This window comes from Gymnodraco acuticeps, unplaced genomic scaffold (genome assembly GCF_902827175.1).
Source record: "Gymnodraco acuticeps unplaced genomic scaffold, fGymAcu1.1, whole genome shotgun sequence".
Lineage (NCBI taxonomy): Eukaryota > Metazoa > Chordata > Actinopteri > Perciformes > Bathydraconidae > Gymnodraco > Gymnodraco acuticeps.
The window spans coordinates 8,437-80,139 of NW_022992335.1; the positions used below are offsets into that span (position 1 = coordinate 8,437).

The following is a 71,703-nucleotide window of genomic DNA, read 5'->3' on the forward strand; positions in this document are numbered from 1 at the left end:
CTAAATGGTCATACAACGGTGCCGATAATATTATCGGTTATCGCAATAATTTCCGGGAAAATGTATCCAACAAAATTAATTATCGTGAGAGGCCTAAACATGAAACACACACACACACACACATCTACAGACTTACTCCAAACTGCCAAATATATTAATGAACACACTCTCACTCTCATATACTCTTTGACTCTATTTTGGCAGTAGAACAATAAGCAGCAGACTTTTACTTTGTTATCATTTCTACTGGATCTCAGATCTTAGATCTGCGCATGCGCAATACGGGTCGGGGATGGACCAACCGGCTCCCACTGCTCTGCTGTCTGTTAACGTTGTTAAGAGTGGTGGGGGCGGGGAGGGAGCGGATCCACAGCTTGAGCAGCTGTCAACTCAACATTGTAAATAACCAACCAAAAACGATCGCCGTTCATCTTGTTTTTGGCGTGAGAATAGTTTGGGCAGCGTGAGAGCGTGAGAGCGTGAGAGTGAAAGCGTGTGTCACACGCCAGATGCGTGAGAGTTGGCAACCCTGGCCTAAAATGGGTGATCTGTTTGGTATTTTAAGCAAAAAACTTCACAGACATGTTTTTTATAGGTATGGCCCTACAATATATGTTTCCAATATAGCATGATAGGTCCACTTTAACAACGAAAAAAGTTGACCAAAAAAATGGACTTAAAAAAAAGTTGAAGTGTTGAGTTACCTTTAATAGCAGCGTTTTAGAAATGTAATTTACAAATATTTACAAGTCTATTTTAAGAAACTACATCCAACGTTTCTGTTGGATGTAGTTTTCGTCATTTTGCGTCTGGATAATCTCGTAGATTATTAACAGCGTTTTTCGGCTCCAACTTGTGTTTGTACTTCTTGCTAAATAATGCAATTCCATAATTTGTATTAGTCAATTTATTGAACATATTAGAAATAAAACAAATAATAATAATTATGACAAAGAGTAGCGGGGGGAGGACCGCATAAAGTTTAGCAGACTCTTCACGCTAACGAAGGATCACTTCTAGTCAGGGTTGGGAGGGTTACTTTGTAAATGTAATCAGTTAATGAATTCTGAATACGTGCTCTGAAAGTAATCGGAATACAGTTACAGTTACGTGTCTTAAAAAAATAACGTATTCAGATTACTTTTAGAATACTTTTGGAATACTTTCTTTTTCCATAACAGATGGGTATGTTTTGGTGAACAGGAGACACGTATTTTAATGGCTTATCAAGAGCACAAACACAACATCTTGGTGTCATTCTGGACAGCTCCCTCTCATCTGCACCCCACATAAAAAACATAACCCGGACTGGATTCTTTCAATCAATCAATCAATAGGATACAGCTGTAATAGGCCTCAGGCCTTTTAGTCGCTCATAAATAAGTAGATCACTGTTGTTACGGCTGCTGCCTTCCTGGTCGTCTTAACTGTGCTAATCTGTGTTGTATGTAAATGAGCTGTGCGATTGCCCTGACGTGATTGGCTGCCAGCTCCTGGTCCGCCTCCTGAAGATTGTGATTGGAGCGCGCTGGGCCCGACGCACTCCAATCGCAGCGCACAGCCGGCTGGAGATGACTTCAAAGCCTGGGGACAATCATCACTCTGAAGGCTCTGTGATGTGGGACAGACGCCTCTCGCTACTTGGTCCTTAGACAGATCTGTTAACTATGGTTAAACTTGTGTGCCCATCTCCGTGTGATATTGTGTGTTAGTAGTGTCTAGAGTAGTTTAGTTAGTGTTTAGAGTAGCTTAGGATTTTGTGACGGTTGCCTTTAGTTTATTTAGCTGTGTTTTTGTACTCTTTGTGTTAGCTGTACCACTTTTAAAGTGAGGTTTGGTTTGGTTTCTTATTTAGTGTAATAGTGTTTATTCCCTTGTATACAAATAGACTCCTTTTGTTAGAGTCCTCCTTTTGTTTGGTTCCTGTGCTCTTTATAATTTTACATTACATTACATTGCATTTAGCTGACGCTTTTATCCAAAGCGACTTACAATAAGTACATTCGACCAGGAAGACACGACCTTGAAGAAAACAGAATCATAAAGTACATCAGGTTTCATAGAGCCAAACATTTCAAGTGCTACTCAACTGGCTTTAGATAAGCCAGTCCTTTATTAGTATATAAGTGCTTTGTTAATAGTTCTATCGCTCGAAGTGGAGTCGAAAGAGATGAGTTTTCAGTCTGCGCCGGAAGATGTGCAAGCTATCTGCTGTCCTGATGTCAATGGAGAGCTCATTCCACCATTTTGGAGCCAGGATAGCAAACCCACGTGTTTTTGCTGATGGGAACTTGGGTCCCCCTCACAGCGAGGGCGCACCAAGTTCCCATCAGCAAAAACACGTGGGTTTCCAACTGGTGTGTGTTGCATTTCCTCATCCCTAGTGGGGACGTAACGCTGTTCTTTATATACTATGGATGCGGGCAACAGTCACATCGTCCAAAGTGAAGGTGATGTTTGACCAGTAGTGGTCGAGGCGGGACTTGAGACAGTTAACCGTCTTGGATGTGACAACGCTTTCTGTCAGATCATTCCACAAGTCGACCACACGCAGGCTGAACAAGTTGCGGCGGATAGCTAGTCTTGAGTACTGTTTCTTCAACTTGAGGCAGTGTCTACAAGTCCTGGTGTTCTAATCCCGTTGTAGTGGGCATGATGTTTTGTAGATGTTGTGGAGATAATTGAAAACTTCGATCATATCTCCCCTCGCCCTTCTATAATGCATACTCGGGATTTTAAGACTTTGCAGTGGTTCTTGATATGGTAGGTCCTTTAGTTCTGGAACCAGCTTCGTTGCCCTTCTCTGTATTTTCTCGATGAGCTCAGCATCCTTTTTGTACATGGGGGACCAAGCGACATTCCCATACTGGAGGAGTGGCCGTACAAGAGAGATGTATAAACTACGTACTACGTCAGAGTCCAAATAAGTGTATGATCTGCGGATCATTGCTAGGATACCATTGGCTTTGTTACTTGCCCGACGGATATGGTCTCTAAATGTCAGGGTATTGTCAACATTCACACCGAGGTCCTTTTCATTCTGAGTCTCGGATAGGTTTATAGTGTTTGAATTATCACCCATATTATACTCATATTTTTGATTCAGAAAACCTAAGTGCATTACTTTGCACTTTGCTGCATTGAATTTGAGCTGCCAACACTCGGACCATCTTTGCATTTCTCTGAGATCTGACTGGAGTTTTTCTGCATCCTCTTTACACTTCATTTCCTTGAAGACTTTAGTATCATCTGCAAACATCTGGACCCTGGAGCTCACATTATCGGGTAGGTCGTTGATATAGAGGACAAACAGTGCAGGACCCAGGACACTACCTTGTGGAATTCCACTGAGAACTGGGCACCATCCAGATGGTTTCCCGTTAACAAAGACTCTCTGTCGCCTGTTTTTGAGAAAGTCTGAGATCCAGGTGAGTATGTCTCCACGGATACCATACCCATAGAGCTTCTTCAGTCATCTTTTGTGAGGAACAGTATCAAATGCTTTCTGGAAATCCAAATAAATGGCATCAAGACTTCCTCTCTCGTCCAGGGTACGAGACCATATGTCAAGGCAGGCCAGGAGTTGGGTTGAACAGGATCTGCCCTGGACGAAGCCGTGTTGGCGGTCTGATAATAGGTTGTTTGAGTCAAGATGTTCTATGACGGCATCACGCACCAAGGATTCAAGGAGTTTGCATACTACTGCTGTAAGGCTGACAGGCCTATTGTTTCCAGGATTGCTTCGGTCACCTTTTTTGAATATCGGAGTTACATGACCATCCTTCCAAGGCTGTGGTACCACACCTTCATCAAGCCATTTTTTTTAAATATAGGAGTTACATGACCATCCTTCCAAGGCTGTGGTACCACACCTTCATCAAGCGATTTTTTTAATATAGTAAGTAAGGGTTCATCTAGTTCGTCACACAGTTATTTGAGAATCCTGGGATAGATGCCATCCGGTCCTGATGCTTTTGAGGCATCTAAGTTCGATAGTTTTTTATGGATGTCCTTAGATGTGAAGTCCAATTTATTTAGTGTAGTATTAAATGGTCTGTCCTGGAAGTCTGTTATTGATGAGGTATCTTCCTTTGTGAACACACTAGCAAAGAAGGAATTTAGTGTATTGGCTTTGTCCTTGTCATTTTGAGCCAGTTCTGCCATTAGCCTTTTTCAGATCTCCGACTGTGGCATTGACTTTTAGCTTGCTTCTGGCATATTTATAAAAAGCTTTGGGATTCTCTTTGGCTTCCTTTGCAATTTTTCTTTCATGCTCTCTTTTAGCTTTCCGACACTCCCATTTAAGTTGGTTGCACAATTTTGCATAAGAACAACGGTTACTCTCTGTACCAGATAACCTTTGTAAGGTGTAAGCTGCACTTTTTGATTTGATGTTTGATTCTATCATTTATCCATTCCGGAGTAGAGTGCCTCTTGCAACTTGTTAGGATGTTTTCTTCCATGGCCTCCCACTGTGCTGAAGCTGACTTGTTTTCAAAGGTCTGTGCCCAGTCTGTTCCAATCATTTCCTGTTTCAGGCCTTCATAATTTCCTTTATCAAGGATGAACTTGCGGTTTGGATTATCGCATATCTCATGGTAGCATAGAAATGTGCTACCGTGCTACCAATAAGACTTTAAGGGGGATTTAGATTTGTATTTGTTTTTTAGATTTAGAAATTATTTTGGATTTAGATTTAAAACATATTTTTAGATTTACATTTCTTGGATTTAGATTTTTCTTTGGACAAATCATTTTTGTATACAACAAAACAGAAACAATGGATTCGCCCCCCTTCCTAGTTGACCTTGTTCTCTCCCTGTCCTCTGTGTGCAGAGCCTGATGGTCTTCATCTTCTGCTGCTGCTTCGGCTGCTGCTGCTGCCACTGCTGCTGTCACTGGTGCTGTCACTGTTGTGGGAAGTTCAAGACGGATGATGAAATGCTTGACCATATGGAAGGACTCTAGGCAGAGATCAGAAATCAGGATGCAGGTAAGATGATTCAAATGATGTCCTCCAGCTCCTGTAACATCGAATTTAATGTCCGAAGGTTTATCTGAAACGGAAAAGGTTGTCTCTTTGTATTTCAAGACATACGTGAAAATATAAAACTCTCATGAAACACAGATTAGGTTAGAAGAGAGGCAGAATGCTTGAAAAGTTGGAAGTGATGCAGAGGAGATGTCAGGGTGGTTTTGGCTTTATCCTTTTTCTGTACACACATGTGAGTCATATTACATATTACATATATTTACATGTATGTGTGCCGGTAAAAGGTTATAGTGAAAACTGTTTATATTTAATGTACAGTAGAACAATGAGAGGGACCTGGTCTCACCAAGTCAGTGTTTGGCTGTCAAACTTTGTCCAACTCTCGCAACGTCAGGGCAGTTTATGCTTTATCCTTTTCCGTGTTTTAAACCTACGTTAATCTGCAGACAGAATCAATTGTTGGGATTTTTATTAGATTTTTTAAAATCTAATAAAAATCCCAACAATTAGATTTTTATCCCGGTTTTGAGGAACAGAAATATTGTTTTCTGGAATCACTTTAACATTTTACTGGAAAATCTGCATTTTGGTTTGAGGGCGAAGCGCTCCTGTTACCCGGTGCAGACACAACACTGATTTAGGTGAAACTAAACTGTGGTAACAAGCGACAGAAATCCACCATAACCTCAGCGTCGGACGCCAGAGACAGCTTTGTTTTTACGGAGAGTAATTATGGGATGGATGTCCGGTTTCTTTTCCTTTTTTCTTTACAGGAAGTAAAGAAACCTCTGGATGTATTTGTTGTTTGAGGTGTGTCGTGTTTCAGAATTCCTCTGCGAAGCAAGGAGTCGGCAATAAAGTTATAATAAAACAGATTTATTTCAGTTGTTATACGGAATACAACCGTCAGCTGATGTCTCTGGAGATCAGTGATCCACAGACCGCGAGCAGTTTACACTTCAAGCTGTTAACTGTCTCACACTTCCTTCCAGAGCCCCGGCCAAACACAGTTTCATATACTTCATACAGAGATGAGAGTAACACCGTGACACACGTCACTTGCGGGCGAAAATTACGGCCCCGCCCACTTTTGGTGGAAAACAACGCTGTCATTTGAACGGCAGTCAATACACATTCTGAAATGTTTGCCAATCCGATCTGACATTTTTTAAAACCATGGATTTGTGGATCTTCAAAGAGCCCGATGACGATGGCCAGACAGGTAAAACTATCACATTCAATCATTGGAAATCGACGATCGGGCTCAATATATGGTTACATTGAAATCAGTAGGCGAGGCCGTCATTTCGCCAGCTGTTACTCTCATGAGCGAGGCGGAAAATAATAGTTTGATCATGCCAACAAGCTGCTGTGTCGTTTATTGCACCTCAAACATTAAAACAAATCCAGAGTTCAGTGTTTCTGAACTTCCTCTAAGAAGAAAGGAGCTCTGTGGCTTCAGGCTCGATCGCCGTTCAAATGACAGCGTTGGTTTCCCCCAAAAGTAGGCGGGGCCGTAAAGTGACGTAGATGTTACTCATCTATGGACATTAATCACCTACTGCTATATTTAACCATATATCGAGTCCGATCGTCGATTTCCAATGATTTAATGTAACTGTTCGCCTGACTGGCCATCGTACTCGGGCTCTTTGAAGATCCACAAATCCACGGTGTTCAAACATTTCTGATCGGATTGGCAAAAACTTCAGAATTTGTATTGACCGCCGTTCAGATGACAGCTTTACTTTCCCCCAAAAGTGGGCGGAGCCGTCATTTTTGCCTGGAAGTGACTCATGTATATAAAGAGGTCTCGTCTTGTGATTGGTTATGTATATTATATTATATTATGTCCAAGGACGATCCGGGGCCTCCACTATCCGGACTTACTCTGCCTGTCTCTCCTGCCACGCGCTCAGCTCTGATCTGCTGGTGCCCTCTCCTGAACCTCAGCCAATAACTCAGTGCACAAACTAAATAAAGGAGCAGCAATGCAGTTCCTTCCTTTTGCTTTTACTCAGCATTAATTGTCATGAAGCTCACTTCTCTTCATAGTTGAAGACCTTCTGGTAGCACCATCCTGCAGGGAAAACACTCATAGTATGGGTTCAGAGATAAAGAAGTAGGCATTCAGATCTTGTACTTGAGTAAAAGTAGAAGTACTCAGATCTTGTATTTGAGTAAAAGTAGAAGTACTCAGATCTTGTGTTTGAGTAAAAGTAGAAGTACTCAGATCTTGTACTTGAGTAAAAGTAGAAGTACTCAGATCTTGTACTTGAGTAAAAGTAGAAGTACTCAGATCTGGTACTTGAGTAAAAGTAGAAGTACTCAGATCCTGTACTTGAGTAAAAGTAGAAGTACTCAGATCTTGTACTTGTGTAAAAGTAGAAGTACTCAGATCTTGTACTTGAGTAAAAGTAGAAGTACTGAGATCTTGTACTTGAGTAAAAGTAGAAATACTCAGATCTTGTACTTAGTAAAAGTAGAAGTACTCAGATCTTGTACTTGAGTAAAAGTAGAAGTACTCAGATCTTGTACTTGAGTAAAAGTAGAAATACTCAGATCTTGTACTTAGTAAAAGTAGAAGTACTCAGATCTTGTACTTGAGTAAAAGTAGAAGTACCAGAGTGTAGGAATACTCTGTTACAGTCAAAGTCCTGCATTCAAAATGTTCCTCAAGTGAAAGTAGAAAAGTATTCTCATCTAAATATAGTGAAAGACAGTAAAAGTAGTCGTTGTGCAGATTGGTCCATTTCAGAATAATATATATATATGTTTTATAATGATTGATCATGAAAGTGTTCTCAAAGCTGGTGAAGGAGCAGCTAGTCTGAAGTACTTTGTATACTGCAGGGTAGCTGGTGGATTTACTCCAGGTGGAACTAAAGTCTGATTCAACACTTGATTAGATTTCACATCATTCATCCACATCTGAGAAGTAACTAAAGGTATTAAATACATGTAGTGGAGGAAAGTACACCATGTACCTCTGAACTGTAGAGGAGTAGAAGTACACAGTAGCATAACATTAATGGAGAGAGAGAGGGACAGAGAGAGAGAGAGAGAGAGAGAGAGAGAGAGAGAGAGAGAGAGAGAGAGAGAGAGAGAGAGAGAGAGAGAGAGGAGAGAGAGAGACTCCTGTTTTTATGTAACATTACAAGATTGTTTCTTATTATTACACTACATGCTTATTGTGCTCATGAGATATTGCTATGACGATGGAACATAGACACAATCAGCAATCCCAGGTTCTGATGGCTTGGATACGAAACGAAGGGAATAGTCATGGAAAGAAAAGTTTTTAGCTTTCATCGAAATGCAGACACTGTAGAGACTAAGAGTTATAGACAGGAGATCGCTCTGGCCTTTATGTCTTCTATGTCTTTATTAGGATCCCCATTAGCACTGCATGAGCATTGGCTATTCTTCCTGGGGTCCTCACACACTCAAAACATACATACAACAAAACTAAAACAAAACAAAACAGCTCATAATTTCATGCAATTTACAGTGAAATGAAGTGGAAAACTAAAAATGGTCATCCAATTATCGCCATCCTAAGGCCAAACAAAAGTAAATACAAATAAGTGTACATAACATATGCATACATCGCCACAGGCACAGTTCAAATGTACTTTGTAATATATTGTTTTAGCAACCTTTTGAAATGTACTTGAGAATGTTCCTGAAGGATGTGAACCGGTGCAGAGTTCCAGCTGATCACGGCTCTGACTGTTCTCTGTCCCATGTTTGATTTAGATTTGGGAAATACAAACCTTCCTTCTATCGTATGTCGTGTTTGATAGTTATGTTGAGCATACTGCGCTATAAACCTTTGTGATAATATATCTGGTGAGTGAGTCACTGTGATATTTCTGACAAAATGTAATAAAATATAAGTTGACCTCTGTCTGACAGTTAACCATTTCAGTGTCTCCAGCATTGCAGTGACTCTGGTTCTGTAGGAGCTCTGCAGTGCACATCGTGCTGCCTTATTTTGTGCTACTTGTAGTTTGTTTAAATCTTTTTCAGCAGCACTCGACCATATAACCAAACAATAATCCAGCTGTGACAGAACCAAAGCATCCACAACCTGTCTACTGACATCCATAGGCAAATATTTTACAATTATTTGTACAAGTGACACACCCCTTCCCATTTTACATACAACACTATCAATGTGTTTAGACCAAGATAATTTATGATCCAGGGTTAAACCTAGCAATGTTGTCTCCTTGACCTGTTCAATTTCAATATGGTTTAAATGTAGTTGCAATTTTGGTTCACCTTTTAACTGATGATTTGATCCTATTAATAACGATTTTGTTTGTCCCGCATTACGTACCAACTTATTATTTATGACCCACTCTGATATCAGTAGTAGATCTTTATTCATAACATTAGTCAACTCTCTTGTAGTTGATGCTGCATAATATATTGTTGAGTCATCTGCATACATTACAATTTTAGCTTTTTCTAACACTAATGGTCATTTGTAAAAATTGAAAATAAAAGTGGTCCCAAACAACTTCCCTGAGGTACTCCACAAGTGACTGTTTTCATCTTTGAGAGACTTCCATTAAAAAAAACAGTTTGACTTCGATTTGTCCGGTAACTTTCTAACCACCTCAGCGTTTCAAAATGAAAACCATATTGTTCCAGCTTGTGTAACAACAAAGAATGGTCAATGACATCAAAAGCAGAACTAAAATCGAGTAGTACTGCACCCACTAACTTCCTATCATCTAGTTCGCCCTTCCAATCATCTGTCATTTGTGTTAAAGCGGTGCATGTGAGGTGTGTGTGTGTGTGTGTGTGTGAGCTGCTCGCCTATGCATAACTGGGAACCATTATAATGGAGGATTCCACAATCTGTTGTTGAAACTTTAGCAAAACAAATGACGTAGGATAGCGTGACTAGAGTAGGGAGGGACCTTCACAGGCCGGCCGAATGCTGATTGGAGGTCGTGTTGCCAAGAGACTTTTGTCTAAGTCTGTGCACCAACCAGGGAAGTCAAAGTCTAAACCACGGTCCTCCCCATCTAGTCTCAACCAATCATAAATGTACGGGCAGAGCCCTGAATAATAAAATTGTATGCACGCACGAGGTTCAATGCTTTTTTCCGGAAATAGAGTTACAGATTACAGCTCGGCTGCCTGCGAGTTCTGCGACCGGACGAGTCCTTGGCCAAGTGAAATATATCTTTTGCTCTCTTTTAATAAATAGTTAAACTTAGAAGTTGTTTGTCTTTCCTGGAATAAAATAACACAACACTCCCAAGAACATTGCATTGGATGTATGTATATATTTAATTAAATGGATAAAATGGGGAACAAATCAATTCACAGTTAACGTTATGTGCTTTAATGCCTACACACTTTAACTTAAGTAAGGTTTTAAATACAGGATGCACCCTACGTTATTCTTCACACTGTTTTATACTCAATTATTATTTTTATTTCCACAACTTGTTGAGCTTGTTTTTTTAACTGCATGTCTATTTATATCTTACTGAGAATAATCCCGGTACATGTTCAGGCTAGTTATGAAACAAAGGAAGGAGTTGCAGACAGGTGAGGTGTTAAAGTTAAGATATGAAGTCAGACTGCCAGACGCCATTTTACACTTTGACGGAGCAGGAGGACAACAGGGTGAGTGTTAACACCAGGACCTGCTCACATTCATTATTTAAACTGCATGTCAGAACATCAGCGTCCTAGAGTCCAATGAGACTTCTGCAAGTGTTGTAAACCTTTTTTATTTCCTGTTTTCTGATTCTTCAGAGCGACATAACATGTGACAGCTCAGCGCAGTCAAAACGGAGAGCGGCCTGTCTGAAGTCTGACTGATTTGATGTATTTCAACCAAGTATATTATTATGATGGTTTTGATTGAAACAAGTGTGTTTTTATAATGTGTGTGTGTGTGTGTGTGTGTGTGTGTGTGTGTGTGTGTGTGTGTGTGTGTGTCCTCAGTGTTAATAGTATCTCTCTCAGACCGGAGAAGATGAGTGGTTTAAAAGATGAGGAAGAGGACGGGTTTCTGGTCTCCAGATGTGTGTCTCCGAAGATTGACGGGTCTATTGGGGAACCTCCATACTTCAGTAATGAACCTGGACCCTCAGACAAAAAGTAAGAGTTTCTGCTGTAAACTGACTTGAAGAGGATTCAGTGTTTATGTTATCTGATATATCAGGGATGGGCAAATGGCAGCCCGCGAGCTGCGTACATGATTTGAAATACCGCGAAATAATCTGTGACTCGTTTGTGTGTATTGTGTTTGTTTCCCGGGGAGACCGGCTATTGTTATGCCTGCTGTGACGTTTTGTTGCCGCTTGTAATTATGCCTTTACAAGCTTCAAAGCTGTTCATCTGGATCATCTGAATTTGACGCAGAACAAGTTTAATATTTTAAAAACCAAGACTGTGTTTATTTGAAATCAGATGAAAAGGGAGGGGGAGCGACGCTGAGGAACAGCAGAGTGCGGGTTGACAGTCTGTGTGGACACTCCCAGGGCCGACCCTGAACAATTTGCTGCCCTAGGCAAGATTTTAGCTTTAGCTGTATACGTTTTTTGGGAGTTTGATTTATTTTAAATTAACACAAATACAAAATTAAAACCTATAATTGCACACTAAAACCATTATTTAAAAAAAAGAACTATTTCACATAAACCTCTGGTTTTGGCTGGGGCTGGGGTGTTCAACTTGATTTGGGGGGGGGGTGCGCCATAGTTTATGGGCGCTGTACGCAATATAGGCGTAGTTCTGTTAGTATAAGATAATAAGATGTACTTTGTTGATCCAAAATCGGGAAATTGTGTTTTTTCGGCGCCCCCCATTGATTGATGCGCCTTAGCATTCGCCTATACTGCCTATGCCAAGGGCCGGCCCTGGACACTCCCCTTATTGTGTGTCAGCAGAGACTACAAGTGTCTTAGGTTCAAGTTAGTGACTAATGTCTGGGTTAGTGTTCATGACTTCATGTTTATGTCATCTTAATGGTTAATCTCAATACACACACATTTTCCGTGCTTTCCAATAGTTTAAAATAGTTTTATTCCACTGTTCAATAACCTGTTCAACACAAACATGCCACTTGTAAAAATTAAATAACATTTCTGTGTACTGATATTTGTTAATAATTACATACAACACATGGAATGTGTGTGTGTGTGTTCCAAGTGAATCTGCGGCCCCCTGGTGGACAGTACATCAATTATGTGGCCCCCACCACCATCCAAGTTGCCCATCCCTGAGATATATTAAACTCTTCTTTAATGATATCATGTGAGCAGTTTGTAAAGGAAAAACGCATTAGAGTACAGTAATCTAACATTATTGCTGTATCTTGTGATCAATAAGTGTATGTCCACAACATAGGAGCAGATTTAACTGGTTTACTTTGGTAACATGCTTGCGGGACTTCAGACAACAGGCTCTTTTAATACCAAGAGTGAGTTTGCCCCCTGCTGGACAAATGCAATAACATGTAATAATAACAAGGTAAGATACCACATTTCCCCCCCTTTAAGCTAAGAATAATTCCCGAAGGTGGCGGTATAACATACTCCCGTTACACAACATTTCGAGGTACTGACATAAATCATTTCACTTTCAAAGATTAACATTCTAAACATTTGCTTAAAGTGAGAACAGAGAACTATGCTGCTCTATTAATGGAACATCTCTTGATCTATTTAACAAAGTCTTTCAGGCATACAGGCGGCTGTCTCTTGCGCTCTGATCGTCTCACCACAGGTGTAGCAGGCAAGTCCGGCGGGACCGGAGTGCACAGAACCACTGGCTCACTTGCAGGAGTTCCTTCTTGCTCGATTGTCACTGGAACCACAGTGTCTCTGTTGGAGTCCAGCACCGGCTCTAAGGGCACGGTGTCTGTCAATCTGGCTCTTACTTGATCCACATGCCGCTTAACGACTTGACCACTTCCAATGATCACTGTATATGACACTGGACCTGATGAGCTCTCGATGACTGCAGGGATCCATTTAGGTCCATAAGAGTAGTTTCTGATGAACACTCTCAGTCTCCTGTTTGTGTCATGGGACTGTTTCTGTTTTAGATGTTTTTGCTGCACTCTTGTTTTCACATCTGGCAGGAGCAGGTCAAGTGCAGATCTGAGTCTCCTTGACATCATCAACTCTGCAGGCGACAGGCCTGTGGTCACGTGAGGTGTGATGCGGTAACTGAACAGAAACCTTGACAGTCTAGTTTGCAATGTTTCACCTTTCATCTTTTTCATCCCCCCTTTGAAGGTCTGGACCGCCCTCTCTGCCAGCCCATTAGAAGACGGGTGAAACGGTGCTGACCTCACATGGCGGATGCCATTTTGTTTCATGAAAGTCTCAAATTCAGCACTTGTAAAACAGGTTCTGTTGTCTGACATTAACATGTTTGGCAGTCCAAAAACACTGAAGCTCTGACGCAGCTTTTCAATGGTCACCTGTGATGTAGCTCCACTGGATACATATCCATCCATTTTGAGTGAGCATCCACTATCAGTAGAAACGTCTCTCCCAGGAAAGGACCTGCATAGTCCACATGAATTCTCGTCCAGGGAGACTCCGGCCACTCCCAGGGATGTAATGGTGCTGATGGTGGTGACACAAGACTGCACTTCCTTTTCTACATTCTGGTCCATCCCCGGCCACCATACATAAGATCTAGCCAGACCTTTCATCTTTGACATGCCGGAATGTGTTTGGTGCAGTACTTTCAATATCTTTCCCCTGCCTTTGTTTGGTACGATGACTGTGGCTCCCCAGAGCACGCAGCCATCCCTCACACTCAGTTCCTCTCTCCTCTGACGATACGGCTTGAGAGGAGCCTCAGTCACTGAAGGCCATCCCGACAGGACATAACCATGAACTTGAGACAATATTACATCCTTAGCTGTCCAGTGTTTTATTTTGGCTGTGTCCACGAGTGTGTCATCCAGAAGATCAATCATGAGCACTTGTTCTGCGGTCTCACTCTCTCGCACATCTTCCGACAGCGGCAGTCTACTTAATGCGTCCGCATTAGCGTTGTTCTTTCCTGGTTTGCACACAAAGTGATACTCATAGGCACTCAGGTGCACCGCCCATCTCTGAACCCATCTGTGGAATGGGTTTCTTTTCGTTGAAGAGAGAGATCAGTGGCTTGTGATCTGTATAGATCAGGGGTATTCAACTAAAATTCAACGAGGTCCAGTTAGAGAAAATGTCCCCATGCTAAGGTCCGGAACTTCAACATGTCTAACTTGCTTTATGAATTAGTGTGATATTGAAGTAGCCTGTAGCTTTATCAACGTCTGCATGTAATCAACAACTGACTGCCAATCAAATAAAGAAAGTACAATTCAAAAACAACAATATTTATTGTCAATTAACATTGAACTCTACAGTAAAATACTGTTGATATGTGTAATGTTCCTCTCGGGCTGCATTTACAAATAGAGAAAATAAATAAAATAGCTTTTGAAAATGTGTGCATCTTAAAAGTGCTTTTTTTTAATAGATAAATCAAATAAAGTGTAGCAGCAGCTTGAGTTTCTCTTTGTTAACCATTTCACATCATGACTTAACAGTTTCAGACGATTATAGAACAATATCAGTCTTTACATCATAGCAATTGAACAGTTTCAAAGTTTCTCTTTCTGTCCCTCTTATATTGCAGTCCCTCACTCACTTTTTTAAATTCAGTGAGAGAATTGAGCTGGAGCTTGTCCTGCCAGGAGTTTAGATCTGGGCTGAAATGGTGTCAGGGTCATTCTCATACACAGGTGCTCATTGGTTAGCCTCGGTTAGCCTGCCCTGGAACGATATTTCGTTTTTGTGAGCTCAGTTCTGACTTGAGAGGGAATGTTTGGTCAAACACTTTGTGTTTTGTCTCATAGTGGCGTGTTGTCTCTTTTAATGAGCGCCACGGTCTCTGAACAAATGAGACACACTGGTTCTGTGCTCCCAGTGGGCAGGATGAACATGAACGAGTCCACTCAGGGTTAAAATATCTGTTCTTACTGTCCACGCTCCTCTTCTCGGAGAGCGCCATGTGTAATTATGTGTCTCTCCCTGTCTGCCGCTAACTCGCCTGTTCACTTTCCTCTCCGTTTCTCTCTGCCGCGCTCTCGTCTCTTCTTCTGTGTTTCTCTCCCTGTATCGCTCACTCGTCTCTTTCGCCCCCTGTCGGCGGCGGTTAAAATAGAATCGCCCCGTCAAAATTGAAATCCCCTATTAATGTATTGATTATAGGTCCGGGTCCGTATAGGTCGGCGTCTGGGTCCGGATCCGGACCACGGTCCGCCTGTTGCCGACCCCTGGTATAGATGGTGAAAGTTCGACCATACAAGTACTTGTGGAATTTCTTGCTTCCAAATATAACTGCTAAGCCTTCTTTGTCTAGCTGTGAGTAATTATTTTCAGCAGGCGCTATGGTACGCGACATGAACCCCAAAGGACGTTCAGTTCCATCGTCCATTACGTGTGATAAAACAGCGCCCACCCCGTAAGGTGACGCATCACATGACATAATTAACTCTCGGTCAGCAGAGTAATGCACCAACACTTCTGCTGAGTTTAACAGGGCCTTCTTCCTGTTTCTTTTGCCATGTCCATCGCACATCTTGTCTCAGGAGCTCATGCAGTGGTGCCAATAGTGTAGCTAAGTTTGGCAGAAATTTGTTATAGTAATTTAGCAAACCTAAGTACGACTTGAGTTCAGTAACATTTGTGGGGTTGGGAGCCTCCCTGATGGCTTTGACTTGTCCCTGTGCGTCCACTCGATGTCCCAGATATTCCACTTCCTCTTCCAGGAAAGTGCACTTGCTCCTTCTCAGACGCAATCCTGCCTCCTCCAGCTTTGCCAACACTGTCTCGAGGTTCTGCAGATGGTCTTCCTCATCCACACCGCTCACCAGGAAGTCATCTAAATACACTGCCACGAAAGGAATGCCTCGCAGGGCACCTTCCATTGTCCTCTGAAATATAGCTGGGGCTGATGCTACTCCAAAAGGCAGTCTGTTGTATGTGAATAAGCCTCTGTGCGTATTCACTGTTAAGTATTTATTTGATTCATCATCCATGAGTATTTGCTGGTATGCATGACTGTTTTCCTCCTGTCAGTGCTGCAAACAGATCTTCCATTCGGGGTATGGGGTATTGTTCAAGTGAGGAAACTGTATTTACAGTGAGCTTGTAGTCTCCACATAGCCTTACTGTCCCAACAGGCTTCAGTATTGGAACCACTGGTGCTGCCCATTCTGCATGTTTAACAGGGGAGATTACTCCTTCTTTCAACAATCTGTCTCTTTGAAGGCATCAGCCTTTACATGGATGGTAGCTTTCATACCTTTCAGTATGCCAAGCTCCTCTTGTTTGCTCAGTACTTGCTGCAGCGATGTGTCCTCTGTCTTCAGGTGTTTCAGGACTGGGGATTTGTGTCTGAGCTTGATTTCTTTCCAACTCAGATGTATTTCCTCCAGCCAGCCTCTTCCCAGCAGGCTGGGGCCGTCCCCTTTAACCACAACGAGGGGCAGGTACCGCCTTTGATGTTTGTATTTCACTCTAACAATGGCAGCTCCGACCACATTAACAGGGTCACCTGTATAAGACTCCATGTGGATTTTGGTTGGTCTCAAACATGGACGTTTTGTGTCTTTCCATAGTCTTTCAAATGTCTGTTCATTCATTATTGTGAGACTACATTCAGTGTCTATCTCAAAGTTAACAAACTTACTATCCAGCTTCACTTCAACCATGTATGGGTCTACTCGTCTCGGGTGCACTTCACCCAATCTGAACCTCATCTTACTCAGAAAGAATGTATCTTCTTCTGAGCCATCACTTTGGCTCTGTTGCTCTTGTACTTTATGAGAACGGTGATATGTGGTTTGCCTCCTTTCTCTCTTTGGGTCTGCATTTTTGTTGCTGTTTCCATTCTGTGTAGATCTACTACGACAAGCTCTGGCGATGTGTCCTATGTTACCACATGCATGACATTTCTCTTGTTTAAACGTACAGTCTGCTGCTTCATGCTTGGTTCCCTTGCATCTGTAGCACTCGTTGGTAGGTTCTCTGTGTGCATAAGCCTCCTGTGGCTTTTTATCCATGTTGAAGCATTTAGCTGTGGCCCCTTGGCTTTGTATCTCCTGTGCATTTTTATTTGCAGTCTCTGACGCCACAGCAATTGACAATGCTTTTTCAAATGTTACATCCACTTCTGATAAGAGTCGTCTCTGAATCCGATGTTCATTTATTCCACAGACGATCCTGTCTCTCAACCTTTGCTGCAAAGTGTTACCATAGTTGCAATCCTGCGCTAACCGACGCAGCTCAGCCACGTATTCCATTACTGACTCATTGGGCTCACGGTTGCGGGAGTCAAACTTGTACCTTTGCACAATTTCACTAGGCTTTGGGTCAAAGTGATCTTTTAGCAGCTCCACAAGTTGTGTGTAAGTCTTATCCTTGGGCTTATCCGGACTGAGGAGGTTTTTCATAAGGCTGTATGTTGATGATCCCACAACACTTATTAATATGGCTCTTTGTCTGTCTCCATTATCAATTTCATTAGCCTCAGAAAACTGTTCCAATACCTCACAGTATTCTTCCCACTTCTGATGTTTTGCATCAAAAGGTGCCAGCGTGCCAATCATTCATGGGCGCGGGAAGGGGGGTGCTGAGGGTGCTGCAGCACCCCCTAGCGACGGGCAGGGGGTGCGGAGCTCCCCTGTCTGAATTATTATTTGACGGTTATTGTTATTGCTGCTCCCGCTGTGCATAATCTGTGTAATATGTAGCCAATAAATTCCACATTGTTGGCTACAATTCTGTAGCCCCGGACAATTCTACCTCAATAATATAATACATTAACCGTGCTTTACGTGAACCTCATCAAGACACTAGAGAGGACGGCAGGACTGTAATTTCCAGTGTTCAGTGAATGCAACAACAGAGGCAAGACACCAGACCAACCAGAGAGTTGCATAGAGAGAGAGAGAGAGAGAGAGAGAGAGAGAGAGAGAGAGAGAGAGAGAGAGAGAGAGAGAGAGAGAGAGAGAGAGAGAGAGAGAGAGAGAGAGAGAGAGAGAGAGAGAGAGAGATTTTGATTTTTCAAACCACTTTTATTCACAAAGCAAATAACCAAACAGACACATTGTCAGTTCAGACAACGACTGAGAATAAGCTCCTCCTTCTCCTCAGAACACAAAGCATTTTTAACCGCATGGCCTCAAATTCTCCCACATTTTGTGTTATGCAAAAGTAACTGTAGTCCGCTTTCAGTCTTGCTTTAACCATCCGCTTGAAAATCGAAACTGCATCGGTATCCAATGATCCCGCAACTTTATTCCTCCTGCTGAGGTAGATGGCCGTTTCAGCCCCAACAACACATTCAAAAGCTGACTTTTGCACTTTTGCTTCTGGCTGTACCTACAACCCAAAATGAACATTGATTTAGAAAAAACCACATTAAACAAAATCAACATCTGAGTGAGTAACTGAAAATGACAAAGGAGTCGACCACACGAGAGAGAGACCTGCTGGCACCGTGTTGTTAGCATCTGGTTAGCTAGCTGCACTAACGGACACAAGGAGCTGTTTGTTCCACAACAAGCTGGAGGAGAGGTCTCCTCTCAGACTGAGAGGCTCAGGTGAGCTAAAGGACTCTCTGAGGGTTTAGATATTTATTCAAAAGATTATTTCCGCGGCACACCTTCATATGATCATTATAGTTATAAAAAAAATAAGAGAATAAAGGAAAAACAGGTATGAAATACTATATGGCAGTAAAACAAGAATACAGTTTGAAAGGGTAAAAAAGTAAATCTGTTTACAGTTGTGTTTCATCTGGGTGTTGAGAGAGGTATCCATAGATCTCCTAATGTTGCTCTCAAAGTGCACCAGATTGATGCTTTCAACTTCAATATTTAAAAAAATTCTTCCCGGGGGAGCTTCCCCCCGGACCCCAGGAGGTGAGGTCCGCTCCCCACTCGTAAAAAATAACACTTTACCCCTGCCTATTAGGGTTGCCAGAAACTGACCATGATCAAAATCGATTATTCGGCAGCCCTGGCGAATAATCGATTATTCGACCGACGACGAATGCAATAACATGTAATAATAACACAAGGTAAGATACCACAATTATCTAATGATATTTCAATATACATTTATATTGTCGTTGTATCTGTGGCATAAAATAGTAGCAGAGATGTTGATAAACTAACTAAAAACTAAATATATCGTCCAAAACACATTTAACTACTTGAGATATAAGAGTTTTGTGATATCACATGTAGAGTCAATGCAAAGACCCAGATCCGTACCTGGCAACACGAAGGAAGTGAAGAAGTGAAATTCATATCACCTGCGTATTCGTGAAACATTTAAACTTGAGTGTAAAGTTAGTGACGCTCTGTTGCAGAAACCTGTCAGTGTTGAGATTGTGCTCCTGTGGTCTCTGACGGTCTGAGGGGAATCAGAGAGGAGAGCAGAGCTCTACAGCAGCTCATATTCAATCAGGGTTATTCATGTTCCCGTTTAAACCAGACCTGCTGTCTGCCCGTTTTGTGAGTGCACTGCGCACTTGCGGCATTGTTTGAGATGACTAGGGTGACCCGCGTCCTACAAATTGAGACTATGTCCCGCATTTGAGTGACAGTCGCGCAGAAAGTTCGGTTCGCTGACGTCCGGCACGTCCTTTATTATTTTAAACGGCATCATGTATGTTGCCCCCCCCCGTTGACAGTTCAGTTCACGAGCGTCGACATTGCGTCCACCCAGTAAAAAAATCCCCACTACACCACTGCTCATGACTACATGAAGTCATTCTGAGTGTTGATGGAGCAGCTAATGTTAGCATAGCTTTAATCAAACCGATCTCATTCAGAAAACATTTTAAATGTTTATGCTCGTTGTGTTGGAGACAGACCTGACGAAGCATTAACTCAAGCTTTTCACAAATCAGTAGCTTCATGTTGTTTTATTGCTGCATCCTTTCCAGATGTTTATTGCTATTAATTCACAGCAAATTCTATGTGAATTGTGTTTATAATGTGCACCAGGTTAATACAGCTGTGTGTGTTTAGTAGAGACACTGACCATGTGCTCCTCTGGGTGAGGAATCCAGACAGGAGGAGGTTTGCTTTTATAATAGTGTGAGGTGTAAACTATCTACCTTGTCCTGGCTCGTTTCCTCTGTGTGTGCTGCTCGGGACGTATGTGCCATACAAGCATACACAGCTCATGTTCGGAGACATCTTAAAGAAAGGCATCAGTAAAGTGGAACTTCCGTGAGAACTATTCATATCTTAGACTGCACTGTAACTTTTTATTCATGTATTTTTTCTTTTAATGACTGTTTTTAAATGCCTTTGTCTTAATGTCTTTCATTTTTGTAAAGCATCTTGAATTGCCTTGTGTTGAAAGGTGCTAAACTTGTCTTGTCTTACCTGATCACTAAGATATATTATATACAGATATAGACCTTTTTACTTTACCCCTTGGTGAACCTTTGGTGAGAATCAGCTCCTCTAATGTAAAGTGCTGTAAAAGATGTGTTCCTCTCCACAGAGGGAAGAGGAAGAGTCCTGTTCCTGTGGAGCAGCAGCCGTCCAGCTGTGCTCTGTGTCAGGACGTCCTGAAGGATCCAGTCTCTACCAGCTGTGCTCTGTGTCAGGACGTCCTGAAGGATCCAGTCTCTACCAGCTGTGCTCTGTGTCAGGACGTCCTGAAGGATCCAGTCTCTACCAGCTGTGCTCTGTGTCAGGACGTCCTGAAGGATCCAGTCTCTACCAGCTGTGCTCTGTGTCAGGACGTCCTGAAGGATCCAGTCTCTACCAGCTGTGCTCTGTGTCAGGACGTCCTGAAGGATCCAGTCTCTACCAGCTGTGCTCTGTGTCAGGACGTCCTGAAGGATCCAGTCTCTACCAGCTGTGCTCTGTGTCAGGACGTCCTGAAGGATCCAGTCTCTACCAGCTGTGCTCTGTGTCAGGACGTCCTGAAGGATCCAGTCTCTACCAGCTGTGCTCTGTGTCAGGACGTCCTGAAGGATCCAGTCTCTACCAGCTGTGTTCTGTGTCAGGACGTCCTGAAGGATCCAGTCTCTACCAGCTGTGGACACTGGTTCTGCAGACAGTGCATCACCTCATACTGGGAGCAGCGCCCTCCATCAGGAGACCCCTCCTGTCCCCAGTGTGGAGGCAGATCCAGAAGCAGAGCTGGACTGCAGACAGCCAGTCAGACCAGCTCTGTACGAGGTAAGAGGCCGAACACACGCAGCGTCTTTAGATCCGTCGGGGTGCTGGGTCTCTACTCTTGTATGAACTCTCATCGGCTCAAGAGTGTCATCTGGTCTTCTTCCAGGCATTGTTTTTTAAGTATTTTAAAATAGAGAGAAGTCAATCATCAATCAATCATCAATCAATCAGCATCTACTGGACTTTGAGAAAGGGTTCCACTCCAATGACACAGCTTTTCTTTTCAGACTTTTTATTTAGCAGTTCACTTGAATGTCTTTGCTGACTGGGTCACTTTGTGCAGGTGAAAAACCTTTGAAAACAAGAAAGATTCATTTTAGAACTTTGTAAGTTATCAAAAATAAATAAAGCATGTAACAAAACATGGAAACAATACATTTGTTTGGCAACTGCTGCCTTAATTATGACTATGTCACACACTGGTTCAGCAGACTAAGCACAGACATATTCATTTTAAACATAAAACGTTTCTTTAAACCCAAGCTCTTTTAAAATCTCAGCAGATTTAATTAACTGGATTTTACCAGAAATGTTCCTAACAAATCAAATGAATTATGTTTAAACAAGAAAATATTATTTCCTCCTTTAACAGAGGTTAGGCTGGCCACAATAAAAGGCCACTCTGAAACATGCATTTTTGCTTTATTGGGGGGGGTCCGAAAACCAGTCAGTATCTGGTGTGAGGGTTAGGGTTAGGGTAATGTTGTGAATCGAGTGGCCTGTGTTCGTCGTCCATAACATACGCCTGCCCATACCATAACCCCACCACCACCATGGGCCACTCGATTCACAACATTACCCTAACCCTAACTGCAGACCCCCTCCCCCACGACTACGCCTCGAAATCCGATCCATGTATATTACAAACAGGATTGGTGACAAAGCGCAGCCCTGGCGGAGGCCAACCCTCACCAGAAATGGGTCCGACTTACTGCCGAGGACCCGGACACAGCTCTCGCTTTGGGAGTACAGAGATTGGATGGCCCTGAGTAGAGACCCCCTCACCCCATATTCCCGCAGCACCTCCCACAGTAACTCCCTGGGAACTCGGTCATACGCCTTCTCCAAGTCTACAAAACACATGTAGACCGGATAAGCGTACTCCCAGGCCCCCTCCAGGATCCTTGCGAGAGTAAAAAGCTGATCCATCGTTCCACGACCAGGACGGAATCTGCATTGTTCCTTAAACTTTCCCGGGGAGGCTGAGTAGTGTGATGCCTCTGTAATTGGCACACACCCTCTGATCCCTCTTTTTAAAAAGGGGAACCACCACCCCGGTCTGCCACTCCTTCGGTACTGTTTCCGACTTCCACGCAACGTTGATGAGACGTGTCAACCATGACAGTCCCTCAACACCCAAAGCCTTCAGCATTTCTGGGCGGATCTCATCCACCTCCGGGTCTTTGCCACTGTGGAGTTGTTTGACGACCTCAGTGACCTCCCCCCGGGAGATTGGTGTTGATCCCCCGTCATACTCCAGCTCTGCCTCTAACATAGAGGGCGGAGTTGTCGGGTTCAGGAGTTCCTCAAAGTGTTCCTTCCAACGCCCTAACACTCCATCAGTTGAGGTCAACAACGTCCCATCCTTACTGTACACAGCTTGGATGGTTCCCTGCTTCCCCCTCCTGAGGTGTCGGACAGTTTTGCAGAACAACTTTGGTGCCGCCCAAAAGTCCTTTTCCATGTCATCTCCGAACTTCTCCCACACCCGCTGCTTTGCCTCGGCCACGGCTAAGGCTGCTGCCCTTCGGGCCTGTCGGTACCTTGCAACTGCCTCGGGAGTCCCCCGGGATAACAAATCCCTGAAGGCCTCCTTCTTCAGTCGGACGGCTTCCCTGACCACCGGTGTCCACCAGGAGGTTCGAGGGTTACCGCCCCTTGAGGCACCTAGGACCTTGAGACCACAGCTCCCCGCCGCGGCTTCGGCAATAGAGGCTTTGAACACCGACCACTCTGGTTCAATGTCCCCAACCTCCACAGGAATGCCCGAAAAGCTCCGCCGGAGGTGTGAGTTGAAGGCCTCCTGAACTTGTGCCTCCTCCAGACGTTCCCAGTTCACCCGAACTACACGTTTGGGCTTACCAGGTCTATCCAGAGGCTTCCCCCGCCACTCGACCCAACTCACCACCAGATGGTAATCAGTTGACAACTCCGCCCCTCTCTTTACCCGAGTGTCCAAAACATACGGCCTCAGGTCCGATGATACGATAACGAAATCGATCATGGACCTTCTGCCTAGGGTGCTCTGGTACCACGTTCCTCCCAATCACGCCCCTCCAAGTGTCTCCATCATTGCCCACATGTGCGTTGAAGTCTCCCAGCAAGATTAAAGAGTCCCCTTCAGAAGCCCCATACAGGACTCTTTCCAGGGTCTCCAAGAAGGCTGTATACTCTGAACTGCTGTTGGGTGCATAAGCACACACAACAGTCAGAGTTCTCCCCCCCATAACCCGCAGGCGTAGGGAGGCGACCCTCTCGTCCACTGGGGTAAACTCCAACAACGAAGCACCCAACCGGGGACTTGTGAGTATCCCCACACACACCTTGAGCAACTCCGGAGAATAATAGAGTCCAACCCCTATCCAGAAGTAACACAAGGTTCCAGACAACACAGCCCCAGGTTCATCAGGGCACACAAACCTCTCTACCACGGTAAGGTGCTGGTTCTTCAGATAAATGTAACTTATTTTATTTTTGTTGTTCATTTATATCTTATTTTACCTTAACATTTATTTATTTATGCATATTTTTGTATCTCTCCAACTTTAAACGATATTTTTGGTTTACTGTCCTATAGTATACTTTGGAATGATTTCAAACCTGTTTTTATTTATCCTAATAATTATAAAGGAGTGCCTTGGAAATATGTGTTTACATAATTTGTAAACACATATTTGTTTGAGACCCACTGAGATAGCTTAGACTAAAATTAACTTATCTAAACACTCAGAGAGTCCTTTACCTCACTGAGCCTCTCAGTTTGACAGGAGAGCTCTCCTCCACCCTGGTTGTAGAAACATCTACTTCTTATATCCGTTAGAGCAGCTAGCACCAGATTCTAACAACAACAGTGCCGGTACCGGTGCGCCCTCTCCCTCGCTCACTCTCTCGCTCCCACGCTCGCACTTTGGCTGTGAGCTGCGGGCACCTGATAAGTCAACATCCCCCACTTTCATCACTTACAGCGCCCATCGTACAGGGCAAATGAAAAGTGTAACCGGGGTGAAAAGGGTGTTACATTTACTTAATTATGATTGTTGTTACATCAAGGCCGAAAATTAGGATGAGCGCCAACCTCCCCAGATCTGGCGTCCCTATGCCAAAAATCGGCCATGCCAGTATACAGTGGCAATGTCTCAAGATTTAGCAAAAATACACCTTTATTGAAAATACAGTAACACAAATCCACATAACAAACAATCAAAAATGAAAAAGGGTCGCCACTTTTTTTTTTGGGTACCTGCGCCGCCGCTATTTGTATAGGGGAAACACTGCAGCCTGTTGATGCCTTCTCTGGCATTTGCTTTGCCACTCGTTCGCTGGCAAGTTCAGAAACTTTGGCCCATTTTACCACTCTGAGTTTTCGTCCAGGTCTTGAGGGCTTCCTCCTCTGGTGATTATGTCAGCGATGTTGTATGGACCAGGAATCCACCACAATAAATAATAAATTGCATGGTTCCTTTTTAGGAAGAAAGCAGGAAATGTTTGGTGTGTGTGTGTGTGTGTGTGTGTGTGTGTGTGTGTGTGTGTGTGTGTGTGTGTATGTGTGTGTGTGTGTGTGTGTGTGTGTGTGTGTGTGTGTGTGTGTGTGTGTGTGTGTCGGCTGTCAGTGGTGGAGTCAGTCACTCATGTGATCCGCTCCGTCACATTATCCTCTCCCTCCCCAAGGTTGGCGATGTGCGGCAACCTGGAAAGGCAATCAGCCACCTCCACGCTTTGGCAATGCGTCCAAACCGCAACAAACAGTTCTCCATGTCCTCACCGCACTGGTACTGTGGAATCTCCGCACAGTGCCTCCACCCAGGCGCCGGCCGATCAGGCTGGCCATCGGAGTCCGATTGAGGAAACGGACCACCAACCGGAACAGAAGTCTGTAGGTCCCGGAGCTCCGCCAACAGGAACTCCTCTCGCCCTGGTTCACTGGCCGACCCCGAGGCCACAGGAGCCGCTGGGCCCACCCAGGACCCGTCCTCATCATCGTCCTCCGTCTCCCATGCCTGCTCCGACCTGGCAGCCGCGCTCTCCTCCTGCTGCTGACACCGGGATCGTAGTCCCGTGCTCCGCTCCGCTGCCTTCGCCCAGCTTCCTCCGACTAGCCATCCCACTTCTGACACCATATGTGACGGGGCTCTATTGTCCGTATGGAAATACTGGCGGTTGGGTTAAGCTCCAACACTTTAATAACAGCAGCAAAAAAATAAAATAACGAACCAGCACAACTTAAACAAAACAAATGTCCAAATCAAACCGTCCGTCACTCATCAGAGTAAACGTGTTCTGGTGTTGCCCTCTCTGCAACCATCTCCCGAACACGTCCCAGCTGTCGCCTTCACTGCAACATTCTTCCGAGCCCTTCTCCAGGGCCAAAACCGTCCATTTTGAACCCATAGCCCCTCCCACAGGCTTACCGTCAACAGGTGACGCAATTACCTCAAACCACATTGTCCACATAAAAAAATCCGACCCAAACATAAACCTCTTAACCTAATCATTTAACAAATTAACAAACGCACAATAAATAATAAATTGCTTGGTTCCTTTTTGGGAAGAGAGCAGGAAATGTGTGTGTGTGTGTGGTGTGTGTGTGTGTGTGTGTGTGTGTGTGTGTGTGTGTGTGTGTGTGTGTGTGTGTGTGTGTGTGTGTGTGTGTGTGTGTGTGTGTGTGTGTGTGTGTGTGTGTGGTGTGTGTGTGTGTGTGGAGCACATGGCTTCTTAGCATGCAAAATGACCATTCTGCATGTTAAGTAGCCATGTTCTTTCGTGTTATGGCTGAATCTTTATTCATTGATTAGATCACGTTACTCTGATGAGTGTTCAATACAGCCTATATGTCTGAACTCGATCCTTAGAGTAATGTGTTACGGAGCCTTCTCTTCAATATTGTTTCCACATAATGAGCATTTTGCGCAAGAAAACTTGCTCGAGTCCGAGTCCAAGTCGGAGCGTCAATGTACAAGTCGAGTCCGAGTCATCGTGGGGGGAAAAATTCACGAGTCCAAGTCATCGTGCGCGAGTCCGACTCGAGTCCGAGTCCAGGACTCGAGTACTCCAACTCTGATTAGCCTGAGGCTCTGTTTGACTTTACAGATATAAAGGGGAATGTTAGCCCTGCAAAGAACTTCTACAGAAGATAGTAAAGATATCTGATGGCTAGGATCCTTGTCTTCATATCCAGAATCCTTACTGGTTTATTTGTTTTCGATTAGGTATACTGTTGTAGTACATTAAGCTGTTTTATAAAAACCTTTTAAAACTGTATTTTTTTTAGTTATAATTAGATTCTCAAAAGCATTTTCCTCCTTCTCTCACGTTTCCTTCTCTTCCAGCAGAACGTGGTCTGCAGGAGGTTCTAGATGAACATCGGCTCAGTCTGAGGAGGAGATGTGAACGTGTGACTGAAGGGACTGATCAAAGTGAAACCCTCCTCAACAGCATCTTCACTGAGCTCTACATCACACAAGGCCAGAGTGAAGAGGTTAATACCCAGCATGAGGTGAGGCAGCTGGAGACAGCTTCCAAGAAGGAGACCCTCCATGACACTCCAATCAAGTGCCAGGACATCTTTAAAGCCTTACCTGACCAGCAGACTCCCATCAGAGCGGTCCTGACCAACGGAGTCGCTGGAGTTGGAAAAACCTTCTCAGTGCAGAAGTTCACTCTGGACTGGGCCGAGGGTTTGGGAAACCAAGATGTCAGTCTGATGATCCCGCTCTCCTTCAGGGAGCTGAACCTGATCAAAGGTGAGCAGTACAGTCTTCTCAGGCTGCTCCATGTTTTCCATCCAACCTTACAGAAGGTCACAGCAGAGCAGCTGGCTGTCTGCAAAGTGCTGCTCATCTTTGACGGCCTGGATGAAAGCAGACTTTCTCTGGACTTCAGAAACAATGAGGTTGTGTCTGATGTCTCACAGCAGTCCTCAGTCAACGTGCTGCTGACAAACCTCATCAGGGGGAAGCTGCTTCCCTCGGCTCTCGTCTGGATAACTTCCAGACCTGCAGCGGCCAATCAGATCCCTCCTGAGTGTGTGGACAGGGTAACAGAAGTACGAGGCTTCACTGACGCCCAGAAGGAGGAGTACTTCAGGAGGAGATCGAGTGATGACCTGTCCAGCAGAATCATCTCTCACATCAAGAGCTCCAGGAGCCTCCACATCATGTGTATGATCCCAGTCTTCTGCTGGATCACTGCTGCAGTTCTGGACCACATGTTGACTACAGACCAGAGAGGAGAGCTGCCCAAGACCCTCACTGACATGTACTCACACTTCCTGCTGGTCCAGACCAGGAGGAAGAAGCAGAGGTGGGAAGAGGGACATGAGACGAGTCCACAGCAGCTGACGGAGGCTGACAGGGAGCTTCTTCTGAAGCTGGGGAGGCTGGCGTTTGAACATCTGGAGAAAGGAGACATCATGTTCTACCAAGAAGACCTGCAGCGCTGTGGTCTTGGTGTCACCGAGGCCTTGGTGCACTCAGGACTTTGTACAGAGATCTTCAAAAGAGAGAGTGTGATCTTCCAGAAAACAGTCTACTGCTTTGTTCATCTGAGCATTCAGGAGTTCCTGGCTGCAGCCTACTTGCTCCACTGTTACACCAACAAAGACACAGCGCTACTGAAGCACTTCCTGAAGAGAGACTGGCCCTATAAGGACAGTACAATCAGTGATCAGGATTACCCATCCCTGGAAGTCTTTCTAAAGACCGCCATGGCAAAATCCCTCAGAAGTAGAAATGGCCACCTGGACCTGTTTGTCCGCTTCCTCCACGGCCTCTCTCTGGAGTCCAACCAGAGACTGTTAGGAGGCCTGCTGGGTCGCACAGACAACCGTCCAGAAATCATCCAGAGAGCCATCAACAACCTGAAGGAGATGAGAGGTGATCAAATCTCTCCTGACAGGAGCATCAACATCCTCCACTGTCTGACAGAGATGAAGGACCTCTCAGTAACTCAGGAGATCACAGAGTTCCTGAAGTCAGAGAACAGATCAAAGAAGAAACTCTCTGTGATCCGCTGCTCTGCTCTGGCCGACATGCTGCAGATGTCAGAGGAGGTTCTGGATGAGTTTGACCTGAGGAAGTACAAAACATCAGCAGAGGGACGACGGAGACTGCTTCCAGCTGTGAGGAACTGCAGGAAGGCTGTGTAAGTCCAGATGTGGTTAACTTAAAAAACAAAACAATGTGGATCAGGAGTTTAATTATTAAAATAAACACGATAACATTTCTGCTGTTTAAATACTAAGAGAGCAAAATAAAACCAACACCGTTCTTCTATTTATTTATAATAATAGTTCAATTGAACCGTGTCTCTCTTCATATTGAGTGATGGAGGCGACATGTCAAACACATGAAGGACTTACAGTTATCAGTTATATTACTTTCTAGTAGTTTCTTTATCATCAAACAGATGCACACATTTGTATCACATTGTGTTAGAGTTTAAAATAAGATCTATATAATTTTCCACCAATAACAGAGTTATGTCTTAATGCTGATATACTGGGAACATCTGATGGTATTTAGCAGGATCGTAACATTTCCATCAAAATCCATTATTACCCGTCGGACTGTACACAACTCTGTCGGGGGGGGGGGGGGTGGAGAGCACGCTCGTGAACTGTCAACGGGGGACTGTTAGCGCCGTGTTATGCATGCCCACTGCACCTCGCGGGAGCGCGCACAGCGTAAAGCAAATACTCACAGACGTTTCAATGACCTGTTCGGTAAAGTTAGGTTTGGAAACTATGATTTCCTTTTGGGCGGGCATGCATAACACGGCATAACACCGGAGCCTCGCTGCGGGGACACTGTGGCGCTGTTCTGAGTTTGTTCTAATCCGTCAAAATGACGGACGGCTTTCAGATTTTTCCGTCATTGTTAAAAAAAATCCGTCATAGGCGGGAACATATTTGGTTAACGCGACCTCTGGTATTAAGTTTAACATATTGAAACTTTATTGGTATGTTAATAGTGTTTGTGTGCACAATACATTTTCAGATGCTCAGAGAAGCAATCTGTCAGGATTCGGGAAAAGGTAGATCCAAATGCAGTATTAAAAAGGATAAGCGAGTTTAAAGGGGTAACAAAAAGCGTACTTTATTTTACAAAAGCCGATGACAAAAGAAAACAAGAAACAAACTCGGGACTCGAGAGGGGACTCGAGAGGGGACTCGAGAGGAGACTCGAGAGGGGACTTGAGAGGGGACTCGAGAGGGGACTCGAGAGGAGACTCGAGAGGGGACTTGAGAGAGGGCTTGAGAGAGGGCTTGAAAGGAGAGTCGAGGAAACTCGAGAGGGGACTCGAGAGGGAACTTGAGAGGTGACTTGAGAGGGGACTCAAGAAGAGACTCGAGAGGGGACTTGAGAAGGGACTCGAGAGGGGACTTGTGTCGGTCGGTACGCCGACAGGAGACGAGGTGCTGGAGTCGGCCGGTACGTCGACAGGACACGAGGGGCTGGAGTGGGCCAAACCACTGACATGACACAGGGGGCTGGCGTCGGCTGAGGAGCCAGTACTGGAGCCGAAACTGGAACCAGAAACATGGCAGCAGCGGCCGAAACTGGGGCCGGTACCATGGCTGCTGGGGCACGGGCTGGAATCCTGGCCCTGCGTCTCCTAGAGGCCTTTTGGAGACTCTGTGGACCTCCAACAGGACAGTAGTCTGATTCCAGGAAAAGGTTAGAGGCTTGAGAAAAGTTTCCAGGACTACTTGTAAAAAGTTGTAGCCACTCAGGCAACAAACTCCTGAGTCAGGGCTTGCGAGCAACCTCCTGGCGTGCCTCCCTCAAAGCAGCCACTCTACCCCGTCTAGATGAGGTGTCATACCAGGTATAAAAAAATGTACTCCAGAGAGTACCCAAGACGTTCCGACGGTAGAATCAAAAAATCTGAATCTGCTGAGTCCAAAGCTGGTCGGTTAATTCGGTCAGGATTCGGGAAAAGGTAGGACCCAAATGCAGTATTAAAAAGGATAAGCGAGTTTTAAGGGGTAACAAAAAGCTAGCTTTATTTTACAAAAGCCGATGACAAAAGAAAACAAGAAACAAACTTAACATTACCAAATCAGGGGAGCACGAGTAAAGAATCCAGGATCAAAAAACTTCAGGGACAAACATGGAGCGTGACGTGAAGGGAAAGACAAACAATGAACCGACATGGAGCACAGGGGAAGACAAGACTAAATACAAAGAAGGGTAATCACAGGACAAGACACGGCTGGGCAGGGGAGGCAGAAACACAAGGGCAACAGGTGAACACAATCAGACAATCAGACACAGGAGAGCAAACACAGAGGCCGTTTCTCAATCTCGAGGATGCTGGCTTGGTAGTCGCGTACTTCCAAGTCACTTCCTTCAGAAACGAAGGAAGTATACTTCCAAGCCACGGCTTCGGAAAACGAAGAAGAATGGAACAGGCTAACAAGTGTGCCACTCTCTCTAACGGTTTCAACATAAACTGTACCGAAAATAAATACCTCACGATGTCTATCTAATTATGAACTTGCTTTACTTTCAGGAACACATTTTCGGTGATAACAAAGTAACATATTTACCAACACATGTTCTACGCCACTACATACTTACATTTCAATGCGTGCTGCGTCGGTTCAGCCATTCTCCGCAAGGGTTTTTGAAATTGGTCCGTGCGCAAAGCATTGTGGGGATTTGAAGGACGCGAAGTCTACCCATGTGAAGCCTCGAAATCTCCCCCAAACCAAGGACGCGGCCTCGGTGGAATTCCAAGTATGCTGGAGATTGGAACAGTCCTTCGGCGGCACTCGATGACTTAGCATCCTTGAAATATTGGCTTGGAAGCCAGTTTCCTCGAGATTGAGAAATGGCCAGAGACAGGAATCAACAGACAAGACAGGGGGTGAACACTTTTCAAAATAAAACAGGAAACCAGAGACAGACAAAACACAACACAGACAGACTGTGACACAATCTGGCAGCAGTCTCTGACAGCAGAAGGTAGCACAGACATGTGATCAGATCACACTGACAATGCACACATTGAACTCAATTATATATATGTATATAATATATATATATTAGGGCTATATATATATATTATATATATTATATATATATATATATATATTAGGGCTGTCAAGTTAACGCGTTAATAACGCGTTAATGCAAAAAAAATTAACGCCACTAATTATTTTAACGCGATCAACGCAAGTGTATTTTTTTTCCTCGCCCGCCCCGTAGTTTCAGAGCGCATCGAGTTTAAAATACCGTCTACAAGCTGATGCTGACAGCCTCGCTCCTGCCGCCCGCTTGCAGCAGACCACACTTCCACGCTCACCGGCAGGCACCGACTGGCTGTTGGGAGGACCGGGAGGGTGTGTGTATGTGTGGCCCGAGCGAGCGAGAGAGAGACCTTACGTGCATTGTTGTTGTTAGCATCTGGTGCTAGCTAGCTGCGCTAACGGATATAAGGAGCTGTTTAAATGAAAACAGAGGAGCGACATTTCGCCATAACTGCGCCGAGCACTTGACTTTATGCAGGAAGCCAGACAGTGGGACATTGTACGAGAAGTCAGCACACTCAGCACGGATAGTGCGCAACATGATTGCAGCGTCCAGGCAGCTCCTGTTCGAGCATATGCCTTGAGTTGCACATAGCTCCAACGATCCATCACACACCGTTTTGTTTATTGTTTGTTTCCACTTTAGTAGTGAGATTTGTTTTTCTTTGTGTAGCGGGGCAACTCTCTTTTGGAGACCCCTTGTGTTGTTATATAGTGACAGATTGACCCGTTGTTGGGCCAATCTGTGTGTACATCATTTTACTTAGTTTCAGTCATAAATAAAACCACCGGTAACAAATATACCAAATCCAATCTGGTCGTTTCCCGTTTGCACACACACACACACACACACACACACACACACACACACACACACACACACACACACACACACACACACACACCACACACACACACACACACACACACACACACACACACACACACACACACACACACACACACACACACACACACACACACACACACACACACACACACACACACACACACACACACACACCATTTGTATTGTATTATTGAATGAGAGAGGTTCCAGGTTGCTGTGTTTAATATTCATGAGGATATTTGTCATTGATCAAATGATAATAAACATTAGCATAAAGCATATTTGTCCTCTCATATGTTGATAAGAGTGTTAAAAACTTGAAGAATATTCCTCTAAGGTACATTTAGAACAGATCAAAAATGTGCGATTAATTTGCGATTAATCGCGATTAACTATTTTAATCGACTGACAGCCCTAATTTTTATATATTATATATTAATTAGGGCTGTCAAACGATTACAATTTTTAATCAGATTAATCACAGTTTAAAAATTAATTAATCAGATTAATCACCATTCGAACTATGTCCAAAATATGCCATTTCTTTATGTATATTGTTGGGAATGGAAAGATAAATGAAAGAAGGCGGATATATCCATTTAACACACAGTATCTATGTTTATTATAACATTGTTCTGTGTGTCAAAATGAAAGACAACCCACACACCTATCAATCATCAAACCGTGGGGTCTTAATTCATTACGTGTTGATTTCTATCAACGGGGGAGTACTTCAGGAAAGACGGGGGGGCTATTGGAGTACTTCGTGACCACAGAGTGTGTAGTACAAGTGACGGTACGCATTTCAGATTACGCACATAACCTGCGTACCAGTTATGTGCACCCCACATTACATTAATACATTAAAAGTATTCTCCGTCGGGATTTCCTGCAACAACGCCGTTATCTTGATTCTGATTGGCCAGAAGACATTATCAAAGATGTTCTATTGAGAAGACGATCACTACGTGACAAAAGTTTTCAAAACCGTGGCTACTGAAATCAATCTTACTATCTGCTGTCTGTGCAATTTACTCCGCGCGAGTTGGCAGACTTTATTTTGTTTACTTTAACATCATTGTTCATGGTGGGGCTAAGCCATCTCTTGGTATGGGTGTAGCCTACCCCAGCCATACCCTGGCGCTGCCACTGGTGGCACGTATGCGGCGGGCCATTCTGCACATGCGTTAAATGCGTTAAATATTTTAACGCAATTCATTCAAAAAATTAATTACCGCCGTTAACGCGATAATTTTGACAGCATTAATATATATATATATAATAATATTACATTATTATAAAATGGCATCAGTAAATGTCATACTGTATGTCAAATCTTTATTCATGAAATCCTCGAGGTTAATATAATATTCCCTCTTTTTTAACACATGTTGAAATATATATGTTATTACAGACTTACTGACTGTGGACTCTCAGAGGCTGAATGTGAAGTCGTGGCCTCAGCTCTGAAGTCCGACCCCTCCCATCTGAGAGATCTGGACCTGAGTTTCAACAAAGAGATGCAGGACTCAGGAGTGGAGCTGCTGAGTTCTGGACTAAAGAGTCCAAACTGCAGACTGGAGGCTCTCAGGTCAGTTCACTGACTGAACTTCATATCATTCGGTTTTTGATTTTCTGAATTTGAACAAATACATTTGAATTATTATTTCACACTTTTGCTAATGACTGCATATTGATCAGAGTAACAGAGAGAAGGTGAATGTGTGAGGGAGAGAGTCTGAGCTTCCACAGACTCACCCTGTGCTCCAGGAGTCAGTGCAGATGCTGTCAGTGCTGAGGAGCTGTGAGGGAGAGGAAGGAGTTGATGAACATCTGATCAAAGTTAGAGTTCCAGATCATCAATGGATTGTTTCTACATCATCGCTGACATTAAAACCCTGTTTGACTCTGAACAGATGATGAAACCTGGAGTTCTTTCAAACAGGAACATTGTTTTCTAAAGTGACATCATGTTCTCTTTCTTCAGACTGGTTAGCTGCAGGTTGTCAGAGATCAGCTGTTCTGCTCTGGTCTCAGCTCTGAAGTCCAACCCCTCCCATCTGAGAGTTCTGGACCTGGGATTCAACGCTCTGCAGGACTCAGGGGTGGAGCTGCTGAGAGATCTTCTGGAGAGTCCAGACTGCAGACTGGAGACTCTCAGGTCAGTTCACGGACTCTCTGTTCCTGCTGGAGATCTCACGGTTCACTTTGTAATTTCACCTGATTTATGTACATTAATAACTAAATAAAGGGTCCAGGACCCCAAGTAAGCTCCTGCAGGGATTGTTAGGGAAGTTATTTTTCTTAATATTATTGTATTAATCCTTTAGCTGCTGAACTAGCATACATGTCACTAACGAAGGTGTGGGGTTGGAACACCCTCCTAAACTATTAGTACCAGTGTTATTATGTCGTGTTATGCGTGCACCTCGCGGGAGCGCGCACAGCGTAAAGCAAAAACTCCCAGACATTTCAATGATCTGGGAGTTCTTGAGTAAAAGTAGAAGTACTCAGATCATGTACTTGAGTAAAAGTAGAAGTACTCAGATCTTGTTCTTGAGTAAAAGTAGAAGTACTCAGATCTTGTACTTGAGTAAAAGTAGAAGTACTCAGATCTTGTACTTGAGTAAAAGTAGAAGTACTCAGATCTTGTACTTGAGTTAAAGTAGAAGTACTCAGATCTTGTTCTTGAGTAAAAGTAGAAGTACTCAGATCTTGTACTTGAGTTACAGTAGAAGTACTCAGATCTTGTTCTTGAGTAAAAGTAGAAGTACTCAGATCTTGTACTTGAGTTAAAGTAGAAGTACTCAGATCTTGTTCTTGAGTAAAAGTAGAAGTACTCAGATCTTGTACTTGAGTAAAAGTGGAAGTACTCAGATCTTGTACTTGAGTAAAAGTAGAAGTACTCAGATCTGGTACTTGAGTAAAAGTAGAAGTACTCAGATCTTGTTCTTGAGTAAAAGTAGAAGTACTCAGATCTTGTACTTGAGTAAAAGTAGAAGTACTCAGATCTTGTTCTTGAGTAAAAGTAGAAGTACTCAGATCTTGTACTTGAGTAAAAGTAGAAGTAGTAGAAGTACTCAGATCTTGTTCTTGAGTAAAAGTAGAAGTACTCAGATCTTGTTCTTGAGTAAAAGTAGAAGTACTCAGATCTTGTACTTGAGTTAAAGTAGAAGTACTCAAACCTTGTTCTTGAGTTAAAGTAGAAGTACTCAAACCTTGTTCTTGAGTAAAAGTAGAAGTACTCAGATCTGGTTTACAGGCATTACAATCTTAAAATATTTCAAAGGTTGAAGAAAATATAAACATAATAAAATGAACTAAAATAACACAACTATCAATTCATTAAGTTCCTCGTCACCTTTTTCGTGTCTGATGACTTTGAATCCCTGATAAAGGTCATCTGAAGTCATATTAGTTTAGCATGATACAGTTTACTTTCTGAAGTAAACACATTTTATTGTTCTCATTCATCTAAATGTTGAGTAACGCATCTGACTCGATAATACATTGATCTTATAATGATGTTCTCTTTATTCAGACTGAGGCTCTGCATGTTGTCAGAGACCAGCTGTTCTGCTCTGGCCTCTGCTCTGAAGTCCAACCCCTCCCACCTGAGACATCTGGACCTGAGTAACAACGCTCTGCAGGACTCAGGGGTGGAGCTGCTGAGAGATCTTCTGGAGAGTCCAGACTGCAGACTGGAGACTCTCGGGTCAGTTCACGGACTCTCTGTTCCTGCTGGAGATCTCACGGTTCACTTTGTAATGAACCTGATCATTCAGGGTCATTGTTATAAATATATTACAATTAAATATGTTACTTCCATTAATTTGTAAATGTTGTTTTGTTCATATTTGTATTTCTCTAAATATAGTCAGCAGTCATAGCAGTCGATTGTTAAGAAACTAGTATTCTTCCGCTGTTAAAGTAAATGTTTGTTTTATTTCATAAATGATCTGAATAAAGAAGCTCCTCTGAACTAATATTTTACTTAAAGTTTACTTTCTGACAAAGAAATGTTTATGTTCCCATCATTTAGACGTGTCTTCACCGATAATAAACTGATGTAATGACGATCCTCAAGAACAGACTCTGTAATTCAGGGAAAGCTCATTGATTAGGACGCAGAGATGATGAGCTGCACATTCCAGACCTGAACATCTGACTGGATTATAAACAGATTTTGATCCTCATCATGTTTTCTTTATTCAGACTGTGGAACTGCAGCTTGTCAGAGATCAGCTCTTCTGCTCTGGCCTCAGCTCTGAAGTCCAACATCCATCTGAGAGATCTGAGTCAGAACGCTCTGCAGGACTCAGGAGTGGAGCTGCTGAGAGATCCTCTGGAGAGTCCAGACGGCAGACTCTCAGGTCAGTAACTCACGCCTCTTTTCCACCAAACCAGTTCCAGTTCTAGCACCGTGCTCTTCTGGTTACGGTGTGTGCAGGACCCAAATGCAGATTAAAGTTCAAACATAACTCCTTTATTTCAAGGCTAAACTATAAACGAAGACAGAACAGAACACTCACCGCAGACCAAGTCATAACACAAGACGAACCGACAAAGACAGACAGAAAAACCAGAACTTAAATGCACACAAGACTAATCATACAAACAAGACACAGGTGAGGAGGGAGGAGAAAACACAGGGGCACCAGGTGAACACAATCAGGTAATCAGGGAGGGAAAACAGACAGAAGGCAACAGGCAAAACAGGAGGTGAACACTTTCCAAAACAAAACAGGAAACCAAAGACAGAAAAAACAACACAACACAGACAGATCTTGACATCCTTAAGAGGCTTCTCAATACTCAAATTTCCCCTCCTCGACTCCTCGGTCCTCCGGTAGTGACCCGGAAATGAATTTCAGCGCGCCATTTGAAGGACGTCTCATTTCTCTAAATGCACACCGAGGACCCGAGCATCGAGCGTCGAGGAGGCTCTCTGGAGGAGCTCTAACCGAGGATACACTGATGGTTCCTCCACGGCTCCTCCACGGATGCATTTCCGGGAACGGTGGAGGCGTGACGCACGGCCGGACTTATCTCCAGCCAATGACAGCTCTGCATGCATCCCCCTGGATATTATTTTAGAAACTGCTTTCATCACGTCGCGATGTTTCCAGAGAGAACAGCTGTGAGGTCCGTGCAGAAAGCAGAGCAGTGTGTATCATAGATATCACTCAGTATAACAGGCCGACTCTCTTTGCTTTACCTTAGTAGATATCTACAAACAAAGAGTCCAGATGTTTCTCAGAGCATTTAGTGCTTCACATAATAAAATACACAACGGCTTATGCTTTTGGAGCTGTAGGTGTGTGTGGTACAGTGCGTATAGGTGTGTGTGTTGTACAGTGTGTAGGTGTGTGTGTGTGGTACAGTGTGTAGGTGTGTGTGTGTGGTACAGTGTGTAGGTGTGGTGTTGTACAGTGTGTAGGGTGTGTGTGTGTTGTAAGTGTTAGGTGTGTGTGTACAAGTGTGTAGGTGTGTGTGGTACAGTGTGTAGGTGTGTGTTGTACAGTGTGTACTGTGTGTGGTGGTACAGTGTGTAGGTGTGTGTGTGTGGTTACAGTGTGTAGGTGTGTGGTGGTACACAGTGTGTGAGGTATGTGTGTGGTACAGTGTGTAGGTATGGTGTGTGGTTACAGTGTGGTAGGTGGTGTGTGGTAGTGTGTGGTACAGGTGTGTAGTGTGTGTGTGGTACAGTGTGTAGGTGTGTGTTGTACAGTGTGTAGTGTGTGTGTGGTACAGTGTGTAGGTGTGTGTGGTACAGTGTGTAGGGGTGTGTGGTACAGTGTGTAGGTGTGTGTTGTACAGTGTGTAGGTGTGTGTGGTACAGTGTGAGGTGTGTGTGGTACAGTGTGTAGTGTGTGTGTGTGTGTACAGTGTGTAGGTGTGTGGTGGGTACAGTGTGTAGGTGTGTGTTGTGTACAGTGTGGAGGTGTGTGTGGTACAGTGGTAGGTGTGTGGTAAGTGTGGGGTGGTGTGGTACAGTGTGTAGGTGTGTGTGGTACAGTGTGTAGGTGTGTGTGTGTGGTACAGTGTGTAGGTGTGTGGTACAGTGTGTAGGTGTGTGTGGTACAGTGTGTAGGTGTGTGTGTTACAGTGTGTAGGTGTGTGTGTGTGGTACAGTGTGTAGGTGTGTGTGGTACAGTGTGTAGGTGTGTGTACAGTGTGTAGGTATGTGTGTGGTACAGTGTGTGTGTGTGTGTGGTACAGTGTGTAGGTGTGTGTGTACAGTGTGTAGGTGTGTGGTACAGTGTGTAGGTGTGTGTGGTACAGTGTGTAGGTGTGTTTGTTGTACAGTGTGTAGGTGTGTGTTGTACAGTGTAGGTGTGTGTGGTACAGTGTGTAGGTGTGTGTGGTACAGTGTGTAGGTGTGTGTGTGTACAGTGTGTAGGTGTGTGTGGTACAGTGTGTAGGTATGTGTGTGGTACAGTGTGTAGGTGTGTGTGTGTGGTACAGTGTGTAGGTGTGTGTGTGTGTGGTACAGTGTAGGTGTGTGTGGTACAGTGTGTAGGTGTGTGTTGTACAGTGTGTAGGTGTTGTGTGTGTACAGTGTGAGGTGTGGTGGTACAGTGTGTAGGTGTGTGTTGGTACAGTGTGTAGGTGTGTGTTGTACAGTGTGTAGGTGTGTGTGGTATCAGTGTGTAGGTGTGTGTGGTACAGTGTGTAGGTGTGTGTGTGTGTGGTACAGTGTGTAGGTGTGTGTGTACAGTGTGTAGGTGTGTAGTACAGTGTGTAGTACAGTGTGTAGGTGTTTGTGTGTAGTACAGTGTGTAGGTGTGTGTTGGTACAGTGTGTAGGTGTGTGTGTGTGGTACAGTGTGTAGGTGTGTGTACAGTGTGTAGGTGTGTGTGGTACAGTGTGTAGGTGTGTGTGGTACAGTGTGTAGGTGTGTGTGTGTGGTACAGTGTGTAGGTGTGTGTGGTACAGTGTGTAGGTGTGTACAGTGTGTAGTGTGTGGTACAGTGTGGTGTGTGTGTGGGTACAGTGTGTAGGTGTGTGTGGTACAGTGTGTAGGTGTGTGGTACAGTGTGTAGGTGTGTGGTACAGTGTGTAGGTGTGTGTGTGGTACAGTGTGTAGGTGTGTGTGTGTGGTACAGTGTGTAGGTGTGTGGTACAGTGTGTAGGTGTGTGTTGTACAGTGTGTAGGTGTGTGTGGTACAGTGTGTAGGTGTGTGTGGTACAGTGTGTAGGTGTGTGTGTGGTACAGTGTGTGTGTGTGTGGTACAGTGCGTAGGTGTGTGTGGTACAGTGTGTAGGTGTGTGTGTACAGTGTGTAGGTGTGTTGTGTGTACAGTGTGTAGGTGTGTGTGGTACAGTGTGTAGGTGTGTGTGTGTGGTACAGTGTGTAGGTGTGTGTGGTACAGTGTGTAGGTGTGTGGTACAGTGTGTAGGTGTGTGTGTGGTACAGTGTGTAGGTGTGTGTTGTGTGTGTGTGGTACAGTGTGTAGGTGTACTGTGTAGGTGTGTGTGGTACAGTGTGTGGTGTGTGTGGTACAGTGTGTAGGTGTGTTGTGTACAGTGTGTAGGTGTGTGTGGTACAGTGCGTAGGTGTGTGTGGTACAGTGTGTAGGTGTGTGTGGTACAGTGTGTAGGTGTGTGTGTGTGGTACAGTGTGTAGGTGTGTGTTGTACAGTGTGTAGGTGGTGTGTGTGTGTGTACAGTGTGTAGGTGTGTGTGGTACAGTGTGTCGGTGTGTGTGGTACAGTGTGTAGGTGTGTGTGGTGTGTGGTACAGTGTGTAGGTATGTGTGGTACAGTGTGTAGGTATGTTTTGTACAGTGCGTAGGTGTGTGTGGTACAGTGTGTAGGTGTGTGGTACGTGTGTAGGTGTGTGTGGTACAGTGTGTAGGTGTGTGTGGTACAGTGTGTAGGTGTGTGTGTGTGGGTACAGTGTGTAGGTGTGTGTGGTACAGTGTGTAGGTGTGTGTTGTACAGTGTGTAGGTGTGTGTGTGTGGTACAGTGTGTAGGTGTGTGTGTGTGTGGTACAGTGTGTAGGTGTGTGTGGTACAGTGTGTAGGTGTGTGTGGTACAGTGTGTAGGTGTGTGTTTGTACAGTGTGTGTGTGTGGTACAGTGTGTAGGTGTGTGTGGTACAGTGTGTAGGTGTGTGTGGTACAGTGTGTAGGTATGTGTTGTACAGTGCGTAGGTGTGTGGTACAGTGCGTAGGTGTGTGTTGTACAGTGCGTAGGTGTGTGGTACAGTGTGTAGGGTATGTGTGTGGTACAGTGCGTAGGTGTGTGGTACAGTGTGTAGGTGTGTGTTGTACAGTGCGTAGGTGTGTGTGGTACAGTGTGTAGGTGTGTGGTACAGTGTGTAGGTGTGTGTTGTACAGTGTGTAGGTGTGTGTGGTACAGTGTGTAGGTGTGTGTGTGTGGTACAGTGTGTAGGTGTGTGGTACAGTGTGTAGGTGGTGTGTGTGGGTACAGTGTGTAGGTGTGTGTGGGTACAGTGTGTAGGTGTGTGTGTGGTACAGTGTGTAGGGTGTGTGTTGTACAGTGTGTAGGTGTGGTGTACAGTGTGTAGGTGTGTGTGTGTACAGTGTGTAGGTGTGTGTGTGGTGGTACAGTGTGTAGGTGTGTGTGGTACAGTGTGTAGTGTGTGTGGTACAGTGTGTAGGTGTGGGTGTGTGTGTGGTACAGTGTGTAGGTGTGTGTGGTACAGTGTGTAGGTGTGTGTTGTACAGTGTGTAGGTGTGTGTGGTACAGTGTATAGGTGTGTGTGTGTGTGTGTGTGTGTGGTACAGTGTGTAGTGTGTGTGGTACAGTGTGTAGGTGTGTGTGGTACAGTGTGTAGGTGTGTGTGGTACAGTGTGTAGGTATGTGTGTGTGTACAGTGTGTAGGTGTGTGTTGTACAGTGCGTAGGTGTGTGTGGTACAGTGCGTAGGTGTGTGTGTTGTACAGTGTGTAGGTGTGTGTGTGTGGTACAGTGTGTAGATGTGTGTGGTACAGTGTGTAGGTGTGTGTGGTACAGTGTGTAGGTGTGTGGTACAGTGTGTAGGTGTGTGTGGTACAGTGTGTAGGTGTGTGTGGTACAGTGTGTAGGTGTGTGTGGTACAGTGTGTAGGTGTGTGGTGTGTGGTACAGTGTGTAGGTGTGTGTGGTACACTGCGTAGGTGTGTGTGGTACAGTGTGTAGGTGTGTGTGGTACAGTGTGTCGGTGTGTGTTACAGTGTGTAGGTATGTGTGTGGTACAGTGTGTGTGTGTGTGTGTGTGGTACAGTGTGTAGGTGTGTGTGGTACAGTGCGTAGGTGTGTGTGGTACAGTGTGTAGGTGTGTGTGTGTGGTACAGTGTGTAGGTGTGTGTGGTACAGTGTGTAGGTGTGTGTTGTACAGTGTGTAGGTGTGTGTGGTACAGTGTGTAGGTGTGTGTTGTACAGTGTGTAGGTGTGTGTGGTACAGTGTGTAGGTGTGTGTGGTACAGTGTGTAGGTGTGTGTGGTACAGTGTGTAGGTGTGTGGTACAGTGCGTAGGTGTGTGTGGTACAGTGTGTAGGTGTGTGTGGTACAGTGTGTAGGTGTGTGTGTGTGTACAGTGTGTGTGTGTGTGTGTGTAGGTGTGTGTGTGTGTGTGGTACAGTGTGTAGGTGTGTGTGGTTACAGTGTGTAGGTGTGTGTGGTACAGTGTGTAGGTGTGTGTGGTACAGTGTGTAGGTGTGTGTGGTACAGTGTGTAGGTGTGTGTTGTACAGTGTGTAGGTGTGTGTGGTACAGTGTGTAGGTGTGTGTGTGTGTGTGTGTGTGGTACAGTGTGTAGGTGTACTGTGTAGGTGTGTGTGGTACAGTGTGTAGGTGTGTGTGGTACAGTGTGTAGGTGTGTGTGGTACAGTGTGTAGGTGTGTGTGGTACAGTGTGTAGGTGTGTGTGGTACAGTGCGTAGGTGTGTGTGGTACAGTGTGTAGGTGTGTGTGGTACAGTGTGTAGGTGTGTGTTGTACAGTGTGTAGGTGTGTGTGTGTGTGGTACAGTGTGTAGGTGTGTGTGGTACAGTGTGTAGGTGTGTGTGGTACAGTGTGTAGGTGTGTGTGGTACAGTGTGTAGGTGTGTAGGTGTGTGTGGTACAGTGTGTAGGTATGTGTTGTACAGTGCGTAGGTGTGTGTGGTACAGTGTGTAGGTGTGTGGTACAGTGTGTAGGTGTGTGTGTGGTACAGTGTGTAGGTGTGTGTGTGTGGTTACAGTGTGTAGGTGTGTGGTGGTACAGTGTGTAGGTGTGTGTTGTACAGTGTGTAGGTGTGTGTGTGTGGGTACAGTGTGTAGGTGTGTGTGGTACAGTGTGTAGGTGTGTGTGGTACAGTGTGTAGGTGTGTGTGGTACAGTGTGTAGGTGTGTGTGGTACAGTGTGTAGGTGTGTGTTGTACAGTGTGTAGGTGTGTGTGTGTGGTACAGTGTGTAGGTGTGTGTGGTACAGTGTGTAGGTGTGTGTGGTACAGTGTGTAGGTGTGGTTGGTACAGTGTGTAGGTGTGTGTTGTACAGTGCGTAGGTGTGTGGTACAGTGCGTAGGTGTGTGTGGTACAGTGTGTAGGTGTGTGTGGTACAGTGCGTAGGTGTGTGTGGTACAGTGTGTAGGTGTGTGGTACAGTGTGTAGGTGTGTGTTGTACAGTGTGTAGGTGTGTGTGTTACAGTGTGTAGGTGTGTGTGTGTGTGTGGGTACAGTGTGTAGGTGTGTGTGGTACAGTGTGTAGGTGTGTGTGTGTGTGGTACAGTGTGTAGGTGTGTGTGTGGTACAGTGTGTAGGTGTGTGTGGGTGTGGTACAGTGTGTAGGTGTGTGTGGTACAGTGTGTAGGTGTGTGTTGTACAGTGTGTAGGTGTGTGTGGTACAGTGTGTAGGTGTGTGTGTGTGTGGTACAGTGTGTAGGTGTGTGTGGTACAGTGTGTTGTGTGTGGTACAGTGTGTAGGTGTGTGTGTGTGTGTGTGGTGTGGTGTGTGGTTACAGTGTGTAGGTGTGTGTGGTACAGTGTGTAGGTGTGTGTTGTACAGTGTGTAGGTGTGTGTGGTACAGTGTGTAGGTGTGTGGTGTGTGTGTGTGGTACAGTGTGTAGGTGTGTGTGGTACAGTGTGTAGGTGTGTGTGGTACAGTGTGTAGGTGTGTGTGGTACAGTGTGTAGGTATGTGTGTGGTACAGTGTGTAGGTGTGTGTTGTACAGTGCGTAGGTGTGTGTGGTACAGTGCGTAGGTGTGTGTGTTGTACAGTGTGTAGGTGTGGTGTGTGATGGTACACGTGTGTAGACTGTGTGTGTTTTACAGTGTGTAGGTGTGTGTGTACGTGTGTAGGTGTGTGTGTAACAGTGTGTAGGTGTGTGTGGTACAGTGTGTAGGTGTGTGTGGTACAGTGTGTAGGTGTGTGTTGAGGTCAGGACTCTGAAGCCGACTCAAAGAACACACACTTATTTTAAACTTGATCTAAAACTGTTGGGTTGTGTTCACAGGATCAGAGGAGAGACGACACCTCCACTCTGAGGACACTGTGACTCTGAGGACACCTCCACTCTGAGGACACTGTGACTCTGAGGACACTGTGACTCTGAGGACACCGCCACTTCTGAGGACACATCTACTCTGAGGACACATCTACTCTGAGGACACATCTGACTATGAGGTACACATCTACTCTGAGGACACATCTACTCTGAGGACACCTCCACTCTGAGGACACATCTACTCTGAGGACACCTCCACTCTGATGACACCTCCACTCTGAGGACAACTCCACTCTGAGGACACTGTGACTCTGAGGACACCTCCACTCTGAGGACACATCTACTCTGAGGACACCTCCACTCTGAGGGACACCTCCACTCTGAGGACACTGTGACTCTGAGGACACCTCCACTCTGAGGACACTGTGACTCTGAGGACACCTCCACTCTGAGGACACTGTGACTCTGAGGACACCTCCACTCTGAGGATACCTCCACTCTGAGGACACCACCACTCTGAGGACACCTCCACTCTGAGGACACCACCAATCTGAGGACACCTCCACTCTGAGGACACCACCACTCTGAGGACACCTCCACTCTGAGGACACCTTCACTCTGAGGACACCTTCACTCTGAGGACACCTCCACTCTGAGGACACTGTGACTCTGAGGACACCTCCACTCTGAGGACACCTTCACTCTGAGGACACTATGACTGAGGAGGACACCACCACTCTGAGGACACCTCCACTCTGAGGACACTGTGACTCTGAGGACACCTCCACTCTGAGGACACTGTGACTCTGAGGACACCTCCACTCTGAGGACACTGTGACTCTGAGGACACCTTCACTCTGAGGACACTGTGACTCTGAGGACACCTTCACTCTGAGGACACTGTGACTCTGAGGACACCTCCACTCTGAGGACACCTCCACTCTGAGGACACCTCCACTCTGAGGACACCTTCACTCTGAGGACACTGTGACTCTGAGGACACCTTCACTCTGAGGACACTGTGACTCTGAGGACACCTTCACTCTGAGGACACTGTGACTCTGAGGACACCTTCACTCTGAGGACACTGTGACTCTGAGGACACCTCCACTCTGAGGACACCTCCACTCTGAGGACACCACCACTCTGAGGACACCTTCACTCTGAGGACACCTCCACTCTGAGGACACCTCCACTCTGAGGACACCACCACTCTGAGGACACCTCCACTCTGAGGACACCTCCACTCTGAGGACACCTCCACTCTGAGGACACCACCACTCTGAGGACACCTTCACTCTGAGGACACCTCCACTCTGAGGACACCCTCCACTCTGAGGACAACTCCACTCTGAGGACACCTTCACTCTGAGGACACCTCCACTCTGAGGACACCTCCACTCTGAGGACACCACCACTCTGAGGACACCTCCACTCTGAGGACACCTCCACTCTGAGGACACCTCCACTCTGAGGACACCTCCACTCTGAGGACACTATGACTGAGGAGGACACTGAGCCTCTTTACTTTTTTATTAATTAAAACCTCACTTTGTGGCTTCAGCCATCAGTTTCCTCTCTTTCTCTCTCCCGGTTACTTTATAAGTTGTTACTTCCCTCTGTACCGCTGGTCCAGGAGGGAGCGTAACACACGGGGACTCGTCGGAGATCTTTGAGACAAGGAGTGGATCAGTCCTTCCTTCAGGCACTCGTTTATTATTTTGCCTTTTTTATTTTCGGGGTAATCCTGGGTGGGGATTGAGTGCCTGTTGGGGGCAGGCGTTTCAGGGTTTCGGCCGCTGATGTTGGCCTTTAAAGTCGCCTGGAGCCCGGCACGCTCCAGAAGGCAGGTAAGTTTGTGGTAGGCAGGATCTGAGGAAGTTTGTTATTTAGAAGACTTGCGTCAATGTCTGTGAAGCACTAGTGGAAGGTCGTTGTGTCACAGCATTTAAAAAAAGTGATTATATATACACATTAAAATCTTGTCTTTGGCCGTTTTGAGTATGGCTTTTGTTTTGGAGCAGTTTGTGTTGTGTGGGGGGTGGACCGAACATCCTTTAGGGGGGTCGTCGCCTCCTCTAGGGGGTCCGGGTGCATGCTTCCCCGGGAAGATTTTTTTTAAATATTGAAGTTAAAAGCATCAATCTGGTGCACTTTGAGAGCGACATGAACCCTACCTTAATAACACCTTAAAGCGGACAAAAGGCACTGGAGAACACTTAACACCCTTTAAGAAAGCAAACTAATGCCTTAACTCACTCAAATACAGTTGTTTACTTATTAGCTTAAAACTCATCAGGCACTAGGAAGGATCACTTCTTCTTCAGGGCAGGAAAGGCTACGCAGTACGCAGGCTAATGTCCCGCAGCGGCTGCCTCTCTGGTGGACTCCGGTACTGCACATTACTCCCATTTTTTTTCTTTCGTTTTTTTAAGTGAAACATCCGGGGCTTTTCAGAAAACATCCGGGGCTTGAGCCCAAGTAGCCACCCCCTAGCGCCGCCACTTTTTTCAGCGTGATTCCCATACTTGCCAACCCTCCGCGGGAGACTCCCGATTTCATTGCCCTCTCCCGGTTTCCTCCCGAGGTCATATTTCTCCCGATTTCTGACAAAATCAGATTTACTCAGGACTGTTTCCACTCGGACTTTAATACAGCTACACCATTGTTTGGTTTCCATGGTAGCGTGTCTCTTTAGCAGCACGCAACTGAAAGTCTGAGAGGGTGAGGAAGATAGTCACGCCTTTCCTGCCCACACATATGCTCCATCAAGGATGGTGCTACAGGCCGCCAGACAGTGCAACTACAACTACAATAAGCATGTTAATGTTAATCTAATACAGCTCCGGCGATCCCTGCTCCAGCGATCTCCCCCCCCACGGTGGTTTTGGAAATGCTCCCGATTTCTGAGGTCTCAAGGTTGGCAAGTATGGTGATTCCCCCCAGCGAGACTCGTATCATAGAGCTCCTGACACATACCAGTTTTCCAGTGTCAGATCCTAAGCTAGAAAGTCTTGTTTTTCGCCATGACCCTGGTCGTTTGATAGCAGACTGTGCAGCTTGGAAGCGAAAGCAGGCAGCAGATAGCAAGCACCCAGAAGGGGTGGGATTGATTAACACAGTGTGGACGGGCCACTGTTAACAAAGGGCCTGATGAGTGTTTGAAACCGTTCATCTACTGCCTTTGTCTCTCTGTCAGGAAAGCTGGAGGACCAGCGGCAGGTCAGACAGTGGTGGCTCACAGTCCTTCATCCTTGCCGGTGCCCTGCCCCTGAGTGCTGAGTCTGCCTGTGAGGCAAGTGCGGTGGTAAGGGGTATTGGAATGGGTTGTGTGCCCGCACCTCTTCACAAAATCCATGTCCAGTCTGAACTGGCTACTGGTTTCTTTCCGGGTGCTGTGCTCCCCACGTTTCCTGTCGACAGTGTGGATGTCATAATGAGTAATGATATAGCCGGAGGTAAAGTGTATCCTCAGAGTAATTATCCTCATCGTGGAGCTCACTGTAGAGCTCCTAACAGGCGTGCTCATTCTGTTTCTCTCCCAGGACCCGACACTAACAGATTGTGTTCCCTGCTCATTTAGTGGCAGAGTGTGTGGCTTGGAAGCAGCAGGCGGCAGCTTCCAAGCAGTCAATAGTCTGCTTGTGAACTGTATAATGTGTGTGTTTTGGTAACACTTGTTTGGTTTTATGGAGAGGGGTGTTACGTGCTGTAGTGTGTGTGTGTGTGTGTGTGTGTGTGTGTGTGTGTGTGTGTGTGTGTGTGTGTGTGTGATTGTCTCCCTCAGGTGCTCCCAATCCCCAATCAGGGCCTCCATAAAGGACCTGAGGAAGGCTGCAGTCGCTCTCTCCTCCTCCTTCGGCTGCATGGCGTCTGCGTGCTCTAACCTGTGTTTGGTGAATTGTTCACCGTTGTGTGTGTCACTGTTTCGTCACTTTCTTTTGGAAGAAAGTTGTTCTTATTTTACTTAAGTTTGTTTTGCAATTTGGCTGCTGAGCCTCTTTACTTTTTCATTCATTAAAACCTCACTTTGTGGCTTCAGCTTCCTCTCCCGGTTACTTGATATGTTGTTGCTTCCCTTCGTACCCGCTGGTCCAGGAGGGGGCGTAACACATGCCTACAACATATAATAATAATAATGCATTTTGTTTTTAGAGCGCTGTTCTTGAAACTCAAAGACACTTTCCAGGCTGAAAAAGCCTTAGAAACAACACACTTATAAACCACAACATTAATTACAGATGAAAAGCAGTTGTGAAGAGTTTTGATTTGAACATTATAAATCTGATGATAACAAAAAGACCCAGAACGAGTCAAACCTGCAGATTAAATATTAAACCCACATTTATATTGTATTGATTTTTTCCATACAGGTACACGAAACAACAAACAATCAGATTATTAATTGTTAGAAAAATATCACTGGTCACCGGCTTGGCCTCAAAATCAGGATCCATGTCTTTATTATCCTCTCAAGAGTGGAAGTAGTCGTCTCTCACACAGAGCTGCGTGGGACGAATAGTTCCCAGAGTCCTTGATATGCTGATATACAAGAGTCACAGTCAACAAGATGGAGGAATATAAAGCAGTGTTCTGACATTAGCTCAGATTAACTAAGGCCTGCGAAAGCAATACACATGACAGTCATGCCTCTCTCTCTCGGGGCGGTGTCATCGTGCCAATCTGAGGAACAGAGCTATCATGACTTCAACAGTGTCTCATGAGCGTCATCCATGTAGTCAGACATCCGGCTACGTAGGGCCTCTGCTATCACGAGCTGCTCTGATACAGAAGGAACATTCAGTATTTTCCCAACACTAAAGACTGGTCCAGTGAAAATGCAAAGTTAAATGAGGCAAAGGACAACACGCAGACAACATGACTGTATAATACACAGGGAAACAATTAAATCCAGCATTCTTCCAAAGATATTGAAGTGACTGAAAGGTGGGGTAGGTCATTCACTTCAGGAACACTTGTTATATTCCATGGAATGCTCTTAACGTCCCGATGGCAATGAACACATTAAATGCTTTGACAATAAATACATACCAACATGTCATCTGGAAGCCGTGGCGCTGTAAAAAGCACGACCAATCATCTGAGCCGGCTAAAGTAACTGGATGGCCTACCTGCCTGTCAGCCTTCCATCTGTGCACAGACACACCTTCCCGATTTTGGGAGTCAGAGGCCGTCGGGCATTCGCGGCGCCCTACTCAGGTTGGTGTGTCCCGCACCGTCGTCTCTTTACAGCACATTTCCACATCTCCCGCGGCCGATTCAACATCAGAGAAAGTCGGGACAAAGCAATCACTCTGATTGGCTGTTCAGCTTAGCGAGTCAGTGCATGAGAAGTGAAGCGGAAATGAGGGACCAAAACAAACGAAGAAGAAGGCACACACAGACGGTTACTCTTTGTCATTTTCATCTCATCTGGACGCAAGAGTTTATTTTTTATGTTTACATGTTTTCGATCGACGAGAGAGAAAATGGAACCCAGACGCTATTTGTTGTTTGTTTATATCACGCAGCCTGTTCTTCTTCTCTCGTGTCTTCCGGTTGTTGCCTCTTTTGAATGACGAATACACGCTACCGCCGCCTGCTGGTGAGGAGAGTTATTGCCACTCGTCAACTGAAGTCTTTGGCGGTGTGGTTCGTAGGCGGGCGGCGTAGCGGACGTAAAAGTCGGGACGACATCGGTACGCGTCCTTTGGTCTCAGGTTGGTGTGTAGCGGTCCCTCGGAACATCATAAAAGCCATTTTCAATGGTTTTCTGGTGAAAGATTAACTAGGCTACTGGATGAAATAATATGACTGGTCCGCGGACCGGGGGTTGGGAACCCCTGATCTAGACCACATAAGACCAGGTCCTGATCTAAACCCTAAAAATCTAAAAATGTTTGGTTTTTGTGAGTTAGACTCATTAAGGCCATTGTTTCCTTTTATAAGCGCAACTACGGAAGTGGATCGGAGTCTTTCAGAGCCTGTCACAGTTCCAGATCATACCAGTGTAAAGCTATACATTAGTAATCATAGTTACAATATCAGCATCAATATCAACACTTGCTAAACATGCTCATGTCTTTATTATATGTTTGTTGCAAAGGTCATGCCAGTCTGACAAGCATAACTTGTTTAAGAATTCAAAATGCTGCAAATGTGTTTTGGTGGTGTTGTGCTGTATTGTTTAACCATATTGTAATTTTCTTCCCATTTTTAAGATATTTGTAAGGAAAATAAGCTTCTTCTTGTTAACTAGAGGTTAGTTTGCAACAGCTATCCCTAGTGGATTGAGCTAGAAATTACAACAGCGCACTCTGCTGGTGGTACAGAGTTATTACATATCACAGAATTATAAATAAAACACATTTTAGGGAAAGATACAATAATATTCTGAAGTTTAATTGACATTTGCATAATTCCATACACTTCAGTATACACAGTACACAGCGGATTTAGATTTTCACCATATTTCTATTTTCATATTTCAAAGTCAAAACATACACTGTACACATTTTATTTTTTTATTTTCTAAATTTACTTTTTAACTTTAAAAGAAAAAAAACTTTAATTTAAAAAGAAAAAAAAAACTTAATAAACCTTTAACTTCTAAAAACAATTAAAACTTTTTTAAAAGAAAATAAATCTGAAGACAAAGGATATTTTTTATAAGGAATACAAAGGTACCAGTCAGAGGATTAGTGCTTCATCTTTGATAACTTAATAATTGTATCCTAGTATTTAAGAAACATGTCGCCAAATGACACCAGGTTGAGACCAGACGCAGAGCCAGTCTCAACTGCAGATATCAAGGCAAGGGTAAAAATCAGATCAGATGCTTTAACAGTTCCAAGTCGTAGACAGAAGACATGGAACCGATTAGAGAAACTGTTCAAGCAGTGGCAAACGAGAGGATTGATTCCAGCAGATGATCAACCTGAACCAACGACAGTCCGTAGAACGTAGTTGAACATGAGAATGCTGAATACCTGCAACAGCAACAAGCATGGGTCAAAGCCGGGACGACCCTCTTGGTATGGACCAGGGGCGTCGCCTGGACCTGAAAACATTCGGGGCTTGCTTAGCCCACTGTGGCGGCGGCCGCGGCGCTACAGTGGAATTTTCTACTGCAACGCTCCCCACACGCAGCACACTGAAGGCTCGATAATCAGGGCATATAGGCAGGGGTAAAGGTCTATTTTTTATGAGTGGGGGGCAACCTCACCTCCTCTAGGGGGTCCGGGGGGATGCTCCCCTGGGAAGATTTGTTTTAAATATTGAAGTTAAAAGCATCAATCTGGTGCACTTTGAGAGCAAAATGAAGAGATCTATGGAAACATCTCTCAGCATCCATTTGAAACAGAACTGTAAACAGATTTACTTTTTCTTTATGGATATTTTACAAATCACTCCCTTTTAAACTCTATTCTTGTTTTACTGCCATATAGACTATAATGATCATATGTACAAAAACTCGCTCGGATCAGTCATTAGCCCCGCATGGTTTTTCTTACCACTGCTACGCTGACGACACCCAATTAATTCTGGCCTTTCCCCGCTCAGAGACCCAGGTCGTTGCACGCATCTCTGCTTGTCTAGCTGACATCTCTCAGTGGATGTCTGCTCACCACCTCAAGCTCAACCTTGACAAGACTGAGCTGCTCTTCCTCCCGGGAAAAGATTGTCCCACTCTTGACCTAACAATCAACATTGGCACCTCAGTTGTTTCCTCCCGACTCAGACTGCAAGGAATCTGGGGTGTGACCCTAGATAACAACCTGTCCTTCACTGCAAAACATCGGCTGCTACAAACCCGTTGCTGCAGATACACGCTTTACAACATCAGGAAGATACGTCCCAGCTGACTCAGAAAGCGACTCAGGTTCTGGTCCAGGCTCTCGTCATCTCACGCCTAGACTACTGCAACTCCCTCCTGGCTGGTCTACCTGCATGTGCCATCCGACCTCTGCAGCTCATCCAGAATGCAGCGGCTCGTCTGGTCTTCAACCTTCCTAAATGTTCCCACACACCACTCCGCTCCTCACTCCCTTCACTGGCTTCCGGTAACTGCTAGAATCCACTTCAAGACACTGGTACTTGCTTACCATGCTGCGAATGGATCTGGCCCTTCGTACATCCAGGACATGGTTAAACCGTACACCCCAGCGCGTGCACTACGCTCTGCATCAGCCAAACGACTCGTTGCGCCCTCGCTGCGAGGGGACCCAAGTTTCCCAACGGCGAAAAACACGTGGGTTTGCTATCCTGGCTCCAGGATGGTGGAATGAGCTCCCCATTGACATCAGGACGGCAGATAGCTTGACACATCTTCCGGCGCAGACTGAAAACTCATCTCTTTTCGACTCCACTTCGAGCGATAGAACTATTAACAAAGCACTTTATACTAATAAAGGACTGGCTTTTCTAAAGCCAGTTGAGTAGCACTTGAAATGTTTTGGCTCTATGAACCTGATGTACTTTATGATTCTGTTTTCTTCAAGTTGTATTTTGTTGGTCGAACGCACTTATTGTAAGTCGCTTTGGATAAAAGCGTCAGCTAAATGCAATGTAATGTAATGAAGTTGTCCCGCGGAAATAATCTTTTGAATAATTTGTGACCAAACCGTTTGAGACTCACTGAGATAACGGCGCATTCACACCAGCCTTGTATAGTCCGGTTGAATCTAACCCTGGTGCGTTTAGCCGCTTGGTCTAGTTCGTTTGGGTCGGTGTGAACGCAGCCCTCTGAAGTGAACTAAACAACTGGACTCTGGCCCGCCTAATAGAGGTGGTCTCGGAGCGCTTGCTAGTGAACTCTGGAGCGGTTCATCGCTGGTGTGAACGCAGTCCGCACCAAAACATAGGAAGCGTAGTATACGCGTCACAAGAACGCGGATGTCTTCAAAATCTTTAGCGAAAGAGTCTTTCAAGACATCCGCGGTTGTTCATTTAAAGAGTGAAGCAGGATGAAGAGTTGAACAGTGTCGTGTAAAGAAATGCTCCGTCAGCTACATAAAAGTAGTCTAGAGTCTGTTGATCTCCAGATTAACAGCAGCATGAGAATAAACCTGCAGAAAGTTGCCGATGCTCAATGGCGGAGGCCTCTGGTAGAAATTGCCGGGATTTGCGTTTTTACCCCCTTAATGTCTGACCAATGGTTGAACAGCATTTCCGAGCACATGACTTGTGTTTAAAGTTTATAGTCCGTTTGAGTTTTGGCCGAACGCAAACCGAACCTTCTGGAAAATGAAACAATGGAACAAACTGTGGTCTGGTGCGCACCAGAGAAGCGGACTATTAGGTGTGAATGCAAGACTAAAGTGAACTATCTAAACCCTCAGAGAGTCCTTTAGCTCACCTGAGCCTCTCAGACTGAGAGGAGAGGACTCTCCTCCAGCTTGTTGTGGAACCAACAGCTCCTTATGTCCGTTAGTGCAGCTAGCTAACCAGATGCTAACATCACGGTCCCTGCTGCTGGCACCGGTCTCTCTCTCTCTCTCTCTCTCTCGCTATTGCCACACACACACAGAGCCGAGCTTGAATGAAACAAGCACACGTTTATTTCCATGCAACTCTCTGATTGGTCTGGTGCCTCTGTTGCATTCACCGAACATGGGAAATTACAGTCCTGCAGTCCTCTCTAGTGTCATGATGAAGTTCACGTAAAGCACGGTCAATGTATTATATTATTGAGGGAGGATTGTCCGGGGCTACAGAAAAATCTTACAAGTCTGGTACTCCATCTAAAATATGTCAGCCAAGGATCAACGAACAGCATGTATGTGGCTCAAGGAGCAGAGCTCACAGCAAAGGAAGATAAGAAAGAAAAGACAGAAGAAGCTCCAGTTATCCAACCTTCAAAGCTCCATCCAAGCTTGACAGATGCGCCTCCTTCCTACATGACAGAAGAACACCTTTTCTTTCAACCCTCAATACAAGCCCCAACTTTTGGTGCTGTAGGAGGAGTATTGGAGTTGGACGGTCTCCCCACAGTTACACGTGTCAAAGACTTGGAGTATGAGGTAAGACTCCTATCTGGTGAAGTCAACCAACTGAAGGAGGAACTCCACAGTAGAATGGAAGACCTCAGCAAAAGAATGGAAGCACAACTCAAGAGAAGAGAGGGCGAAGGTTCTCCAGACACAACAACAGTAACTGAGAAGACTCATGCTACCGGCCAATTGCACGCACGACTCAGATGACACTCCATTCAACTACATCAGGTCGAATTATTGGGCCGCTATTCGACACATCTACCCAACAACACACCGTTTACATGCCCTCACCAGCCTGAGGAAAGGCACGGAGGAAGACATGCATGCCTTCCTGAAGAGATGTGAAGGAGTGTGGGAGGCCAGCACTGGAGAACGACATGACGTTTCTCCGGCTATCGTAATGTTGTGGCAGAACGCGGTCACTAAAGCCCTTCCCCCATCAGTGCAGGCACGCCTGGGAGACGAGGTGGCTTTAGTCGCTAAACCCATTGAAGAATGGAGACAACATCTCATTCACCACGATATGAAAGACCAGGCAGCAAAAAGGGAAAATGATGAAGAAATGGAAGCACTACAATTTAGACTTCTGAGGATACAGCTGAGAAAGATAACGAAGCTAATAAAAACAAGAAAGCGACAAGGCAAATGGCAACTACAGAGAAGGCCATACTAACAGAGACCGTAGTGCAGACACCTCCAACAGTTCAAACTCAGGTAGCGCCAGAGATTCAGATACAGCATCAACAGAAAGGACAATGGAGAGGAGAGCAACGATCAAGACGAAGAACAGATGAAGGCTGCTACAAATGTGGTCAGCTGACACATTGGTCCAGAGAGTGTCCGCAGAACATTGCACCGAACAACGGCCCTCCAGTTACCCCAGGGGTGCCAAACATGAACCAAATGCCACTGACAGCCTGGTATCAACCACAACAATGAGGAAGCTCAGAGGGCCAGACCACCAGGTGATGCATCTGCAGCCCAAGGGTATTTTGAGATCCAGCTACATTGAGCCATATGTCACCACAGGAGGGAGAGGTTTAATGTTATTTAAAAAATCGAGAGTAGCATATTGCATTTACACATAAAGCATCCACAGATTAGAAGTAGCAGATTAGAACATTTAGCAGACTATTTTTGTAATTATGAGAAGGATAGAGATTACGAGTGATGTTGTTCCCCACACAGAAAACTATTGAGGCGTTTTTGTAGAAATACTACGTCCCAGAATCGGAGCAGCGGGAGCGGTACTGCAGTCGCTTTACCGCACCGTAGTGACGAAAAGGGAGCTGAGCCAGAAGGCAAAGCTCTCTGTCTACCGGGCCATTTTCGTTCCTACCCTCACCTATGGTCCTGAAGGATGGGTCATGACCGAAAGAACGAGATCGCGGATACAAGCGGCCGAGATGGGTTTTCTCCGCAGGGTGGCTGGTGTCTCCCTTAGGGATAAGGGGAGAAGTTCGGTCATCAGGGAGGGACTCGGAGTTGAGCCGCTCCTCCTTCTCGTCGAAAGAAGCCAGTTGAGGTGGTTCGGGCACCTAGTTAGGATGCCACCTGGGCGCCTCCCTATGGAGGTGTTCCAGGCACGTCCAGCTGGGAAGAGACCAAGGGGTAGACCTAGGACCAGGTGGAGGGATTATATCTCTTCGCTGGCCTGGGAGCGCCTTGGGATCCCCCAGTCAGAGCTGGTTGATGTCGCCAGGAAAAAGAAAGTTTGGGGCTCTCTGCTGGAACTGCTACCCCCGAGACCCGACCACGGATAAGCGGAGAAGATGGATGGATGGACTACGTCCCAAGTTGTGGACCAACGTAGTTATTACATGTTTTTTTGTGAGACTAGGTTGGAGTCATTCTACAGAAAAGGTGGAATCTGGGTGATACAAATCTGCTGAAATATATTCCTTCTAAACACATCTAAAACCTGTTAAATAGCAATAACTAACTCTTAACTTGATGAATCCACAACAAGTGGAGCTTAAAGTATTTTTATTATTTTTAAATATTTTTACATTAAGCTTATTTACATAGGAACGTCACTGGTGTTACGTGTTACCAGGAAGAAGAGTAACACCAGGGACAATTTGGAGAAAACACTACAATTTTAACAAAATGGCTGCCATGTGTCAGACCACATACTTTATGAGCTTCAGTCAATATCAAAATTGTTTAACTCTTCAATACATTTTCCCATTCCAATGTTCACCCCTAGGGCTATGCAATGAGTAACACTATGACAGACTTGAAAGTACGTAACTTTGAAGATAAAATGACACCTTTAACAAACAAAGTAAGAAGCATCTGACTTATGTCTTTGTGCCTCAAAGGATCCTTGTTACAGGAGGCACTTCAGAGAGAGTTCATCACTTCAGAATAAAAGCGTTTTGTGTAGCAGCAACACCAATGATGTCATTTTGGGTGACTGACATTTATTGGATATTATTAATAATAATTTGCGTTTTTTGTACCATTTCAGTGTTAGCCTATATTTAATGTATGTAATGTTATGTAAATATGAATGCGATTTATTTATTGAAAAAAAGACATTTGAAATGAAAACTATAGGCTCCACTTCCACGTATGATCAAAGTGACAAGGCAGTTCCTTGAACTTGGCATTTTAAAATCAATTGCAATTTTTTTAATTGTTTAATTTAGTTCCATTAAGACAATCTCTATTTATCCAACATATAATGTGAGTATTAGGTCAACGTCATGTATTTTGGTGTCTGCAAAGGTAAGTGACAGCACTTCCACCTTTTCTGTAGAATGACCCAGCTGTAGGTGTGTGTGGTACAGTGTGTAGGTGTGTGTGGTACAGTGTGTAGGTGTGTGTGGTAAAGTGTGTAGGTGTGTGTGGTACAGTGTGTAGGTGTGTGTGGTACAGTGTGTGTGTAGATGCGGCGGACCGACAGGTCTCAGTTGGTTTGGTGTCCTCTGCTTACTTTAATACTTGTAAATACAACTTTTGGCCCGTAATTTATTTTCCTCATTGTAGCGACCAGAGAGAGGGGGGGGGGGGGGGGGAGTATATCCAGTCTCTGATAGTGTTACGTTATTATGAGAGTGCTCTCATACTTGTTTGATTCTGAAATTGTATATATTTATATACATATGTGTGTGTGTGTGTGTGTGTGTGTGTGTGTGTGTGTGTGTGTGTGTGTGTGGTGTGTGTGTGTGTCCTCATCTGTAGCCTGTTATTGTCTCATGACACCGCACTGTGAATGAATCAAAGTAAATATAGAAGTGGTCATGAACACATCTGTCCATCAGACACAGGGCTGCTGCCTCCTGTCATCATTAAAGGACGTCTCTTTAAAATGACCGCTCAGAGGAGAGGAGTTCTCCTTTCTCTAACCGCCTGCTGCTTCCCCTCCTCTCTCCTCGGCTCCCCTCCTCTCTCCTCGGCTCCCTTCCTCGGCTCCTCCTGCGGGCGGGACTGAGACACGAGGATAGGAGTCGAGGAGGGGAATCTCAGAAATGAGACACGGCCAGGGTGTGACTACCAGGTGCTATTGCAGAAATAGGTGAGTGAGGGAGCAGACTGCGACACCCTCTAGGACGGACTGATGTGCAATAGATGTCGTGTGTAAATTAAAAAGATAATACATTTACAACACATCTAGCCCAGATGCCGGAGAATGCATGTGTCTATAAATAATAATAATAATAATAATAATAAAAGAAGAAGAAGATGGATCCAGGAGGATGTCAACAATCCTGAGAGAGCCATCAGAGGAGAAGTGAGGTGAGAATCAGACGACTCAGGATTACATGGATATAAACGGTAGTCAGATTTAAAAATAAATGTTAATAATGTTTGACTATAATGTGTCAGGGATAATCAATATTTACATATGAATTATAAATTAAAACATAAACAAATTGGTGTTATTTGTATTGATTTGGTTGGAATGCTGCGTTGATTTAAAGTAATGTTAATAATAAATACTTTTTTTTAATCGTTTTTGTTTTCATAAAGTTACGTGGGTTTAAGTGACGTACTTCCGGTCTGCGGTGACTTCCTGCTTCTCTGCGGAACTTTTTCCTGTTTCTCACCAGGAGAAGTTTTTAAAAGATAACACCCGACAAACTGCTCCACTTTATGGGACACACGTTAGCAGCAGCAGCAGCGGAGACACTCGGGACTTTATGATCTGACACAGAAAGAGGACATCTTCCAGGAGGTGAGATTTAACGCTGATGCTAAAGTTAGCTAGCTCTGTTAGCAGTTGGTCGTGACGTCACCCGGCAGGATTTAACTTTAATAAAAGTGTTTAAAGTTAAATATCTGAGTCTAGGAAAGTGCGTTTTTAAATGAACTGAAACTATGTTTGTTTATCTAGCATTATAGCCAATATGATGGGCTGTCTGGACTCCCAGCATGCTGGACTTCACCTTTTATTTGGCTTTATTTACTTCCTCAAAGAGTTTATAAGCAATTAAAAGTGCTTTAAATGTGACTTTGTACTCAGTTAGGAATTGTTATTATAGTTATTATTCACCCCCAGAGATACAAGTTGATATAGCTGGCCTGGGTTTTCATTTTTTTATTGTTTCGTTTTTATTGAGTTAACATGCAAATCCTAATGTAGAGACTAGTCTATAAGATAAAGAAACTACGCAGATAATAAGAGACGCACTATGGGAACAACGAGGTGCAGGTGTCTCTACTTTAAAGAGTCCTCTCCTGCTGATGTTCAGGTGTATATCAGTATGTAGTGTCTCTACTTTAAAGAGTCCTCTCTGCTGATGTTCAGGGTGTATACAGTATGTAGTGTCTCTACTTTAAAGAGTCCTCTCCTGCTGATGTTCAGATGTATATCAGTATGTAGTGTCTCTACTTTTAAAGAGTCCTCTCTGCTGATGTTCAGGTGTATATCAGTATGTAGTGTCTCTACTTTAAAGAGTCCTCTCCTGCTGATGTTCAGGTGTATATCAGTATGTAGTGTCTCTACTTTAAAGAGTCCTCTCCTGCTGATGTTCAGGTGTATATCAGTATGTAGTGTCTCTACTTTAAAGAGTCCCTCTCCTGCTGATGTTCAGGTGTATATCAGTATGTAGTGTCTCTACTTTAAAGAGTCCTCTCCTGCTGATGTTCAGGTGTATATCAGTGTGTAGTGTCCTCTACTTTAAAGAGTCCTCTCCTGCTGATGTTCAGGTGTATATCAGTATGTAAGTGTCTCTACTTTAAAGAGTCCTCTCCTGCTGATGTTCAGGTGTATATCAGTATGTAGTGTCCTCTACTTTAAAGAGTCCTCTCTTGCTATGTTCAGTGTATATCAGTATGTAGTGTCTCTACTTTAAAGAGTCCTCTCCTGCTGATGTTCAGATGTATATCAGTATGTAGTGTCTCTACTTTAAAGAGTCCTCTCTTGCTGATGTTCAGGTGTATATCAGTATGTAGTGTCTCTACTTTAAAAGAGTCCTCTCCTGCTGATGTTCAGGTGTATATCAGTATGTAGTGTCTCTACTTTAAAGAGTCCTCTCCTGCTGATGTTCAGGTGTATATCAGTATGTAGTGTCTCTACTTTAAAGAGTCCTCTCCTGCTGATGTTCAGGTGTATATCAGTATGTAGTGTCTCTACTTTTAAAGAGTCCTCTCCCTGCTGATGTTCAGTGTATATCAGTGTGTAGTGTCTCTACTTTAAAGAGTCCTCTCCTGCTGATGTTTCAGGTGTATATCAGTATGTATGGTCCTCTACTTTAAAGAGTCCTCTCCTGCTGATGTCAGGTGTATATCAGTAATGTAGTGTCTCTACTTTAAAGAGTCCTCTCCTGCTGATGTTCAGGGTGTATATCAGTATGGTAGTGTCTCTACTTTAAAGAGTCCTCTCCTGCTGATGTTCAGGTGTATATCAGTATGTAGTGTCTCTACTTTAAAGAGTCCTCTCCTGCTGATGTGCAGGTGTATATCAGTATGTAGTGTCCTCTAATTTTAAAGAGTCCTCTCCTGCTGATGTTCAGGTGTATATCAGTATGTAGTGTCTCTACTTTAGAGAGTCCTCTCCTGCTGATGTTCAGGTGTATATCAGTATGTAGTGGTCTCTACTTTAAAGAGGTCCTCTCCTGCTGATGTTCAGGTGTATATCAGTATGTAGTGGTCTCTACTTTAAAGAGTCCTCTCCTGCTGATGTTTCAGGTGTATATCAGCATGTAGTGTCCTCTACTTTAAAGAGTCCTCTCCTGCTGATGTTCAGGTGTATATCAGTGATGTAGTGTCTCTACTTTAAAGAGTCCTCTCCTGCTGATGTTCAGGTGTATATCAGTATGTAGTGTCTCTACTTTAAAGAGTCCTCTCCTGCTGATGTTCAGGTGTATATCAGTATGTAGTGTCTCTACTTTAAAGAGTCCTCTCCTGCTGACGTTGGGGTGTATGTCAGTATGTAGAGTCTCTACTTTAAAGAGTCCTCTCCTGCTGATGTTCAGGTGTATATCAGTATGTAGTGTCTCTACTTTAAAGAGTCCTCTCCTGTTGATGTTCAGGTGTATATCAGTGTGTAGTGTCTCTACTTTAAAGAGTCCTCTCCTGTTGATGTTCAGGTGTATATCAGTGTGTAGTGTCTCTACTTTAAAGAGTCCTCTCCTGTTGATGTTCAGGTGTATATCAGTGTGTAGTGTCTCTACTTTAAAGAGTCCTCTCCTGCTGATGATCAGGTGTATATCAGTATGTAGTGTCTCTACTTTAAAGAGTCCTCTCCTGCTGATGTTCAGGTGTATATCAGTGTGTAGTGTCTCTACTTTAAAGAGTCCTCTCCTGCTGATGTTCAGGTGTATATCAGTATGTAGTGTCTCTACTTTAAAGAGTCCTCTCCTGCTGATGTTCAGGTGTATATCAGTGTGTAGTGTCTCTACTTTAAAGAGTCCTCTCTTGCTGATGTTCAGGTGTATATCAGTATGTAGTGTCTCTACTTTAAAGAGTCCTCTCCTGCTGATGTTCAGATGTATATCAGTATGTAGTGTCTCTACTTTAAAGAGTCCTCTCTTGCTGATGTTCAGGTGTATATCAGTATGTAGTGTCTCTACTTTAAAGAGTCCTCTCCTGCTGATGTTCAGGTGTATATCAGTATGTAGTGTCTCTACTTAAAGAGTCCTCTCCTGCTGATGTTCAGGTGTATATCAGTATGTAGTGTCTCTACTTTAAAGAGTCCTCTCCTGCTGATGTTCAGGTGTATATCAGTATGTAGTGTCTCTACTTTAAAGAGTCCTCTCCTGCTGATGTTCAGGTTGTATAATCAGTATGTAGTGTCTCTACTTTAAAGAGTCCTCTCCTGCTGATGTTCAGGTGTATATCAGTATGTAGTGTCTCTACTTTAAAGAGGTCCTCTCCTGCTGATGTTCAGGTGTATATCAGTATGTAGTGTCTCTACTTTAAAGAGTCCTCTCCTGCTGATGTTCAGGTGATATCAGTATGTAGTGGTCTCTAACTTTAAAGAGTCCTCCTCCTGCTGATGTTCAGGTGTATATCATTATGTAGTGTCTCTACTTTAAAGAGTCCTCTCTGCTGATGTTGCAGGTGTATATTCAGTATGTAGTGTCTCTACTTTAAAGAGTCCTCTCCTGCTGATGTTCAGGTGTATATCAGTATGTGTGTCCTCTACTTTAAAGAGTCCTCTCCTGCTGATGTTCAGGTGTATATCAGTATGTAGTGTCTCTACTTTAAAGAGTCCTCTCCTGCTGATGTTCAGGTGTATATCAGTATGTAGTGTCTCTACTGTAAGAGTCGCTCTCTGATTATCCATTTATTAAGAGTCTCTCCTGCTGATGTTCAGCGTGTATATCAGTATTAGTGTCGCCTACTTTAAAAGAGTACCCTCTCTGCTGATGTTCAGGTGGTAATATCAGTATGTAGTGGTCTCTACTTTAAAGAGTCCTCTCCTGCTGATGTTCAGGTGTATAATCAGTATGTAGTACGTCTCTACTTTAAAGAGTCCTCTCCTGCTGACGGTTGGGGTGTATGTCAGTATGTAGAGTCTCTACTTTAAAGAGTCCTCTCCTGCTGATGTCAGGTGTATATCAGTATGTAGGGTCTCTACTTTAAAGAGTCCTCTCCTGTTGATGTTCAGGTGTATATCAGTGTGTAGTGTCTCTACTTTAAAGAGTCCTCTCCTGTTTATGTTCAGGTGTATATCAGTGTGTAGTGTCTCTACTTAAAGAGTCCTCTCCTGCTGATGATCAGGTGTATATCAGTATGTAGTGTCTCTACTTTAAAGAGTCCTTTCCTGCTGATGTTCAGGTGTATATCAGTATGTAGTGTCTCTACTTTAAAGAGTCCTCTCCTATAATGTATATCTTTATATTCTACTTGTTCCAGCTTCCAGATCCTGAATCATGGAGGACCAAAACAGACCTCAGCGTAAAATGTCGACGGCAGGAGAAAGCCTTTATAAGATCCTTGATTTGAAGAAAGGAGCGTCGCCAGAGGAACTAAAGAAAGCGTACAGGTGTGTTCACAAATATCACTTGTCCATGAACTACATGTCCCACAATGCATCTCATTTTGTGCACTGAAGAGACTTGCAATGATTTGCCCCAGACTTCTGCTTTCAGACGTAGTTAATTATGAAGTTATTACCCTATCAGATAATAATCCAATGCAGAGGCAATAATGTAATATAATACATTATTTTGTATATATTATATATGTATATTTATATAGTCTTAAAGTTCCAACCGGCCCTTTGAGTGCACTAATGGAAAGGAACTGATGGTTTTTCTCTGACGGATAAGACACAAGACAACTGAGTCGATGCAACAATATGAAATATAAAACAAAGTGAACATATGGCCCTATAACTAGGGCTGTCCCGAATACCATTTTTCGGGCTCCGGATATTCGGTAGTAATCAGCAGCGAATATTCGGCCGAAGCGAACCGCACGAAGCGAACCGCACGAAGCGAACCGCACGAAGCGAACCGCACGTGTATTTCGGTGTATTCACGGCATTAAGTTAGTCATTCTACAGTATTGTTGTTTTATAGTTATTAACCAAATTTGTGTTCTTTGAAATTGAAAAGGATATGGCATTGTGTTACTTTCGTTGTATATGTCTTAAGTGTAATTTGGCTTGGCTTCCTATTTATGGACATGCTTTTATTTTGAAGGAGAGGTAGCGCTGTTGACAGGAAGTTCTTTGGAAACAACGTGACGGAGACGGAGAAAAGTAATCTACATATAAAGACGGAGAAAGTAAACAATAACGTTTATGGTTAAGTGTTAGCGCCCCCCGATGAGGCACAAGCTCTTACGTTGATATTGGAGATTTCAATAAATAAAATTTGGTGGAAAAACAAACAAAACAAATATCCGAATAACGAAATTTAAACCCGAATAGTACTCCAACGAACGAATATTCGAATATTCGGGTACAGCCCTAATAGCTACAACACAAATAAAAAGATTGAGACCTATAAAACAAATAAAACAATATAAAGGGAGGTAAATAATAAAGACTAAAATAACATTTAAAGTGGGGGGTTGCTAATAAAAAGCTAAGTTATACTCTCACTCCCTTATTTACAGGAAACTGGCGTTGAGGCATCATCCGGATAAGAACCCAGACAACCCAGAGGCTGCGGACAAATTCAAGGAAATCAACAACGCCAACTCCATCCTCAGCGATGAGAACAAACGGAAGATCTACGATGAGTACGGCTCGATGGGACTCTACGTCGCCGAGCAGTTTGGGGACGAGAGCGTCAAATATTACTTCCTCATGTCCAAGTGCTGGTTCAAGGTGAGAGGAAACGTGCATTTCATATGGAGGCCGACAGGCGAAAAACTCTTCAATCAGGTTGACCAAAAAAAAGTTGAGCAAAGAACGTTGACTTAAAGTGGACCGATCATGCTGTATTTGAATAATATAGTGTAGGACCAAACCTATAAGGCATATTTATACTTTTTATTTTTCAAAATACCAAACAGATCATGCATTTTAGCCATTCCTCATTTCGCTCAATTTAACACTGTCTTGGCACGGGCTGATTCTGTGAGAGCAGCGCCACCTACAGGCCTGGCATATGTACTCCAGCGCTGTCTCCTCCTGACTGGTGGAGTTGGCCCAATAGCCGTTGCGCCACTTCTGTGACATCAGAGAAGTGTTCAAATCTGGATCAGTCTGTATCAGATCCGCTGCAGCGCCTTTTTAAGAGATTTGGGTTTGGAGGAAAATAGAGAGGGTTGTGTTTTCTGACACGTGGTGAGTTCCCTGGAACACCGGGGACACATATTCATGTTTAAAAGACGTACAAAAGTGCATTTTGCATGATAGGTGACCTTTAAAAAAAAAGTTAACTGAAAAAAAATGTTGACCAAAAAAAGTTGACAAAAAACGTTAAAAAAAAAGTTTAATTAAAAAAATATTGACCAATACAAAAAAGTTGAAAGAACATTGACGTAAAAAAAAGTTAACTGAATTTTTTTTTAGACAAAAATGAAGTTGACTAAAACAAAAAGTTGACTTAAAAAAACGTTGAATAAAAAATTGCTGACTTAAATTGACAAAAAAAAAAGAATTGACCAACTGAAAAGTTGATTCCCCCAAAAAAGAAATAAAACTGCAATAATTATGGATCGCCCCATTCCTAATTGAAGCAGCGTTGTAGAAATGTATTTAAAACTATTTACAAATCTATTTCAAGGGACTTAATCGAACAGAAACTTGATCATTTCGTAGATCATCGACAACGTTTTTCTGCTGTATCCTAATTCAGCTCCTCTCCCTGCCCTCTGTGTTCAGGGCCTGGTGGTCTGCTGCGGGATCTTCACCTGCTGCTGCTGCTTCTGCTGCTGCTGCTTCTGTTGTGGGAAATGCAAGACGAGCGAAGAACAGGAAAACTTCGCCTATGTGGACCCTGAAGACCTGGAGGCGGAGATCAGGAATCAGGACGCAGGTAGGATGATCCAGCTGCTGGAACAACTCATTCACGGTCAGAAGGGTTATCTGAAACGGCAAGTGTCCCGATCACCTTGTCCTGCTCCCGATCACCTTGTCCTGCTCCCGATCACCTTGTCCTGCTCCCGATCACCTTGTCCTGCTCCCGATCCGATTCCGATCATTTGATTTTGACAATCTGCCGATACCGATTTTTCCCGATCCGATCTTTATGCAATGCGTTAAGAGGAAAAAAGGCTGGTCATCCAACGCGATGAATTCAGCTATCTTGCTGTTATTGCTTTGGCCTTTTCACGGTTCTGGGCAGTTTCTCTTTCCTTTTCAAAGCCTCTAAAGTGTCGGTTGCTTCAGTGCCGTTACCCGAGTGGCCGCTGTGCACTCGTCCTGTTGCTGTTGGTGTTTGTTTCTCAGGTGGCGTATTGGATTGGTCGTGTTGAACGTAGCTCTGTTCTTTCCACCACGCGGAACCTCCGCCTTGTAAACATTGCATCTGGCTGTGACACTGCCTTCGCTTTCAATTTCATAATACTTCCAAACTCCTGACATTTTCTCCGTCCCGACTCCCGACTCCCGAGCTGAACGTAGCCTCTCGTTAGCTGCTATCAGACACTGCGCCCACTCTGTTGCTTTGAGAGGAATAACCAGGTCTGAAAACAAGCCCAACAGAAGCAACACATGATGTTGTGTCATTTTAAACCAAAGCTAAGGCCTCAGGATGACTTTAAGACGTGAACATGGTCATTTTTGTTTTGTAACATTAAATAAAATAATACAAATATTTTATATAAAAAAAAAAAAAATCCCGATCCCCGATTTTTTTTTTTTCCGATCTTTTGAAAATCACGTGATCGGCTCCGATCCCCATTCACGTGATCGGATCGGGACATCTCTAGTCCCTTTGTATTCCAAGACACACGTGAAAATATCTAACTCTCATGAGACACAGATCAGGAAGAGAGGCTTGAGAAAGTGGAAACGATGCAGAGGAGATGTCAGGGTGGTTTTGGCTTCATCCTTTCTGTGGATGAATCCCACATAAAGATACAGACAGAAGTAACCGGCAGTTTATACAAATCACAAAGACAGCGAGGTCGACAACAATGAATTCACACATTTTCTATTGCGTTGTGTGAGAGAGAAGATTAGCACGGCCCCTTGTGCAAGGATGACACGCAAGTGTACTTGTTTCCACAAGTTGATCTACCTGCGTTTCCCCATCTGTTCTCGAGCACCTGAGGCCAAAGTGGCTGGGTTTCACAACGATGTGGTTGTGAAAGTGCTTGTTGCATTTCACAACCACATCGCAGCAGGACATTCTAGCTGAGAGGGACCTGGTGACAAGAATCTCACCAAGTCACTATTTGGTTATTTGGTTGTCAAACTTTGTCCAACGTCAGAGCAGTTTTGGCTTTATCCTTTTCCGTGTTTTAGACAGAATTAGCTGTCAGAGGTTGTGGTGGATTTCTGTCGAGCGGTGCAGGAATGAGTCCTAAAACCAGGAAGTGAGTCAGCATTTCTCCACTTCCTGTCCCCTCGTCTCAGAGCCAATGGGATCTCTCCATAGGATTTAGGAGACTATCTGAAATCAGGTCTGTGGTTGAGACACATTGAAGAGACGGATCACGTTTTGTTCTAGGACATGAAATCATCAGCAGTGACCCCACTGGTGATTTCTGAAGAGTGGACGTGTCTGAGAAACGATGGTTGTTACCAAGTGGCTGAATAGGACTACAGAAGTCGTGGAGGACGTTGTACGTCATTACGCCGAACACGTAAACACTCCTCTAAGTTAGTTTCTGTTCTGCTTGAGAGCAAGTCCCTGCCTCCTGCAGACTGTTCAAAAGCTTCAACTCGTTCCATTTAGAATCTGTGTGTTTGAATCTGGATCTGAAGTCGGCGTGACGTTGAAGTCGTGCTGCTGGACTCACTGTAGTTCCTTTATAGCAGGGGGGGTCAAAATCAAACACACAGTGGGCCAACATTAAGAAATGGGTGCTAGTGGAGGGCCGGACTGGTTCAATGTTTATTGCAGAACTTATTGAAATGAACTTATTGCACATATTAAACCTGGAACTAACAAAGCTTCAATGATCGCCTATAAAAACAACATTAAACATTAAATAATCAGCTGCATTCATTTCTTATGGCTCTATCTGCAGCTTTTCCAGAGTCATTTCTTATGAGTACATTTCCCCACAGGCCAACAACAGCTTCAACAAAACTATTCCCCTCACAGAGAAAACCAAACATGCCCTGTTGTCGTGAGAGAAAGTGCAGAAGGAAGCATCCATTAAACTCAGTGTGCTGCTCTGTGATGCTAGCTCAGATACTTGGCATCTCATCTTGGGAGCAAGGTCATCAATGTTTGGGCTCAGGCTCTGAGCGGAGGAGACCCTCAGGATGGAGTGAAGGTGTGCGTGCAATATACCGGAGGGCCAGATCTAATAGGAATTACAAATGATCCTGTGGGCCGAAATTAAATCCACCACGGCCCTGATCTGGCCCCCGGGCCTCGAGTTTGACACATGTGGTTTATAGCACCACGTTGAACATTAGATTTATGATTAGAACATGATAAAAGTAGACATGTGGAGATTATCCGGCTGAACAAAACGTGCATTCATCAAACAGGTTGGTTTTCCACAGACCTTATTTCCAGCTATTTCCCTAAACCCTCTGGAGGAATCCCGTTGCTTTGTTGTCGAGGGAACCAGCGGCTTCCTTCAGGGTAATACGTCATCCCTGCACCGCTCTATTTTACCTACATGGTCATATTTTTTTAAAACCACAATCATGTCCCAGTTAATGCGCAGCCAAGAGTACGAGATCGCAGTGTCCTTCACCGTCTGCTGCAGAAACATTATAGGTGGAAAGGTTGTAACACCTTTGACCTTTAGCTGGTGCAAACACTGATGATAAGAAGTAGAGGGGGTTTTCTCAGTGTGACATTTTCTTTTTCACAGCGGCAGACCATGTAATAATTATTCAGCCGAGCGCTGGCACTTCAGAAACAGTCGTCAACTCCGCAGGTAAAGTTATAGTTATAAAGTTCTCCTCGGCTGCTTCACTAACTCACAGAACATCAAGCTTTAAGCTTTACCATCGAGGAGGTTTGGTTTTCAGCAGCTCCTGGCTTTGTTTGCCAAATCACTTGCTAACATTTCTTCCTACCACTTCTACTGGACGCTGTTTTAAAATGTGGCATCGTTGTTTCCTGTGTTGCTTATTAATACATGTGCTTGCTTACACCAATAGAGAGGCGAGGCCCCTCCCTTTCCTCCATGGGACCTCATTTCAGAACAAGTCTGTATTGAAGTCAATGGAGAGAGAAAGATTATCTTTCAATCCCGTTTGAATTGTGCCACGAATTACACATATGATGTTTGTCAATTTAAAAGATAATTTTGGAAGTAAAAAAAATACAATTGTGTCGTAAAACTGTGAAGTAACACTTTGTTTGTGTGAAACCGCTCAATGAGCTACATCTCCCGTCTCGCACCATCAGGGATTTTGTGAAATGAAAAACCTCAGAATTTTCTGTGAAGATATTAACAGAACTTAATGTCAGCAAAACATTACAATTATTATTTACAATGGACTAAGCTTAGCTAACAGACTGATTTCCACCACTCATGGACCACACCCACCTTTTCCTTTGAAAAACTGGGTGACATCCTGTCGGCCTTTAGTCCCTCTCTCTTGTCTTTCTGTCCTTTCTTTTCTTTGTTGAAAGCCTGACTTTGTTAGTCGTTGAGACATCGCACTCACGTAAGTACTAGCATCCCTGCTCCTCACATGCTCTCACTCTCTGCTAGAAAGTGCCGGTGCCGCACAGCGTTTGGAGGCAGGACCAAACCATTACATGTAAATAGATGGGGGTGTTCGATGCTTTGGATAATTAACTTTTGGAAGAAAAAAAGTGAAATGAATCGTAAGTTTAGTCAGTCAATCAATATGAAGTTATATTAATGTTAATTGTTGATGATTGATCAAAGGTTACTTAAACATTTGTTCTTAATGTTGGGGCCCCTGTCAGTCACGGGCCCTTAGAATCGTCCTTTTCACCCCCTTACGGCGCACCACACACCCAGACGGCCGTCACGTTGAAACATTTCACTCCTTTCTTTCAGAACGAGGCGGAAAGTATTAAAAGAGGTGAAAATCACTCCAAGTCTGGGCGCGTTGAGAGCTGCACACACACAAGGGGAGTTAGTCGGTTCCTGAGAGCCAGCATGCGGGACCGGGACTCTGGGATTTGTAGTCTTTCTAGTTGCGTATTTTTCATAGTCTTTTATTTCAACAGTTTTACGACAAACTGTGACTTTTTTGACATGAAAATGATTTGTTAAGATTGACAAACATCATGTGTGTAATTCGTGGCACAATTCAAACGGGATCGAAAGATAATCGTTCTCTCTCCGTTGACTTCAATACATAATTTTTCCGAAATAAGGTCCCATGGGTCAGAAGTAGAAGGGCGGGACTTCGCCTCTCTATAGCTGTTGCTTAACATTATTATATGTCATGAATCCGTGATACCTGATGGAAAGCAAATATCTGAAGGTAGAATATCTTATTGTCATTTTACATATTTATTTGCACAAATTGTACTTTTATCTTCTCTGTTTTTTTAATAACTTTTAAAGCAACTCTAACAAAAGCTAATTTCCTTCTGGGGAAAGTCGTTCTTATTTCGATTAATATTCCCGATGCATGGACGATGATTACGACCACATGTGAAAATATATATATGTATTTGTTTTAGTTCACTTGGGGCCCTAATCCTCTTCCGTACCGATGCACAATCCTCTCTTTAATGTGTCTTTCCATTTGAAACAACCTTCTACGTGTTGCTGCTTTTGCTGCAAAATTAGAAATAAGACGGTAGGAACTTAATAAATGTCCTCTTTTTTTTCTTCCTGCAGGTGAAAATGCACCCATCGTGATTCAGCCTCACGCCACGAACGGCATCAAGTGATTGGACGAAACCCCGACCATCAGCGACCGCTTTAGAGAGATTTTTAGTGGTGATATTGTGCCATATTTTTCCTTTTTTTTAAACTACCAGTGGGTTTGTCTTTGGTCCCATCTCCTGTCGGACTTCAGGGACGAAAGCCATGCAGATCAAAGCTTTGGAATATATTTGTCTTTGTGCACTTTAATATCGAAAAGCTGCCGCGACGGTCTGACGACGTTTCGGCTCAAAGACGGCCGAAATGTTTTGAAACTTTTTAATGCAAAATGTTATCTTTAAAGCCAACCACTCGATGGGTTCTGCCACGCTGCACATAAACACATATTATAGAAAATAGGGCTTTTTGAAATGATGAACAGCGTATTGTGACATCTGTATGTTTGGATGTAAATAAATAGTAGAATTAACAGAGATGCTGACGGACAATACAGGATTAGATCAACATTATGGGAGAAACGCTTAGTCACTTTCCTTCTAAAACTTAAACAAAATTAGGTGTTTAATTGCTTAGTCTTTAATTGACAACACAGCACTATATCCGAAAAGACAAGGGTCCATATTTGTGTTATTTTCAGGCATTACATTAGATAAAAATCACCAACAAATAATTTTATAATCATAACTTGTTTTTGAATTAAACTGTATTTAGAGTAACAAAAATACACCCACAGAATATGGAGTATGGAGCTGCAGTCTAGGATGTGTTTAGCTTAGCTTAGCATAATGACTGGAAGTAGTAGGGAAAGTTAGCATGGTTTTAAAACTCGCTGTCGTCACTATAAGCATTAATAATTTGAGACGCCCTGAAAATACGTTTCTGGGAGTTTGGGTATCTCTTGTTTTGATTTCCAGAATTCAACTCCCCTTAAAACCACAGTTAGAAAAAATAGAGCCTTGCTAACTTTCCTATTTAATTTCCCAGTTGTTATGCTAAGCTAAACTAGCCGTTTCTTCCTATTGTAAGGTAGCCTACTTTTACAAAGCCAGGATAGCGTTTCTTTCTAGTTTTCTGTCTTAATTCGAAGCTAAGCTAGCTGTTTCTCCCTGTATTACTGCTCTATGCTAAGCTAGCTGTTTCTCCCTGTATTACTGCTCTATGCTAAGCTAGCTGTTTCTCCCTGTATTACTGCTCTATGCTAAGCTAAGCTAGCTGTTTCTCCCTGTATACTGCTCTATGCTAAGCTAGCTGTTTTCTCCCTGTATTACTGCTCTATGCTAAGCTAAGCTAGCTGTTTCTCCCTGTATTACTGCTCTATGCTAAGCTAGCTGTTTCTCCCTGTATTACTGCTCTATGCTAAGCTAGCTGTTTCTCCCTGTATTACTGCTCTATGCTAAGCTAGCTGTTTCTGCCTGTATTACTGCTCTATGCTAAGCTAAGCTAGCTGTTTCTCCCTGTATTACTGCTCTATGCTAAGCTAGCTGTTTCTCCCTGTATTACTGCTCTATGCTAAGCTAAGCTAGCTGTTTCTGCCTGTATTACTGCTCTATGCTAAGCTAAGATAGTGCTTTTCCTTCTTTGCAGTCGTTTTGCAGACCTCGGCTACTTATTTCTTGACTTCAGCTCCATACCTGGGTAAAACAGACATCTAAGGCACATAAATCTAAAAAATAAAGCGTATTTCCCTTCATTTGTTTTCTTATTACTGTTCCTGCACATAAGGTGACCTCCAACACTTCTTAAGGTGACCTCCAATACTTCTTAAGGTGACCTCCAATACTTCTTAAGGTGACCTCCAACACTTCTTAAGGTGACCTCCAATACTTCTTAAGGTGACCTCCAACACTTCTTACGGTGACCTCCAACACTTCTTAAGGTGACCTCCAATACTTCTTAAGGTGGCCTCCAATACTTCTTAAGGTGACCTCCAATACTTCTTAAGGTGACCTCCAATACTTCTTAAGGTGACCTCCAATACTTCTTAAGGTGACCTCCAATACTTCTTAAGGTGACCTCCAATACTTCTTAAGGTGACCTCCAACACTTCTTAAGGTGACCTTCAATACTTCTTAAGGTACTGATAAAGCTCCTTCTTATCGTCTGATATTTACTGAACAACACT

At 44.1% G+C, this 71,703-nt stretch overlaps 2 protein-coding genes and 1 pseudogene across 3 annotated transcripts; 2 read left to right on the top strand and 1 right to left on the bottom strand.

Annotated features, from left to right (window-relative positions):
* Window positions 1-12,689: 12,689 nt before the first annotated feature.
* Window positions 12,690-16,682, bottom strand: LOC117541430 (annotated as a pseudogene).
* A 3,413-nt stretch (window positions 16,683-20,095) lies between these two features.
* On the top strand, window positions 20,096-43,856 carry LOC117541431 (protein NLRC3-like). Its single transcript, XM_034208574.1, has 9 exons — window positions 20,096-20,109; window positions 20,566-20,621; window positions 21,009-21,251; window positions 26,798-28,610; window positions 33,768-33,944; window positions 34,341-34,514; window positions 35,895-36,068; window positions 36,569-36,726; window positions 43,792-43,856. Exons 1-9 carry the CDS (start codon window positions 20,096-20,098, stop codon window positions 43,854-43,856), a joined length of 2,874 nt encoding a protein of 957 aa, XP_034064465.1.
* Window positions 43,857-57,758: 13,902 nt separating this feature from the next.
* Window positions 57,759-71,271, top strand: LOC117541433 (dnaJ homolog subfamily C member 5B-like). Of its 2 annotated transcripts, XM_034208576.1 has the most exons (6): window positions 57,759-57,960; window positions 62,088-62,217; window positions 63,297-63,510; window positions 64,513-64,666; window positions 67,632-67,697; window positions 69,594-71,271. In XM_034208576.1, the coding sequence occupies exons 2-6, from the start codon at window positions 62,105-62,107 to the stop codon at window positions 69,644-69,646; spliced, it is 600 nt and encodes a 199-aa protein (XP_034064467.1). In that variant the 5' UTR covers window positions 57,759-57,960; window positions 62,088-62,104; the 3' UTR covers window positions 69,647-71,271. The 2 variants fall into 2 exon arrangements, with proteins under 2 accessions (XP_034064467.1, XP_034064468.1); XM_034208577.1 differs by lacking the exon at window positions 67,632-67,697.
* Window positions 71,272-71,703: the final 432 nt, after the last annotated feature.

Excerpts from the sequence above, each read along its gene's own strand:
- LOC117541431 (XM_034208574.1), top strand. Across the intron at positions 36,069-36,568 it reads TGCAGACTGGAGACTCTCGG|ACTGTGGAACTGCAGCTTGT; the intron begins GTCAGTTCACGG and ends TTCTTTATTCAG. Across the intron at positions 36,727-43,791 it reads TCCAGACGGCAGACTCTCAG|GATCAGAGGAGAGACGACAC; the intron begins GTCAGTAACTCA and ends TTGTGTTCACAG.
- LOC117541433 (XM_034208576.1), top strand. The coding sequence starts at position 62,105 with ATGGAGGACCAAAACAGACCTCAGCGTAAAATGTCGACGGCAGGAGAA. Across the intron at positions 62,218-63,296 it reads GAACTAAAGAAAGCGTACAG|GAAACTGGCGTTGAGGCATC; the intron begins GTGTGTTCACAA and ends CCTTATTTACAG. Across the intron at positions 67,698-69,593 it reads AACAGTCGTCAACTCCGCAG|GTGAAAATGCACCCATCGTG; the intron begins GTAAAGTTATAG and ends TTCTTCCTGCAG.